The following is a 72,089-nucleotide window of genomic DNA, read 5'->3' as shown; positions in this document are numbered from 1 at the left end:
ACTTAAAGTTAATATGGAATCACACAATTCTCTATTCATTGATATTCCTTGAGGGAAGAAAAGCACGTACGGTTGCACTGTATCCCTACCTTTGCTTTGTATATACTTCACTAATTGTTCTGTCTGTCCTTATCCCTATTATTTCATGCCTGTCCTTATCCCTACTCTCACTGATATCAAAATCTAAAATAAACATGCAGTTTCTCTCAAAAAGACTGGTGCAGGAGCTACCTCCTGGAAACAACATTTTGGTTATATTTCTTAGGGTTTTTTGTTTGTTTTGAGACAGAATCTCACTCTTGTTGCCCAGGCTGGAGTGTAGTGGTACAGACACAACTCACTGCAGCCTCGACCTCCTGGGCTCAAATGGTCTTCCTGCCACTTGTAGCTGGGACTATAGATGCATGCTGCCATGCCTGGCTAATTTTCCTTAGTTTTTGTTGAGATGGGGTCTTGCCATCCTGCCCAGGCTGGTTTCAAACTCTTGGGCTCAAGTTATCCTCATGCTTTGACCTCACAAAGTACTGGAATTACAGGCAGGAGCCACCATGCCAAGCCTTAAGCAAGGCTTACAAATACAGAAGCCTGGTCCTTAATCTGTAGAATGAAAAGTATTACTAGTTTTAAGCCTGTGTTGATGATTCTGGCTTCCTTCCAGTAAACAAGACAGAGAACAATGAAGGCTCCAGTCCCTTCTAAATCTAAGACTGTGTGGTCCACAAGGCTTGGGTGTAACTGTGATGTTAATAAAAAACAGTTATCATTTACTGAAGTATTGAGAATGCATCAGGCACTTTAGGGCATTAATCTAATCACCCTCCCAAGTATTTTAATGTCTACATTTACAGTCTAGGAAACTGAGGAACAGAGAGGCTGAGTAACTTCTGTAATGTCATGTAGTCAGTTAATGGCTGATGCAAAATTTTGGCAGAAGATGCTGCAACTGCAATGCCTGAAATCAAGATATGAGCAAGTTCTACTGGGTGTATCTTCCTTCTCCAAAATAAATTCAGAACATGTAGATCATATGAATGCAATAAATTTCTTCCCATTTAAATTTGGTCTACATGTGCTTTCTAGCAAATTATGATGAACTAAACATGCTATTGCATGCACTTTGGGTAACCTTCAAAAGGGAGGTAATTGAGAACAGTTATTACCAGTTGTATAATTCTAGCACATAGTGACATTTTAATACCATGATTGATAAATAAAATGGATGTTACAGTTTGAATAATACTGTCCTTTAAGATTCCTAAATTAATAATATAGGCTCATTATTTTAGGTGATTCTATTGTCACACATAGCCATGATATATTCCTTTTCCATTATATCTGGTATAAGATATGTATAAACTACTGAAAATATAGTTTATCTCAATGAAGTAATTATATATTCAATATAATTAATGCATTTCGACTAACGTAGGATTCCTAATGAGTAGAAATTTCTTCCTTCTTGCTTTCCTAAAATATAGCTCTAGTTAGCCAAAGGAAAGAAACTAGAGGAAATACAGTTATTAAATTACCCAGTTTAGTAAGGATACTTTCCTTGAACTCCACCTTTTTTAATAGACAATTTCTTCCTTAATTAGAATTCATTATTCATTCCTAGTATTTCTAGTTTTTCTTTTTGCCCTTTAATAAGACAATTTTATCAATTCCAGAGATGATTATTAAAGATTACATTGTATTTTTTCCAAAGATTTTTGAATGTGTTACAAAAATGTGAAAGACTTAATTCAAAGAGGGAAATGGATTCTCTTGGCACAAACACATGGCACTTGTATACAAATTGTTCATTTGAATCACAAAACCCATAAATATAGGCTGGGTAACATATTTGCACACCAACCAAAATATAACCTGAAACTATATTATCATACTTCAATTGCTTTATTTAGAACACCATTTTTAAAATTAGCTATAAAATATCACACTTAAAATTTGTGTATGTAATAAACTGTATGTATTTGTAATCAGGAGACCATACTTAATAGATGACTTACTTGGAAAAGCAAATTAAGCAAAATCCATTATTTATTTTTCTAGTGAAAGAATAGAAAAATCTGGCAAAGGAGTGAGCTGTCAAATATGTAACTCATTTTAAATTACTATTGGGTTTTCCTTTGTTTACATGACAATAGTAGTCCTCCTCTACAATAGTACAAAATGTTTTTCCCATTTTCAGAATTTCTATTTGAGACTTAGCACGAGCTCCAAAACTACAGTGTGCCTCCCCATGCAACTAACTCTACATCTTCCAATTTACAAAAAAGGGAACGGACAGTGCTGTTAAAATCCACACTTTCAGAGCAGATTCTTTTAGAATAGTTTTCTGGTGTATGTTCATAAGTGTTCAGCATGTGCTTAATATTTATATTTTATGAGTTGATTATTTTATTTATACATCAAGCATGGCACATTCACCAGGAAAAGCAAAGCAATGTGGCAAATAGACCATTTGTCATTTGGATCTGATGAATTATTAAATCTTATCAATTTGTCCAGTTTCAACTTATCTAGGAATATACAAAAGCCTGATTTCAGAGACACGTTTTAATGCATTTATTTTCCATACAGAAAATTGTATCATCTGGTGTGAAAGAAAAGAGATTTTTATTTTAGAAAGGCATAATTTCTAGCTTAGAAATGACCACAAGAGGTTTTGTACAGTTTGTGTTTATAAAGTCACATTGCAGAGTGTTGATAGAAATAAGCAGATAAATCAATTGATTAATCTATGACTTATAGAGTGGATGATGCCAGGTCAACTTAAAAGGCTTTGGTATTCTCTTAGAAAAATTTATGCACAGCTTTCAATTAATGCTACATTATTTTGTATATTCTGACATATTCATTTGTATTGCTCCCCAGGAATTTAATGAGGGCAGGTTTTTCCTCTCTCCATAGACCTCAAGGTCTTCGAAACTAAAGAATCCATCTCTTCACTCCCAAGGTATTTAATTCTGTGCTCTTAACACAGTAGGATATAAATTCTTGTTAAGTAAGGTAAATCTGTGTGAATAGACCTTTGACAACTGTTAAGATATTCTCTCATTCATGAAGAGTTCAAGCATTTTCAAGAAATATTTTCCATTCAATATATTCAATATGTTTGTAAAAATCTGTCATTTAGGTTTTCAATGACTATGCATATGAGAATTTGAGTGTGGTCTTCAAATTGGTGTTAAGGTGACAATATTGGTGTAATTATTTTAGAAAAGATAAATTGTAAATGATGCTAATTCCAAAGATCGATGGAGTGCACCTATGTGCCAGGGAGAGTACTAGATATGTAAGTAGCTTACAGTGTAATGGTGGGGACAAAATTCCAAAATCAAATTATTCCAATATATTACAGTGTCTTGGCCAAGTTTTCTCCAAAAATTATAGCCTTGGGTAAAGGTCTGAATATTAGCAAGTTATATGGGAATATGATCCCAGGAAGCAGAAGTATAGAATGGGGAAAGTTAACATGCTGGGATTATCTGAGGAGCCTTACAAAGAGCATTTCAGAACTCAGCCCCAACCATCAGAAAGAGAAGTATTTATCTGTCAGCTCCAGTTACACATCAGTCAAGGGTGATTCCCTTGGCATTAATTTCAGAAAAATTCAGGTTGCATGTATATGAGTGTTGGCAGGTTCTCATAGTCATCCCACATTAATGCAACCGAGAATCCAGGGGCAGCAAATGGGCAGTGAATGAGAGGGAAGAATCACTGGCCTAAAGTGAAGTACTGCCGAGCTGCGCATGGACGACATCAGACCAACATTTCTTGGGTTCTCTCATTCCTGTTGGAACGTGGTCTGAATGACAAGGTGGAGTGAGAGGATATTGAACTGTCCAATACATAAGGTAAATGCTAAGATCAAAGGCAGTGTCAAAACAAAGAGGAGGAACCTTTTTAGCCAAACCTGAGCTTTAGGGAATACTTCTGAGATAATACTATGCCTAGGTTAAAAAGAAAATAAAACGTAAGATGATATTAGATGCTAAGAATGGAATGGACCCTAAGGATTGTGGTTGAGAATATAAGGCTTTAAGTACCCTAAGCTACAAATTCAAAACCACCAGCTACCTCTCCATGGGACTTGCTGAAATGAGAGCCATTTCACAGTACCAAAGTCACTCCACCCTTTGCCCACATAACAGGAATGTGTTACCTCTTGATAAAATATGATGTTCAGGAAGAGAGGTCATTTACTCCTTTAAAATCCCTGTGGAAGAGCAGTGCTTTCATCTTCCAAACCAAGAGCCCACAAGAGTCACTTGGCTGGGTATGTTCTGGGTCACTGTATCTGAAAAGAGGATTAGGAGAGATTTCATGGTGGGCACTTCTAGAAGTGAAGTCCCACAAGATGCTCTGGCTCTCAAGTGGAACAGTCCTTTGAATTAAGCTTCCTCATTGTGTCTGATTTTTGAGGACATCCCTTATTTTCCTACTGCCAGAAATAGCTTTTTGAAAAAGCAATGCTTTTCAAAAGACTTAAAACAAATCATGAAGAACAATAGCTATGTACATTAAATATAACATCACTTATTTCACCTTCTTAAATACTTCTTTCAGTCCTGACAGAGACCACAATTAATTTGGAGCTTCTCATTTATTATTTTTTGGACATTCTGCTACAATACAATAAAAAATAACAAAATTTAATATATTTTTAAAAGATTCCACTTGCTTAAAGTATAAATGCTGATTTTTCTATTAACTAGTTGGCCTGTTTCTCCCAGAAATGATCACAATGCAACCACACTAACAATGACAAATCCTTCAGATTAAAGATTTACTGAACATTCCAGGTCATGTTCAGTGACTGATCGTGTTTATGGTTTTATGTGGATCTGACCTATTCTTTAGATATTATAAATTGCCAAACTACTTTAGATTTTTTTTGTATACTTTATTGCACTTTAGGTTCTGGGGTACATGTGCAGATTATGCAGGATTGTTGCATAGGTACATACATGGCAATGTAGTTTGTTGCCTCCATCCTCTCCAGCATCTGTTGTCTCCAGATTTTTTAATGATCACCATTCTAACTGGCATAAGATGGTTTCTCAATGTGCTTTTGATTTGCTTTTCTCTAATGACCAGTGACGATGAGCATTTTTTCATATGTTTGCTGGCCTCATATATGTCTTCTTTTGAAAAGTGTCTGTTTATGTCCTTCGCCCACTTTTGAATGGGTTTGTTTTTTCATTGTAAATCTGTTTTAGTTCTTTGTAGATTCTGGATATTAGCCCTTTGTCAGATGGGTAGATTGCAAACATTTTTCCCATTCTGTTGGTTGCTGGTTCACTCTAATGATTGTTTTTTGTTTTTTTTTTTTTTTTTTTTTTTTGCTGTAAAGAAGCTCTGGAGTTTAATTAGATCCAATTTGTCTATTTTGGCTTTTGTTGCCAATGCTTTTGGTGTTTTAGTCATGAAGTCCTTGCCTATGCTTATGTCCTGAATGGTTTTGCCTAGGTTTTCTTCTAGGGTTTTTATGGTGTTAGGTCTTATGTTTAGATCTTTAATCCATCTGGAGTTAATTTTCTATGTAAGGTGTCAGGAAGGGGTTCATTTTCTGCTTTCTGCACATGGCTAGCCAGTTTTCCCAACACCATTTATTAAACAGGGAATCCTCTACCCATTGTTTGTTTTTGTCAGGTTTGTCAAAGATCAGATGGTTGTAGATGTGTGGTGTTGCCTCCAAGGCCTCTGTTCTATTCCATTGGTCTATGTATCTCTGTTTTGGTACCAGTACCATGCTGTTTTGATTACTGTAGCCTTGTAGTATAGTATGAAGTCAGGTAGATATTTTTAAATAAAATTCTTTTTTTTTTTTTTTTTTTGAGACGGAGTTTCGCTCTTGTTACCCAGGCTGGAGTGTAATGGTGCGATCTCGGCTCACCGCAACCTCTGCCTCCTGGGTTCAGGCAATTCTTCTGCCTCAGCCTCCTGAGTAGCTGGGATTATAGGCATGCACCACCATGCCCAGCTAATTTTTTGTATTTTTAGTAGAGACTGGGTTTCACCATGTTGACCAGGATGGTCTGGATCTCTTGACCTCGTGATCCACCTGCCTTGGCCTCCCAAAGTGCTGGGATTACAGGTATGAGCCACTACACCCAGTCAATAAAATTCCTGAGTAAGAATAATAGTAGATGAATTATATCTTAAAAACATTTTCTAATTCTGAGTACTGGAAGTAGAAAATGAGAAAAAGTACAGAGTGGGTAAAATTAACATAGTTCATTGAATGTGAAGATTAATTTGAAAACACTCAAGTTCTGAATATGCTGGTATCCCTTCAATTATGGGGGTGGGATGTATATGCAAGCTGAAAACAAGGTAGGTGGTCTTCCAAGTAATGTTTATTGATGAAACTTCTTCATGAATTTTTATACCCATAAGACTGGTCCTCAGAATAACACCAGTGCCTGAGGAACAGAAAGTAGGAAGGATGATTGAGAAGGAATATCTAAATATATGTCTAACTTTCCTCTTTGGGGAATAGAGAGAAAAGCTCTTGAAGATCAATCTACAGGGTTTAAAATGAGTTTTCAAAAAAAGAGTAAATAAAACTTTCCTAATTTCTAGAAAGGGGTAAATAGCAAATGGCAATGAGTGTTTTATTTGTTTCATCATATGTTTAACACAAACTAAAGTGAAACTACTGTGATAGAGGGTAGGAAAAAACCAACAAAGTTTGCTTCAAGTTTCCAGACCCAATGCCAACATTAAAACAACAGTATTAAGTATATATAAATAGAGGCAGGTTGGCCTAGCTGGCAAATATAACATTTAAGTGAAAAAGGCACCAAAATGCTTCCTCTTCTATTAAAAACCCAAGGAATTTTAATTTAAACTTAATTACAGTTTTAAGTAAAACATTACACATTAATTATCCAGTCTCCAAGGACATGCAAAATAATGTCCTTTTGCAGGAAGCTGGTTGAGCATTGACTAGTTGCCAACTGTCAAACTAAAGAATTTTTAAACAGACGTGTATGCAAAGGTCTAAAAAGTTAAATGAAATAAGATAATATATACATGTATGAATAATTAGCATAACCCCCCATAATAATTCTCTGTGGAACTATAACTCATAATGAAAGAGAATCACATTGCAAAGCAGAAAGTATTCATTCTTTTAAAGAGGAAAAATTATATTATAATTTTATACAAATGTTCACATTTTTCTGCTGTAAGAGAAGCAACTTCAATCACAAAAATATTCAAGTTTAGAGATTCGTGTCTTTATAACTCACAAATATTTTCTAATTTATTCTAAAATATATATTTGTATGTTCAAAAGGATAATGGATCTACAAATTAAATACTTACATAAATGATGAGTAATGGGATCTAAATTTAATTTATAGGCTAAATGCAGGAATATCTGACATGCAAAATGTGTCATTTACATTCATTGCCTTCAAATTTTACATGTTTCTAATACAAGTATCTGAACTCAAAACACAGGAAATAATCACTCCTAAGGGTCTAATATTGATTACAAGCCTAGACCTTGGCTGGTCTTCAACAAATAAGAAACTTTAATCAAAGGCCATTTGCAAAAGTTCCAGATCACCATTAGCTGTTTGAAGAGAAACCAAAGTAAAGCTTCCACTGGGAGAGTTTCATGTTGCCTGACATTCTTGCCCTTAGGAAAGTAATGGAGTTGTAGTCTACCTTTACTTTCCAATAGTAGTTTGCATATTATGATGTGAACATCATTTTGAAATATAAATGGTTATGTGTAATTGGAAAACTACATTTGAATTAAACATTTGTTAAAACTAACAAAATATATTTTGTTTCTTAGATTGTCATTCCTATTTCTCATTATCATTCTGCTTCTCTTCCTATACCAGCCATTCTAAAATGTTTGATTCATAACATTTTGTTCTATGTATTCTCATAAGATACATATTGTGGTTTTGTGTTTATGTATGTATTTTACATTCATAAAAGTATTTTCTTCTGCTTCTTTGTTTTATTTTAACACAATGTTTTCAAAATGTATCCATTTTTCTGTGTTACATTTATTTATTTATTTATTTATTTATTGAGACAGAGTTTCCCTCTTGTTACCCAGGCTAGAGTGCAATGGCGGGATCTCGGCTCACTGCAACCTCTGCCTCCTGGGTTCAGGCAGTTCTCCTGCCTCAGCCTCCTGAGTAGCTGGGATTACAGGCACGCGCCACCATGCCCAGCTAATTTTTTTTTGTATCTTTAGTAGAGACAGGGTTTCACCAATTTGACCAGGAGGGTCTCGATCTCTTGACCTCGTGATCCACCCGCCTTGGCCTCCCAAAGTGCTGGGATTACAGGCTTGAGCCACCACGCCCGGCCTCTGTGTTACATTTAGACTCACGTAACTAGCATCTATAATGGCTACCAATGATCTCCACTGCTTGTTAACCATGTCTGTATGTGATTGCCGCCCGCAATGAGTCAGAACTGGCCTTGTGTATAGCAAATAGGGTACAGTAGACATGATGTTGTGTGACTTCTGAGGTTAGGTCAAAAAAGGTAACAAGGCTCCCATCTGACTCCTCTCTCTTAGGACTTGGAGTCAGGGAAATACGTTGGGAAGAAATCCAGGCCATAGGGAGAAGCCACATGTAGGCATTCTAGTCAACAGCCCCAAAGTCTGTTTCAAATGTCAAAGATGGGAGTCAGTCTTCAGATAACTCTACCTAGTCTTCGAGTAGCCCTAGCTGAGGCCAAGTGTAATGAAATGTGCTGTCCGCACCAAATTTCAGACCTGTGTGTCAGTTTGAAAGCTGTGATGATAAGAGATATGTTGTGGAAAATGCTTGTGAAAAATAAAGCGTGAAAGAGCATAGGCGGAGGGAGGAACCTTCAGACTGCAATGTAGGTATGACACCTTTGAAAAGAGACAAGGAAGAAATCAAGATGGGGTCAGAGCTTCAGACTACATTGCATTGCAGAAAAAATCTTGGCCAGGCTGATGCAGAGCCCCTAAGCAAAGGGGCCTGGAGAGGAGTCCATCATTAGGCAAAAATGACCTGATATTAGTTCCCTTGCAGTGTTCAGTCATTGGCTGTGAGGAGCTCTGGGAGGGCAGCCTTGGCCGGGGCACCACAGTCAATTAGAGGTATGACAGCTGGGGGCTATCAGTCATCTATGCTCCACACTAACTCTCTTCACGGCTGCCACAGTCTATTCTTTCAATGCACAAATCTGCTTCTCCATGTGTCTTTAGGATTCAGGAACCTTATACTTCCCATGGACTTCACCTCCTACGGACATTCCTTCTTAAAATGTTCTCTTCTATTTGCTCTTTAAGAGGTGATTAGGCCATGAGCAGCACTTTGCCATCATCAATGGAATAATTCAGTTATTGCAGGTGTGCATTAGTTATTGTAGGAGTTCCATCCCCCTTTTCTCTTTGTCATACACTCTCGCCCTCTCCCAGCCTTCCTTGCCATGTGATGCCTTCTACCATGTTACGAAACAGCAAGATGGCCCTCACCAGATGTGGCCCGTTCATCTTGGACTTCCCAATCTCCAGAACTGTGAGCCAACTAAATCTCTTTTCTTTATAAATTACCCTATCCATGATATTCTTTCCTTTTCTTTCTTTTTCTTGTTTGTTTGAGACAGAGTTTCACTCTTGTTTCCCAGGTTGCAGTGCAGTGGCACGATCTTGGCTCGCTGCAAGCTTCGCTTCCTGGGTTCAAGTAATTCTCCTGCCTCAGCTTCCTGAGTAGCTGGGACTACAGGCAAGCCCCACCATACCTGGCTAATTTTATATTTTCAGTAGAGATGGGGTTTCACCATGTTGGCCGGGCTGGTCTCGAACTCATGATCTCAGGTGATGCACCTATCTTGGCCTCCCAAAGTGCTGGGATTACAAGCGTCAGCTGCCACACCAAGCCCCTTTTTCTTTGTAAATTACCCAGTCTGCCATAATGCAGGAGAAATGGACCAAGACAAGGTGTTTCCTATTATCTGAAATAAATCTACATGATGGCATTCATCTCCAAAGATACTCATTTCATCAATATTGAAATTCTGCTTTGTGCATGAACCATATTCATCAATAATTTTTTGCAGTTCAGTAAGGGAGACCACTTCAGTTTCAGTATCAGTGGCAGCTGATTGGTATATAACCTTCAAACTACATGGTCTTGCATGATTTCAAATATTCTGAAGCGGCCCAGACCTGCTCAGCCTGAGGTCTTATCTTGAATCATCTCTTTCTTACATTGCTTTTTACTTAAATCTTTGAATACGTATAATGCCTTCTGCAGTATCAGCATGGTTCTCAATGGCATTTCACAATGAATGAGGTTTTCAATATATTTTGTGTTCAAATTGTGTGGAAAAACATTATGGTACCAACAACACTTTTCATATTTTTTTGCTTTTTTAAAATAATTCCTCATTTGTGGAAAATCATTGCATGCCTGGTAAATGAAGACAAGAACACAGCCAAAGTGATCTTATGAGTTCTCCTCTCAATTCAAGTTGATACTTATACATTTTCTTCCAATGAATGGTTTTTTCCTGAACCTTTAGATAAGCCTGATTTCTTAAACCCACATTTTCACTTAACAATGTAAAAGAAGACAATGAATAATGCACAATAATTTTAAACAATAATCCTAGAAGAGCTAAGATATGACTGAAACACAATTTACATCGTGTCATTCAGACTCTTAAGCAACTTACATGCTTTTACTGATAACATTAAACTATGTTTTCAAAACAGATAATGAATGTGGAAGAAATATTACAAGCAGTTATAAAAATACGTAGTTAAGATTTTGGATAGTTATATTCAAATATATATTTATAATATTAGATTATTCATTGATGACTCATTCACATAAGAATAGTACATGTTTTTATTTATATCTTTGAAGCAAGTGCGCGTGGGACATGGCTGTCGACAGGATTTGAATTTCTAAAGTGTGGGTAGAATAATGCTTTCAAAACCAGTAAGAAAATATAATTTACACTAAAAAATATGAGAGAAGTGGAAAAAAGATTGATCTGAAAATGAAAAGACCAAATGTGCATCCTGTCATAAAAGCCAACAGAAGTGAGATTGTATAACAAATCATGCCAAAAATCTGAGAAAATGTCTACTTTTATTTTCCCATGAGAAGTTAGGACAGCCCTTAATTATCCTAAATTTTCATGAGCAGCGTAATGTTTACTCCGAGTAAGCTTTACATTCTCAATATCTCTTGAAAATAAGATAAATTATTCAGTTATACTTTGTTAGTAAATAATATTTTCATATAACACATCAAATAATGACTTCAGAAGAATGCCAAAGAGGGAGCAAATAGTTGTCTTTAGATTACTGTTGATAATTTATTTTGAAACCAGAAGTCTACACTGCCCAATAAGAATGCATCACCACCTTGTGGAAATTCCTTCAAACTACAGACACATAATCCCAAGATCCAGATCGGAAGAGACTAGCAGATCAACCTATTTCATTTCCATTTACTTTAGTTTGACTATTACTCCTTCTAACTCACAACCAAACCTTAGTCTCTGAAACGAGGCTATAAGTTTAACTCTAGACTTAAATTTTTACTGCTTAGTTTACTTGCTTACCCGATGCTTTGTTGCCACTTAAAATGTTGTAACTTCCAAACCAAATTCTTCCTTATAGTTCTATTTAAATTAGTGGGCATTCATAGAGTGATCAGTCACCTAGGCTAAAAATTTTGATCTCCTTTGATTTATTTTCCCATGAAGATCCACTTCACCTTAAAATTAATCACCAAGTTCTGTTGGTTCTCATTCCTTTCTTTCCCACTTATCCTCTCCTTTTTATTGCTACTAACAAGCTAGATTATGCCTTTTAATTTCACACCTAAGCTGTTACAACAATCTTATAACCTGTACTTCCAGCACCTTCTCTTTCACCTTTGCCACTGTTCTCTTGTGTGAATCTAACAAAATTTGTTTATCTTAAATTTGCCTTAGGTTTTATGTCCTCCAATGCCCTTATCAGTGTCTACATGTTTCTTTCCTTTTTCTTTCACTGGTGCACTAATTATCTGATGTTCCAACCATACTCTACTGACTGTGCCCAAATATGTTCTGATACCTTTTCACCTCTGCTTTTAAGTTTATACCCCCTCTCTCTGGTATGCACTTCCATCATATCTGAATGCCAAAATTCTTGGGAAGAGTGTTTTGCAGTGAAATATCATGAACTTAAAGACCTTTGATTTAAAAAGTGGTTCTTAATCTGAAAAGATATTTCAGTCTAGTTGTCTGGTTGTTCACCTGACAAAGTGAGGAGCTAAATCTATATCGGTAATGAATGGCATTTAAAAAATGTTGCAATCATATGATTCTTAATGCAGAAATCATGTCTTTCCCAAGAACTAGAGTAAGTTCTTTGTGAAGATTTTCCTTATCTCCCCAACCAGATAAGATAGATCATTACTCCTTACTCTCATAGTAACTTTGAATTAAACTGATGTTGGTTATTCCCATATCTATTTCAAGAGTATAAGAACTGTATAGAACACGGCCTTATTTTACCTAAATTGCCATGATATAGAAGCTATGAATTCTCTCCTCACAGATACTAACAAAACATAACTCTATATCCACACTTAGTTCAACTCTCAACAAAACCCAAAGGGTAGGAAATGGTGTCTGCTCATCATCACCCCTCCTTCCTATAAGACTTCTCTTTATCCTATGAAACTGAAAGGAGGGCATGACACATGAAGGAAGAGAGTGTACCCTAACATACGTTAATTCTGACTCAGTTAGTTTGCTATATACTTTTGTTCCTTCTGTGTAAAAGTCCTGAACAATTATTCTACTTAGAGTTCAGCAGGAATTTTGATCTTCTAGTTTTATTTACTAGCCCAGATCTTCTTATTGATCAAACTTGTACTTTGATAAAATGAATCTTATTATTTTTCAAAGAATAATGCATATAACTTTAGTTTCCAATAAATGATTTATTTGTATTGCATAAGAGAGCATAGAGTGAGTTGGTCATTAGGTGGTGGTTCCAGGTGACAATTAGAACTGAGCATATGTTTAGAATCACATCGGGTCACAATTGCAACAGGGCTTTTTCCAGAGATTTGGTGAGGTTGGAATGAATCAAGATACACAACCTTTTAAGCAAGATACACTAGAAACAGATCAAACAAGCATAGTCACAAGATCAAACAGAGGAGCGAGTCTTTGGTCAAGTGTTCAAGCAGCACCAGGGAGAGTTCCCTGTGTACATTATTATCAACCTTTAGGAAATGAATGGTCAGCTCTTTTACAACTGCTGGCCAGGAACTTTTTAAACGGACCTAATTCCCAAAAATAGTATATCAGATAGCATAGGTCTCAGGCCTGTTTAGTCAGATCCCTATCCTCAATGCAAATGATTCTGTTCTCATCTATCTAAAACATACTGGGATATATAACGCAGGTTAATTGGGAGCTCAATTAAATGAGCTAAAAAGAATGACCTTACCAGTGGTTATGCTCCCCTTCCCAGAGCAGCCCGAACCCAGTGACTCATTGATTCTGTGTTACAAAGGTCAAGAGCTCTCTTTTCTCAACTCTGGAAAATTCTGAAGGGCCATTAACCCATTTATGCCAGAGGTTGCAGATTTTTTTGTGTTAAAAATCAGACCTTGGTGATTACCTTAAGCAGTAGAATATAAATAACTGCCACAAGCTTAGCATTCCAATAATGGGACATTAGGCATAAATGGGTTTAAGCTTCAAGCCCCTCATGGGGTCATCTAAGACCCTGTTGTGACTGTATCCAACTCAGCTCAATCCTGCCTCACCCAGAAATGTTGATCCAGAGAACATCCACCACCATAGAAAGGACACTGAACAACCAGATACGCAGAATTATTCAGCCATCTGATATGAGTCAACATCTGTCATCAACCACCACAGTGCTGGTACAATGATTGCATGAATGGAATAGCCAGAGAGGTAGGGATGGTTGCTAAGTATAGGTTAAGCAAGGTGGCTCCACACTCACCAATGCTAAAACCATTACTGCTGCAAAATTCCAACCTCCTGGCAACAAAGACCGATACTAAGCACCTAATATGGCATGGTTCCTTGAGGAAACAAACTGGGCACTTGGTAACAACTCTATTACATTTGATTCTTTCATCTTGAGAAGGGGTAGTGATTTGTTTTGTTGCTAACTGACACGTATTCTAATTGCGGGTGTGACATTCTTATCCACAGAGCCTCAACTAGCCACTGCTATCCAGGGACTTAGAAAATATTTGATATGCTGGAACATCATCCCCTATAACCTTTCATCAGACCTGTGGGCCTAATTTCCGGCAAAGCTGGTGTGACAGTGAGCACATGACCATAAAATAAACCGATCCTATCACCACAGTAGCTGATGTTCCTATAGAGCATTTAATGGCCTATTAAAGGTACAGCTGACATGTTAGCTTAGGGATGATACCCTCCAAAGACAGAAGTTATGTTTCAGGACATATATAAGTGCTTTTACATAATGCAAAGATCCCGACAGACAGAATACACAGGTCTGGAATGACATGCTACAAGCAGAAGTAGCCCTGCTTACCATCATTCTCAGTGACTCTCTTGAGAAATTTGCATTTCCTGGCTCTGCATCCTGTCACTGGGGGACACAGAAAAAGTCTCATTGCACTCTCAGCTACAACTCTTGCTTGGACACTATGTATTCCTTGTACCAAGGAACCAAGAGACAAAAGGAAAAATTTTCAGCCCGGAGGGAGCAATTCACCCAGATCATCAAGAGGAGGTTGGGCTGCTGTTACACAATAGGGACAAGAAGGAATATGTTTGGCACCCAGGTGGTCAACTAGAATGCCATGTCAATGGCAAATGGACAAGTGCAGCATCCTCAAAAGAGCATGGTAACCAGCAGCATGGACCCCTCTGAGATGAGGATACTGGTCACCCAACTAAATAACCATCTAGACTAGCAGTGTTGCTAACTGAACATGAAGCACTCTAGAATAGATAGTGGAGAAAGGAGATGCTGTTTCAGTGGCAGCCCTGAGACCTGCTGCAACAGCAATGGCTGTGAATCCTCCACTAAACTTTCTCTTATTGGTTTCCCTGAAGAAAAAAGGCCCAGTAGAGTCCACAAGGAAAAAACCAACTTACCACACATATAAAGCAAGTAGAGTCAAGTAGCTCAAGGGTTAGATTGTCAGAGGTGCTCTGATGTCCTGTTCAAATTCTCCCTTCAGGACTGAGGGAATGCTTCTCCAGCTCCTGAGAAGCTGGCTAAAGGCTTTCAGACCTGTGCTCCTTCCTTTTCAGAATGAACACTGGCTGAAGAGAACTGCCTTAGCTCTCACAGAAGCCCACATCCAGCGCCTAGTAAACACAGGGCTGTAAAGGCTAGACCCCTTTTAGAAATTTTTAGTAAAACCTAGAAGGGCCATCTCAACTTAGAGCTACCAAGAAGTTAGGTGAGGCCTTTGGGGCATTTGTATCACAGCCCCAATTCTCTTCCTACCCAATTCTGCCTCCTTTCTCTCCCTACCCAATTCTGCCTCCTTTCCTTTCCAAAAGAAACGCTAATGAAATGCCTTCATACTAATCTTCCATTTCAATGTCTACTTCAGAGGGGACTCAAACTGTAACATCTTTGGTTTATTTTCAAATCGGTCCCCTGTCAAGTTCTGCTGTGGCTAGGGAGCAGGACCACCAGTGTGGGGTTCTGCTGGGACCTCGGAAAGCCTGCATCCCAGGATGCTGGGTGGCCTTGAAGCCTCCTCCACCTTACCTCCATGACACTGGTAGAAGTTTGTGACAGTTGGGAACCTCTTGGGCTGTTGAAGTCACCTTGTGTATTCCAAGTTTCCAAACAACAGAAAGCCATTCCTTCTTTTTTAAATGGTGCTTAAGTTCCAGCAGATGCCATGTAAGGGGTTTGCCATTTGATAGCCCTGGGGAACATTTCTGTAAATATCATCCACCTTTTGTATATGTCCTGGGTAATGACAGGTGGCTTTTGCAGCCAGTATTAAACTGGAAGCTCATACTTAAGCACTGTAATAATAACTCAGTGTTTGAGGAACATGTTTTGTATACAAATACATTGTTAGTCTCTGTTATGTACTGCACTAATTCTTACACTGCCTGTATATCCTAGTATGATGCTGATATTTAACCAAATTTGATACTTATATTTTCATATGAAAATGAGTTGTAGTTGTGAAAGTTTTGAGTAGATATTACTTTACTACTTTTTGAATTAAGAAACTTTTGTAAAGAAATTTACTATACATATATATGCCTTTTTCTTATCCCATTTCTTCCTGTTAATATACTTGTCCATGTTTGGTGCACAGAACTGGATAAATGAAAATTTCTGTGTTTAATTTCTTCAAAATGTATATATTTAGTCCTGCATCTTTTAGCACTTTGAAATACCTCATGTGTATAAAAATAAATAGCAATTAAATGATGCAACTAAAAAAAAAGCTGTAACATCTACTAAGAGTGAATAAATTCAGTATTTCTGTGGATGATATAAGCTTTTATTTACAACTAAAAGACACACAGTCTTCATGATCTGTGAAAGAATTTCATACGATATTATATGTATTTAGTTATATCCTCAATGTGTTCAATTGACAGAAAAGTATAAGCTCCCTGAATCTATTCTCATTTTTTTCCAATAGGAACGTAGATATGCTTCTTTTAATATTTTAATTTTAATTTTTTATTTTTTACTATGGGTACATAATAGTTGTACACAGTTATGAGAAATACGTGAGTGATACAGGCATATGCTGTGTGATGATGAAATCAGGGTAATTGTGGTATCCCTCACCTCAGGCCTTTTATCGTTTCTTGGTGTTAAGAACATTCCAATTTCACTCCTTTAGTTATTTTTAAATATGCAATAAATTATTGTTAACTACAGTCACCCTACTGTGTTACTGAACATTAGATCTTATTCATTCTATCTAACCGTATCTTTGTACCATTAACCATCACTTCTTTCTCCCCTTCGATGCTTCTCTCCCACTATGCATCCCAGCCTCTAGCAACTATCATTGCACTCTCTATCTTCATGGGTTCAATTTTGTATATGAATCCATAAAGCACATATTTCAAAAGGTATATGCTTTGGAGAACATCCTTAAATGTTGAGAAATCTCTTTAATATTAAAGAGAATTAAAATTATAAAGCCTTAATACACATATACCATAATTGTAGCCAAAGATTACATCATTTATATAATTTAATGTTTAAAGCATCCCAGATGTTTCAGTTTCAGGAAACTCATTACTCAAATAGAGTACACTTTCTGTCATGATCAGGAAAACAGATGTGTTAGCTAATCATATTCTCCTTAATAGCTATTCATACTTGCCATGTTTGAATTAACAATTTTCAAATAATTCGAACACATCGATATACATTTATTATCCAATGACTTTGAAAACACTCTAATAGCTTTTTATGATTCATAAGTAGTTTTAGGATCTTATTATATCAGAGGTTTATCAATACAGTTGTTGTAATTCAGACTTTCAGGAACAACTGCTAAGCAAGATTGATCTGCTGTTATATCCCATAATAACTATTATACTGTTACAATATTTTTGAACTGCATGTTTTAGATACAAAGACCACTAGAGATGTTCAGGCTATACCTTAATTGTGTCCCACAGTCAAAAAGGAATAGATCAAGTTGTTTGCTTAACTTTCAAGTAGTAAATTAGTTGGTCATAAGAAATAACTGGGGGAAAAGAAATGAACAGTAGTAGTAAACAAATGTAAAAATGTAATAGGCCAGTGTTGAGTGTCATGTGTATCTGGCTCCTGGCACCATGGAAACCACCTGCAATGTGAAGCTCCTTCGTTAGTATCTTTGCTCACAAAAGAAGACAAGGTTGCTCTGATATATTTCTTCTGAACAACTACAACTCATTTTGTGAATACACCTGAAATGTACCCTGTATCATTTCAGTACTCACCCTACCTTGTAGTCAAGGAAACAGACATCAGCACCACTTAGAAAGTAGTAAGAAACCTGTAAAAGAACAGAAGTATACTGTATATTGTGGTGGGTTAGAGTCCCTTTCTCTGAGGAACAACTTCATGAGATTTCAATGTTAATGAATAAAACCCAAGCGCACTGCAAAACATGAGATCAGAGAATGACAGATAAGATGCTAACAGTGATGCTCACTGATGGCAGAACAATAACAAGGGTGAGCTGGTTTTATGTTTACAGATAAGTTTATTAACTAATATACCCATTATGTACAACATATAGTATGCTAAGTTCACATAGTGAAAACTGTAAAACTGGCTTAATTCATAGTTAATTTTTTGAAAAAATCAGTAACTAAAATCAAGTATGTAAGCAATTGACTAAATGCAACTAATTTATTTCAAGTTATAAATTCATTTGCTTAGGGGATATGTTTTTGTTCAAGTCCATATATTGAAGCGATTAAGGGCTTAGGTTCTAAAGTCAATTTTTCTTGTAATCAACTTGCAACTAACTTCCAAAGGGAGAAAGAAAGATGGCACATTCATAGTAGTTAAACTGGAAATAATTTAAGAAGAAATCCTCTTCCACAGGGAAGATTGACACAAACAACAAGGGATGGTGAAGAACCAAGGGGTTAGCAAAAATGGGAAGCCACTGACTGGGCACAGTGGCTCATGCATGTAATCCCAGCACTTTGGGAGGCCAAGGCAGGCGGATCACCTGAGGTCGGGGGTTTGAGACCAGCCTGACCATCATGGCAAAACCCCATCTCTACCAAAAATACAAAAATTATCCAGGCATGATGGTATGTTCCTGTAATCCAAGCTACTCAGGAGGCTGAGGCAAGAGAACTAACTACTTGAACCTGGGAAGCAGTTCAGTGAGCTAAGATCATGACATTGCACTTCAACCTGGGCGACAAGAGCAAAACTGTATCTAAAAAAAAAAAAAAAAAAAAAAGGAGGGTGGGGGAAGCAAGAGCTCAAGAAACAGCATTATCAGAATGCGATCTAAGTGGAATGAGCACCAGTAAGACCTATGATTGTAGAGGGAAGCAGATACTCCCTGGCAAGGCAGGAAAGGAACAGGGAGGGGCAGTAGGAAAGGGGAAAATCACTCCTTTTCTTTCATCTTTCACCATTAGGATCCTGTTACTATGTCCCATTGGCTGAAGCCAACCAGAAGCCAGGGAAAAAGAGAATGTGGTTGAGGCAGTGTGAATAGTTCAGCCTCTCACAGGAGGGCAAAGAAAGGTGGAAAGTTGATATAGGGAAAACATACAGAAAATGATAACATATCCATGCATTACACATTAGTTATACTACCTGAAGCATAATACTTAACTTATGCTTCTGCCTCATCATCTTCAAAATACTGCTGGACAGGCACAGCGGCTCATTCCTGTAATCCCATTGCTTTGGGAGGCCAAGACATAAGGAACACTTGAGACCAGGAGATCGATACCAGCCTGCACAACATAGTGAGACCCCCATCTCTACAAAAAAACAAAAAATAAAACAGCCAGGTACAGTGATGCAAACCTGTAGTTCCAGCTACTCTGGAGGCTGAGGTGGGAGGATTACTTGAGTTCGAGGTTGCAGTAAGCTATGATCTCGTCACTACACTCCAGCCTGGATGACAGAGCAATACTTAGTCTCTAAATAATAATAATAGTAGTGGTAGTAGTAATAAATAAAATAAAATGCTAATTATAGTATCTTATTTTTATGTATATTGTAGAAATGGCATGCAAAAATGGCTAGAAAATCATAATAACTCAATAAAACCTAGCTGCTATTATTTTTCCAAGTCAGTTTATGAAAACGTCAAAGTATTCTTGCCATGAGATGTGGAGAGGGAAACTTCTAAACTAGAAACTTTAGGAGGCATTCAAACATAAAGGACTAAATATATACAAGTTAAAATTCAACAATTTTTGCATGCTTCGAAAAAGAAAATACTTTTGAAATGATAAAAAGCGATTCCTTCTTTGCTGTGCGATGCGTAAACAGTCTTTAGTTTTACTCTTCCTACAGCACAGACATCAACTTCATTCACAGCTAGTTGGGATCGGTGGTCTGTATACAGAACACTCGCTTCCTAAAGATGTTCACCTGCCAATCCTCAGAACCTCTGAATATATTACCATGCATTTCCATACATAGGATTAAGTTGAGACTTGTAACATGAAGAGATTACCCAGGTGGGCACAAGGAATCACAAGGGTCCTTGTGACAATGGAAGCAGAGGTTGAAGTGGTTAGAGGAAGGAGTCAAAAGTGAAGCAAAGTGTGTAGCCTCTAGAAGCTGGAAAAGGCAAGGAAATAGATTCTCCCCTAGAGCTTCCACAAGGAAGGAAGCCCTGCCAACCTGATTTTTTTTTTTACTTTTCTTATTTATTTTTATTTATTATTTTTTTTAGATGGAGTCTCCTCTGTCACCCATTCTGAACTGCAGTGATGCAATCTCAGCTCACTGTAACCTCTGCCTCCTGGGTTCAAGCGATTCTCCTCCTCAGTCTCCTGAGTAACTGGGATTACAGGCATGCACCAACACGCCCAGCTAATATTTTGTATTTTTAGTAAGATGGGGTTTTACCATCTTGGCCAGGCTGGTCTCGAATTCTTAATCTCACGTGAACCACCCGCCTCAGCCTCCCAAAGTGCTGGGATTATAGGCATGAACCACTGTGCCCAGCCTCCTGTCATCCTCTTGAATGTGGGACTTCTGATCTCAAGAACGGTATGATAATAAACTTGTGTTGATATTAGCCTCTAAGCTTGTGATAATGTGTTACAACAAATATAAAAAACTAACACTAATTGTTTTCCTCTGATTCAGCAGATCCACTTCCAACCTTGTCTGAGTTGGTCTGTGCCACAGGAGGCTGACCTCTGACTTTTAGCTGAGATTAATGAATAGAAGGTACTGGCAGGCAATGGGATGGCTGGAAGAAAAAGGCCAAAGTATTTATCCTTTCGTGACCTTTAGATCACTGCAGTTTTGGTAGTGGTATTGTTTCCCTACAGCCACCACTGATAACAGCATCTTCTCTTCCCCAGCTTTCAGGGTCCTAGACCAGGACTCAGAACTCCCCACTGTTGCGAGTCTCATGTGCTTCCCTACCCCTGCTGGATCCCTTAGCCCTGCCCACATTTCCATACATAATCCCTTCATTAATAGTCCTCTAGTTAAACCTTTGGAGTGTGTCGTCTCTTTGATGCCAGTCCACTGATTCAACATAAAATATCTTCTTAACTATTCATTGAAGACTCAGTGAGTTGAGTCTGAAAATTCCCCCAAGGTACTCTTAAAGAATACCAAGCTTAAGGAAGTCTAAGACAGCACAATTGTTCATCAGTAATTCAATTTTTACTTTTTTCATCTTTCAAACTGAGTTATAACATAGCTGCTCTTTGGCTGGGTAAGGTGGCTCACACCTGTAATCTCAGTACTTTGGGAGGCCGAGGTGGGCAGACCCCTTAAGTCCAGGAGTTCGAGACCAGCCTGGGCAACATGGAGAAACTCTACAAAAATTAGTCAGGCATGATTGTACATGTCTGTAGTCCCAGCTGCTTGGGAGGCTGAGGAAAGGAGGATCATTTGAGCCTGGGATGCAGAGGCTGCAGTGAGCCAAGACTGTGCCATTGCCCTCCAGCCTGGGTGACAGAGCAAGACTCTGTCTCAAAAAATAAAAATAAAATAAAGTAAAATAAACCATAGCTGCCTCCACTTCAGAAAAATGGAAACTTCCCATTTAAAAAAATCATGGTTGTTCATATTTGCACATAAAAATAACATTTATTAAAAAGTTACAAAAATGCTTTCAAAGAACAAAAAATGTATTTAAGGTTCTTTTTCAATTAGTTACCAAAGATATAAAGAATAATAAGACACTTTATGAAATTATACAGTTTACTTCTATATGAAGGTCAATCAGGTAAATTGAGCATTACAGGAAGGTAAATAGAATATAATTTTTTAAAAGTATGTTCCTATCAGTTGCACATTTATTTTGTGTGAAGTCTATCAAAACTATTACTATAGTTGCTTTTAAGAGCTATATCAATGCAATGCAACTATCCGGATTAATCAAAAATATTTAGTCAGCTGGGCATGGTGGCTCATTCCTGTAATCGCAGTACTTTGGGAGGCCAAGGTGTGAGAATTGCTTGAGGATAGGAATGCTAGAGACCAGCCTGAGCAACGTAGTAAGACCCTATCTCCTCAAAGTAGTTTTTAAAAATTAGCTGGGCATGGTGGTGTGCACCTGTAGTCCTAGCTACTCAGGAGGCTGAAGTGGGAGGATTGCTGGAGCTCAGGAGTTCAAAGCCTAACTGGGTTTTGATTGTATCACTGCACTCCAGCCTGGATGACAGAATGAGACCCTGTCTCTTGAAAATAAATGTCTATTTTCTAGCGGTTTTCTCTCATATAAAAATAAATATCAAAAATGACTGTCACTTTATATCTGGCTCTTTTGAAATCATGCATATAGACAGACCAACCTAATTATGCCCTGTAAGAACTGAATCAAAGTTACCATAGAAGGAAAGATATTGTATTATGTATTTAAATCACAAATACTACACTTCATTGAATTAGTGAGTTATAAATCATAATTCTTAAAACTCTTCGCCAATCCCTCAAATTGGTTAAATAACTGTATTTCATACAAATCTTGGAATTCTCTCTCCATGTCCCAAATATCAAACCCTACAGATTAACTTCTGCTCTAAGTAAGACATAAGGTGAAAGATTCTGGAAAATACGGTCAAAGTGGGCTTGAGATTTTTCACATGAATTAAAATTTTTTACGTTACCATTTTGCTACAGCTTCTACCTCAACTCTGAACTCTACTCCCCACTTCCTACCTTATTCATGGATGAATATCACAAAAGATAACAGGATGTGTGGATGACTCAATAAACATTATTGCTCCTGGAAATGCTACAAAGTCTTACATATAGAAACACAATAGTGTCAGTTCTAAATTCTCACTGAAACAAAGGTACAAGAACAGGGTTTACTCTCTAGATAAGCCTTATTTTTAAAATGGGTTAACTCAAAGTACTGTGACAATATAAAGCCAACTAAATATGCACATCGAGATTATAATTTTATCGTTTGCACTTACCTATGAAATCGGTTCCTATCTCCACAGGCATATTATGAGCAAATAAGATTTATTCTCATATTGTCTACAGTAATCATTTGTTTGAACTACCCTGAGCTGCTTTCCTTAGACTTACTGGTGGTACCTGTAAGTAAAATATTATACAGCGTGCTTGAAGAACACAAGTAAACATGAATGCTTGCCTTCTAAGGTAAATTTAACATTTTTACACAATATTATAACACATAATTTGTACTTAGCAAGGGAACTAAAGATAAATCTCTAATTAAAATATATGATAATTGATATCTTTGATAAAAGGATTAACTCACATTTTAACTTAATGTGTATTTTATGATAATGTGTGTAGAGTCTACATTCTAATTTTGTAATATAATATTACACATTACACCATAGGTGATACTTATATATGTATAACATTAGCAAATATGTGCTCATATTAGTATTTATTTGCATATTACATATAATATAATATTTTATATTATTTCCCTAGTATCACTAAGAAAATAGTAAATCTATGTATTTCTACAGAGCTAGAATAAATCATCAGCAAGTCATTAACAATTAAATCCATAGTGTATTTCCCATTCCTAAACTTTCTGCCATTTGAACTATTTTAGCCTTCCTAATGCTACTATTATCACTACCACCAGTAGTAGTAACAAGAGTAGCTGGGCGCAGAGGCTCACCCATGTGATTCTAGCACTTTGGGAGGCCAAGGCGGGTGGATCACTTGAAGTCGGGAGTTTGAGACCAGCCTGACTAACTGGAGAAATCCCCATCTCTACTAAAAATACAAAATTAGCTAGCCATGGTGGCCCATGCCTGTAATCCCTCCCAGCTACTCGGGAGGCTGATGCAGGAGAATAGCCTGAACATGGGCGGCAGAGGTTGCAGTGAGCCGAGATTGTGACATTGCACTTCAGCCTGAGCAACAAGAGCAAACTCTGACTCAAAAAAAGAAGGAACAAGAGTAAAATAATAATAATAATGTTGTCACTACTATTGTAACTATACTGCCTACAGAACCAATCTGCTTTGCATTTACAGATTATTGTCACATCAATTATCTTACTTTTTCACATCAACCATGTATATTAAAATGTAATAATGGTAGAGGAACTTATTGCAGTGGTAGAAAAAGAAAATTTGCTTTGCTTATGTCTCATCTGTATTGCAACTGAGACTTTAACCTTCTTTAGGAGTAGACTTTCCATTTCTGCCTTTATGAAATCTGAAGCAATTACCTGCAAAATGCTTTTTCTGGTTTGGTGCTGGAAAAACAAGCAAACCTTAAATGATCGGAGGCTCCATGGACCCACCTGAGACATTACTTCAACAGCCAGACAGGTGTTGGGAACAATCCTGAGAAAGACAAACATGGGCTGGGAGAATTTGCCCCACCTCCACTTTTAGGCACTTGAGTTCTATTGGAAGCAGCATGGGCATCCAAATTCTCCTCATAGAGTTTAGAGATTGTCAAGATAGCTCAGTGGGGTCCTCAGGCATCCTGGCCACTGTACCTGACCGAGCAATAGAGGGCATGATAAGAAGTAGAGGATGCTAAAAATCAACTTGCTTCATCATTCTGCCTTCTCAAGAGTCAGCAGGGCCCATTTTCTTTCCTTTTGATTTGCCATGTGAATTGAACATAAAGCAGTATTCCAGTTTACAGACTGTGGAAGGCAAGTGGATAGAACACCTAAGACCAGAAGAAGGAGCAGTGAATTTTGTCCCCTTTTGTCTGCTAAGCTGATCAACAGTAATTTCTTATTAACGTCAAGCAAGGACTAGATGTAAACTGCATGTTCTGTGGCATCTTTCCAGGAATTACAGAGAGGAAATAAAGGGAAATACCATGCTTACATAACACCTTTTTGAACCATTATTACATGGAAAAATTTGTGAGAGATTTCATCCTTTAAATACTGAAATTCCATACAGAGGTAACTTTCATATTCAGAATTTTCTTCCCAAGAAATTACAAGCCACCCTAACTAATGTAGACAAGCAGCCCACATTCTCTTTCAGATAACTCTAATTACTTTGTAGACAAGATTTATAACACTTACTTGAAAGACTAGAAATGTGAGATACATACATTTTCCAGTAGGAACTTCAGAATAAGCTTGGAAGGGGCTTCTTTCTCCAACAGATGAGGAAAGTTAGCTGCTGGAGTGGAATGCCTCTTGCTCCAATTTTAGAGAGAAAATCATTACAGACAATGTATTTTGGACCAAGAATACTAGATAATAAGAGAATCTCTCTGTAAATGCCAGAGGAGACTGGGACTGTTCTTCATTTTGTTTCTGTTCAAAGTATTTATTTGCCCACCCAAAAAGATTCCCAAAGTATAGCTTATTGAGATTATTTTTAAAAGATAAATATTTAAAAGAACACAACATACTCAACATATTTTTAGAAAATGTTGATATTAGCAGCATCAGCTAGTTGTTTATTTTATACAATTTTGAAACAAAGACTAATGCAGATAAATCCTACAAACTCTAACTTGATACTGATTCAGAACGTGAGAGTTGATGCTTTCTCTTTAAAAAGTATATACATTATGTATGTTATATACATTTTATAGACATACTTAGAGTTATGCTTTCTCTTTAAAAGTATATTTATATAATATACATAGAAAATATGTATCATATGTGCACATATGTGTACATTTTCATATATATGAAACACATGTCCTCTGTTGGAAGTAAAATACATATAGCTCGCACCAACAAAGGACATTTTTTTGCACAACACTGAAATGTAACTAATGAAGTCTGGAATTATCAATCACAGTATGTCCCTACATAATATCAATTACATGTGTAATGGACATTTTATAGTTCTTCTATTCCCAATGAAATGCAATATATCATCTAATTTGTATCTTTCTTTTTTCTCATCAAAGATGTTCTTTGGGAAGAAAATAAAAGCAGGCCGTGACATATGGGAACTGGTCTGATACTTACAGCTAGGTCTCAGTATTGGCAGGAGTTGGCCTGGCTCTCACAGCCAGGGCTTGATGTTCTCCTCTTGGACCAAAACATCCTCAGGGAATACCATCATGAGACAAGGTAACTTTGTGGCTGTGAAGAAACGATACGAAAAATGAGACCATTCATAATTCTGCCTAAGCACAAGACAAAAACAAGGTCACTGTAAAACCACAGAAATACCAAACATCTCACACTCCTCACTAATTTAAGTGATTGCTTCTGCTTCACCAATTGCAGTTTTATTTTCCTTCTAGTCTTTCCTCTTTCTGGAAAAGATTTATTAAGGTGTTCAATAATAGAATTGTCTCCATTTCCTGATAGCATCCAATCCAAAGTGGCAAACCCCCATTTCCTTGAACTCTCCCCAAACCACCCAAACAAAGCACAAATTTTCTAAATCCTAATACCCTCTTACTAAAAGACTCCACAGTACCCCATGATGTGTAGTCTCCTTTGTGGCAATGAATAAGAAACCCAACTTGTTCAAGTGCAGGTGAAATCCTGGTGTCTTTGGTAGGAGGCATTAACATGTTAAAACTTTACCAGAATATTATGTATTGTATGATTTGATTTATAGTACAAAGATGCATATAGGTTTATAAATATACAATTATGTATGTCATCATATATAATACATACCTATTTGTATTGTAAATGCACACTTTTTGTCATTTTTGGACTAGGATAATTAAAAAGTGGCTAACAGTATCCACTCTTAATGAGTGAAGACATATTGGTATATTTGAAGGAGGGCCTTCACTTTTGACTCTACTTTTATAAATCTTATTTTTATTTTTTGAGACAGGGTCTCAGTCTGTTACCCAGGCTAAAGTGCAGTGGCATGATCAGAGCTCACTGCAGACTCAACATCCCAAGCTCAAGTGATCCTCCCACCTCAGCTTCTTGACTACCTGGGACTACAGGAGTGTGCCACCATGCCCTGCTAATTTTTTTTTAAAAAATTTCTTTAGAGATGGGGTCTCACTATGTTGCCCTGGTTGGTCTCAAATTCCAGGACTCAAATAATCCTTCTACCTCGGCCTCCTGAAGTGCTGAGATTATAGGTGTGAGGCACCACACTTGACCTCAACTTCTTTTTTTTTCTTTCTTTTTTTTTTGAGACAGAGTCTCACTCTGTTGCCCAGACTAGAGTGCAGTGGTATGATCTCAGCTCACTGCAGCCTATGCCTCCCAGGTTCAAGTGATTCTCCTGCCTCAGCTTTTTGAGTAACTGGAAGCACGGGCACCCACCACCGCACCTGGCTACTGTTTGTATTTTTAGTAGAGCTGGGGTTTCACTATGTTGGCCAGGCTGGTCTCAAACTCCTGACTTCAAATGATCCACCTGCCTCAGCCTCCCAAATTGCTGGGATTACAGGCGTGAGCCACTGCACCAGGCCTGAAATCAATTTTTTTTACTCAATTAGTTTTTTGCATTCCCAGAGTAAAGGAAATAATTTGTAAAATTAAAGAAAATAATAAAGTAAAATATAATTTACATTTCCAGAGCTCGTAACAGGAATTATTTGGCTGCTAGTGTTAGAGATATGCCTGTCTATCTTGGTGAAACAAATGAAGGGCTTATCATCTTAATGTGCAGGAAGCCCATAGGTAAGAGCTGAAATAGGCAGAATTCTAAGATGTTCTCCAACAGTCTCACTTCCTGTTATACATACGTTATTTGAGTGTGGACAGGACCTGTGATATGATAGGATGTCACTCTAATGATTAGGTTACGTTACATGGCAAAAGTGAAAGGATTTTGCAGAGGTGATTAAGGTCCCAACTCAGTTAATGTTGAGTAAAAAAAAAGGGAGATTATCCTGAGTTACCCGACTTCATCAGATGAAATCCCTTAAAAGAGGAGAGACATTCTTGAAGAGAGAAAGATTCTACCATTGGCCCTAAAGATGCTATTAGCCATGTTATGAACTATGGAGATCAAGGTCCTAAACTAGTTGCTGACAAGTAGTCTCTGACCAACAGCCAAGAAGAAAATGAAATGGAGACCTCAGTCACACAACTGCAAAGAAATGAATTCTTCCAACAATCTGAGTGATTTCAGAAGCTGACTCTTTGCCTAGTCAAGCCTCCAGATGAGAATGCTGCGTGGCTGACACCTTGATGACAGCCTTGTTAAACCTTAGGCAAAGGCACTGGTCAAGCCATGCTCAGACTTCTGACCCAAAGAAACTGAGATAATAAATGGATGTTGTTTTAAGCTACTAAAGTTGAGGTAACTTGCTATACAGCAATAGATAATTCCACAGTTCAGAGACAATATGATGGTTTTTGAAAATAGTGGTCCAGGCAACACCCATTGCATCTGACTTCCATCCTCAGTGTAAACCCAAACTGAAAAGAGGGTGATGGAATTCCAGCTACAATTCCCAGGTTCTAGTCAAGAAGAAGGGGAAGAAAAAGGTGTCAGAGAAGTTTGTGTCTGCCAGTTGTCTGTCCCCTTTGTAAATAGTTTTCCCAGAAGACTCATAGGCAATCTCTACTAATTGGCCACTCCTACCTACAAGAGAGGCTAGAAAACGAAGTATTTTAGCTGGGAATATAGCCAATGGGTAAACAAACACAAACCTCAGGATTATAGTAGAAAGGAAGAAAGAAGGCAAGAGGACAAGGACATCTTGTAAACAAATAGCAATCTCTTCCTTAGAGAGGAAAAAATAGGGAAAAATTTTCCTCATATCAATCTTTTAATGTCATTTTTTGGTTTTAAAAATTTCTAATAAGAAAACATTTTCAAAGCAGAATGCTTCTAGCAAACGTAGAGCTATGTTAAAAGACATGTCAGCTGCGTGCTTCTAATCAGAGTATAAAGGATCCTTGTCAATACTAATGCTCTTAATCTAGCTCCATCTCTTCTCCCCTAAATGCTTCAGGCCCATCCCTGTCCTTAATGAAGCTATTTGCTCCCTCACTAGGTACATGTCCTGCCCTGTGGAAAGACTCACAAATATGATCCACAAAGAAACTGACTGACCTTTGCCCTGATCAGTGATGTTTAAACCCCAAATCCAAAACATGAAAAGAAATAAATATTTGTATTTAAACATCACAATTAAATCATTTCCCTTCCCCCTTCCCTCTGCCTCATGGAAAAGTCTGTCTGTGGCTGATTGATTTACAACAGAGCCAGTATGATGACTTGAAAATCAGAGAATGAAGTCAGCTCACAGCAAATTAAGTTCATGAGGAAAAAGGAGTGGGATAGGGACATGCTGGAGCCTCATCCACAAGGGTCAGAAAGAGAAGGTGGTGAACCTGTCTGGAAAGCCTTGGGGTGCAGCCAAGTGTCAGAGGGAGTGCCTAGCGGGTATGAAGAACTCAGATATGTATCAGGCTGACTCCAGGACCTTGTGGGCAAAGAGAACAGGGTACCCAGGAAGTGGTGTGTTTGTTCAGGTGAGTATTTGGGTGAACCAGCTGTTGATGTCTGAGGAAGTTCAGCCAAAGGCAGGAGGAGCCCAACTATTTGGCTAGGGGACCATTTAATAATTCACCAAAAATTTGTAGAGACAGTAATTTACAGTCATGGCCCAGATATGGACTTTCTCCTCAAAAACTTTTTTTTTCTTTTGAGTCTTGGAAGATGGTGGTAAACCCTATATGGAAACAAATTAGAAAGTGATGTGTTAAAAAATAATTACTCGAAGTGCTAGGAATTATAGAATTAATTTGACTTTGGGGGAAGTAAAATATTAGAGATGTCTTCTGGAAAGCCTATCTTGGGATCCGAAATAGTAGTATTACAAAAAGGGAAAGTGCATAAAATTGTAGTATTAGGCAATAGAAAATTCAGATTGGTGTTCCTGAGTAACCACTGACCAAACACCAATTAGGTTAAGCTAAACTCCTTTTATTCTCCCTTCCAGTATCTTCTTTCACTAAATATAATGCTGCCTATTTGGCCGTTCCCCAACACTTTATTGTAAAAATTATGTAATAATAATACTAATTACAATAAAGAGGACAATACAATGCAGTTTCTTTTCTATTTTAATAGCTTTATTGACATTGATATACAATAAACTGCCCATATTTACAATATGTAATTTGGTAAGCTTTGTTATATGCATACTCCTGTTAAACTATCACCACAATCAAAATAAGGAATATATCGCTTGAAAAAATTTCTTCCAGTCCCTTTTTAATCTCTACCTTTCATATTTACCCTTCACCTACTCCATCCCAAAGCCACCACTGATCTGATGTCTGTCACGATCAGTTTGTCACACATTAATTTGTATATCCTAGAGTTTCGGGTAAGTGGAAGTATAGTGTGTCCATTTTTTGTTCTGGCTTCTTTTACTCAGCATATTATTTTGAAACTCACCCATATTAAAGTATATATCAATAGTTCTTTCCTTTTAATTGCCGAGTAGTATTGCATCATGTTATCACTTATTTTTAGGTCTATCATCTTTTGTTTCCTTTTCAACTTCTTCTTTCTTATTGACATGCTTATTATAGAAGTCTTCATAATGGTGCAAATGGGCAAAGTATCAGAAAAAAACAGCTACAGACAGCTTTGGCATTAGAGTTAAAAACCAACCAACGAAAATATCCAAAACCTCCTGAAAACTACAGTCTTCATGATTGTCAAAGTAGTAAATCTTTCTTAGAGTTATCTGAGGTACTTTGACAGATATAGAGGGGCTACTATTTCAGTCTGGGTGGCCTTGCCTAGATCCCTCTAAACTGCACAATTCAGTGGTGCCTATTCAGTCTTCCAAAGACTGTCATGTGACATATTTTGCTTATGCAAATGATCTCAATGAGGGGAGATTATGAAATGAGGCAAAATGTTAAAACTAGAAAGACAAGGGGGAATATATTAAAAGTAAGGTCCTGCAAAGCCACAGGCTAATAGCTACCAATAATATTTTTAAAACAGTATTACCCCAAAGTGAATGTCATGAGCACTGATGGGGAATGCAATTTTAATGACATGTGTTTTCAGGAGTATTTCTACTGTTGAAACACACATTCTTTAAAAAAAACAAAAACAGTGAAAAATCCTTAGGTGTTCTCCAACTGCCATGGGAAACACTCAGCAGCTGCTTCTTTCAGCCTAGCAAAGATCAACCTGACCTTGGCCAACCAGCTTGTACTTTGAAGAGTGTATTTTGTGAAACTTGTGAGTAGAGAATAATTCATGCTTGGCAGAATTTGTTGTCTCTTTTGCTCAGTATCTTACCATGATTAATCCCCAATCCATCTTTCTCTGCTGCTGCTGCTGTTGCTGCTGTCAGTCTCATATTTCTTCTCCATAACAGACGCTGTTCAAATGTTGCTGGATTGTGGCTGGGTGTGACCTTTTATGGGGCACTGCTGCCTCCTATCAGGCTTTTATGGGCATGTTGGTTTATGCACATGTGCAGGCATTCTGACCTTGTGACCTCCAGAATAGATTCTAAGAGAAGAACTGTATCTAACTTTTCTCACATTTTGGGCACCCAAACTCTTCCCAAGTGCATAGGTGCAAAGAATACTCCCTTGTGGTTTGGATTTACATTCTTCTCACATCAGAAGAACTCATCTAGGAGAATGTGAAGCCAGGTCAGAATTGCTAACATAACAACAGTGTTGCTGGCAGCCTTTCAAGTTGTTTTGCATAAATTTGAGCATGAGGCAGTGTTTTCACAACATCTTTCCCTTTTTATTGTGGTTTGAGTAGTGCAAATATTTGAGTTATACTTTTTGATATAACCAAGTCTGCAGAAAGGGCAACAGCTAACAAAACTCTGGAAAACTTTAAAGCCATTTTTAAAAATTCCTTCTCAGATCTGGTCTTTTTTCCTTTCTGAATCCTGAATCTTATCATTAGATAAACCTAACTAATTAAAAAGAGAAATCCATATTATGATATTTCTAGTACTTTCAGTTTGTATTTTCTGTGCTGACAGTTTACTGCTAGTGAGTAGTTTACAAAGGTGAACATTCTAATATGACTAAAGATGCAACAAAAGTTTTTAAAATTATTGCCAAATAAGCTGCTTTTCTGCCATAAATAAAACCCTAAAATCAGATTTTAAAGTTTTAAATGCCAAGTTCAAATAATTATGAATCTACTGTTCCCTACTTCCACCCATTTCCTGTTTCCGATCTGGGTTTTGCCCTTGACTGCCTATTCTATCAGGATGAAATGGGGCACCATACCCCATTTCTTTTTGTTCCTCTTGACATTTACCCGGTATGTTCTTTTCCTAAATAAGCCTTCTCTTTCTGTTTTCATAATTGAATACTTTTCTCATCTTAGTCAAGCACCTACTATCACTCTTTGTTCTGATGGCTGATAAAGTCACCCACACTCAATTCTTTCTCCAATACTATACTCAAAAGTGTGATTTTTTTTTCTATCCACTTATATTTTTCTGCTTTGAGAGCTCTACTCATGTTTCTTCCTCATTGACGGCATAACCCAAAAGAAAATGTTTACCCTCACATGGCATATCCAAGTGACATCAGATCTGCTATGGCTCAGGTACAGGACAATGAGGAGACACATCACGTGACATTATGGACAGCTATACTAACACTTCAGAATTGGAAGAAGCACATCATCAAGACCTAAAGACTATGATTTATACATTTTTATACATTGTATGAGAATCCAAAGTCAGTGAAACTATATAGAGTGGTTCTCATTATCACCAATGGTTTGTGCAGCTTATAAAATGAAGAGTATAGAGTAAATCCAAAGACTGGGCCAAGAAGATAAAATAGCACATTGTGACACATTCTGAAGTGAGACATACAATAATTTGGGTCCTGATATTTAAGTGCAAGTCAGAAAGATTCTATTTATGGATAATGACATAGTTTCTAATTTACTATTTCTATTAAAGAGGCAGGGATCTTCCTGGGCTAGTACATGTATCTGGAAAGAAGAGGGAGATTCTTAAAATATAGCATAGCATTAATTTAGCAATATTCAAGTGATGGCACATATCACATGACAGTACAATGCATTTATAACTAGACTGAACTCTCCAATAACAGAGTGACAGCTACATATTTGTTACACATATATGAATCCTATTATTACTATATTTTGGTAATAGATCCTTAAATAGACATTATAGAAAGTAAAGCAGTTTGTTATACTTGCTTTTACTTTTTATTATAAATTAGGTGATAAAATGATCTACTTAATTTCAATATGTTAATATTCACATTTAAAGATTACCACAACATTGTTAAGCTACAAAAGTTCAATCATAGTTATTCCTTACACATTACCTAGGACTTATTCAGGTTTTATTTCCTGCTGAAATGGTGTGACTTAAGATTTCAGAATAAGTGGTAAAATGCACATTCAAATGCACAACTTTAAGATGTGTATTTTGTGTACACAAAGTTACAAAAACTAAGAGTATTTCACATTATCCTTAACCCAAAACAACCTACTTATGCACCATCTTGGTTGATAGAATTTTAGTTCATGAAGTTTCAGATTTTGTTCTCTTGATAAAAGCACCCTCGAATATCATTTTAAAGTCTGACAATTATTTTCTTGTAAAGAGGGTGTTATATGTATCAAAAATAGAACTTCAAGTTTTTTATAGAATTATCTTGTAATGTTAAACGGTGGCATCATTAGCATATAATTATAACATATATAATTATACATAAATGATATGCTATACACTTTCGACATCTTTTATGTATATGAGTGTCAGGTACAGACTACCTATTAACAAAGCCAGGTAAAATTAAAATAGACCTATTATCATTATTACCTTTTTATCTTACGATTTATTCTTCATTTTTGGACCGAATTTTGTACAATGGAAGCATACCAGAAATAAGACAACAATAGACGGCTAAGAAGAGGCAACAAGATAATTGTTCCATCTTGCCTGGTGAACTCTTAAATCAACAAAGGAGCCCGCCCCTCTGGCTAATCACCCAGTGTGTGTTCTGTGCCTAACAAGAGAGCACAGAAGTACATCTTTGCTGCGGGAGTTCTCTCGTTTTCTAATTCAAGCATTTGCAACACAAAGTGAATAAACCTGAAAAATGCCAAATAAGAATTTGGTTATCTATATTTTGGGGTGCCATTTAGAACTAAGCTAGTCATGAAAATACTCTGTACCAACAACTGCAGTTATTATTTCTGCACGCTGCCAGCAAGCAAGGCAGACAGATGCAAAGGAAACGTCCTTATAATTTTCTGAAATGTAGACACTAAGCACAAATTGAACTTCTGGCAGATGACAGAAAAGGTGACTTGACAATGAGTTTGAAACAATTGAAGTGATACTCTGATTCATTCATTTCCACAATTTTATTTATTTCACGGAAAGCCCAGAGGATTGGAACATGGACTTAAAGGAGGACAACCTAAGAATACAAGTTTAGTCTTCCAAAAGGTTGCCTTGAGGAGCAGGCTGCCGGAGGCTGCGCTTTCTTTTTCACTTTTTGCATCCAGGAGGCTGAAGGGTCTTGCAGCCTACGGCCTCCCCGCAACTCCCATGAGGCAGGGACACGCCTGCCCCTTGTTTAGTAATCACTGGTTTTCTGATCACTATCCTCTAGCCAACGTTTGGATTCACATTTTCTTTGGCGTCCCTTTGGGTAACCGAGGCCATTGGGGCCTTGGTCCTGAATCCCAAACGGAGGGTAACAAGCGATTCACAGTAAGGAACTAAGTGTAGCTCCCGGGAGCTGTGCTCGCCATCCAGGAGCTGAAAGAGACCTGTCGGATGATTTTCTTCTTTCCTCTGGCAGGAGTCAGGACAAGGGGCGTAGATTCGGCTCAATTTTTCTGCTTCGGTCAATGGGATGATGAAATAGAAAAAAAAAAAAAATGCCCTTTCATTCAGACCACAGAGACTTAGGGGGCTGTCCAGCTAGAAGGTAGGGAAACTGCAAAACGGCAGGGCAGGGGCCCACGGGGACGGTTGGGGTCTCTTTGTTCAGTGCTTCTCTCATCCCTGAACTCAAGCTAGGCTAAATTTCTAGCGACGAGTGTGCTTGAATGAAGACAGGTGGGGTTCTTGGAAAGAACACATAGGCAGAGCTTCTGAGCCCCCGAAGTATCTTAAGATAGGAGTTCCTGAGCCCTGAACAAGAGGCTACCTGGGTAGAGCGATTGATCTCCGCGCCGTGCGGCTGGGAAGGGAAGGCGCTGTTGACCTTTCGGAGAGCAAGTTAATAACTCAGTCGAGTTGATCAAGTGACGTTCTTTCTGAAAGGGATCGTCTCCTGGGCCCCTTTTTTCTCCTCAGTTGGCATTTAGCAGATAGAGAGGCAGGGCAAATTCTTCTCTCAACATGAAGTCACAAAGAATTGATGAGTTTAAATAGCATGGATCTGAAGTCATAGATACATCTAAACACACCCTCGCTGGAGTTCACACGCTGGTTCACCTAAGTGGAGTCGGAACAGACAGCGACCTTCAAAACTGTCCTTAAAATCATTCTCAAACGTACTGGGCATTTACTGGGATTTGGGGGGTTTTCTTCAGCTTTCAAACTACTATTACACGCAGAATATACTGTTAAATGCCACCAATGACTGCCCACCTCCCTTTAAAAGTAGCCCCCATCCATACACCATTCAGTTTACACTAAAGTGTCCCGACGTGCCTTAGCCGTCAGTTTAATTCATAAAGTAGCTGTAACTCTTGACATCACCTCCGCAGCCCACCCGAGGACTCCTTTCCAGGACACCTTAGGAGGCTGTTATTCAAGCGCTGAATTTTGAGACTTATAGGAAGGTTACTTGAGGCATCTTGGTAGATTTCCGGGCTTCCAACTCCCTCCCCTGCTTGGCTGGTAATTTTCTGCTGCTCCTCCTCCTCCCCCACTTGACCTCCTCCAAGGTACCTTCGCCTCCCATCCCCCGCTCGTCCCCAGTAAACCTCCAGCGGGTGGGGAAAATCAACCCTTTGGCGCGAAAGCTAAATTCACAGCTGCCCGTTGGACAGGACTGCAGTGGCGGAAAGGCTGTCCAGCCTTTCAGACTGATCAACTAGATGGAGGTAACTCGTTCCGGGTTTCCCAAGATCTTGGGCGGACCCGTGGGTGTTTTGCTAGATTCAATGCAAATGTAGATTTCAGCTGAACCGCTCAGGACTTGGGAGATAGCTGTTTCACCTCTCCGGACTGCAACCACTTCCGCGAGAATCTGATACATTTAATGAGGCTTTGCCAAATGTACCGGTCAGCGCATCCTTGGGCCAGCACCACTTGGGTCAGCACACTGCACTCACTAGTACCAACCTGGGCTCCACATAGCAGAACTCGGGTTAAAAATAGTCTGTTCCTGGTCATTTAGGAGTTCTAGGGGGCAGGGAGAAGCAAGAAAAAGGTTTCACTTGACATTGCCAGCCGCTTTTGATAAGTCATAGTAAACACTTTCAGAAGCACAATTTTAAAGCGAGGATTGCAAATTTCTGTCCTCGCTTGGCCGAACTCCTCCCTGCAATCAGCTGCGGACCGTCGCACGTAGTTCAGGACTGAACTGAGGTTTGTGGCTTCGCAGCTGCCCGGCTGCTGGGAGCATGAAATTCTATCTCGGCTGAGAACCGAGCAACAGACCGCACAAGAACGGTGCCTTCTGGGCTTTCGTCTGCCAAGAAATACCAGAAACACTGTTGTCTGAAACAACTACCTGAACTAAGGAAGTAAGGCTAGGAAGCTCTGCGAGCAGAGAAAATTCTTGCTAATTCACCCAGACTGTTTAAGTAGTTAATAAAGCAATTGACACTCAACGACACCACAATCGCAGCAGGAGTCCTAGGCATCAGAATAAGAACCACAACTAAAGGTTTGTTGTTGTTGTTAACAACTGCCTTTCTGATGATTGCTTAATATTTTTTTTAAGTTAAAGAAGGAAAGAAAGAAAATCATTTCATACCCAGTGGTATCTCCTCTTTTTCTCTGAAATTAGAGCACAGATTCTCTTAATTGTTCCTCAGTAAGCCACCACCATCAACGGGAAGAGAGGCAAATTGGTTCTAAACACCCACACCCCCTTCCCGGTGGAATATAAACGTTTAATCGTAACTCCCTTTAAACGCACATAATTTTATCTGACCCTTGGACATGACTAAAGATACTGAGGGTTTGTATAGCCTTATTCTACATGTAGGCTACACAGAAAAGATAAAACCTAACAGGAGAAAGGGGATACATACACATCTACTCAATATCAATTTTCAGAGGTAAATAAAATGTTCCTGTTTCATTTGAGCCCTCAAATTATATGATTGTGGACATAACATAAATCCTTCAGTTATATATGTTTTTTCATCTGAATACCTTACTCAGTGAAACTGGCAGAGTGTAACTGTTATTCTACTCTTTCAAATCTGATTCTGATAGGAGCTAAACATACAGCATCATCTCCCTGGGAATAAATTCCCAAATCTGTATCTACATTGGAAAGTTGATCGAAGCTCCTCTTCCCTTCCCAGTCTTGGTTAGATGAGAAGGAATAAGCTGTCTTCCTGTTTGTGATTCCCCAAATAACCAACTTGAAATTCATTTATATCTGCCAGAGGTTTTTGGGAGATAAATAAATGCTATATGTTTAATTTTACCTTTCAATTGCAATTAAAACCTATTTAGATTTTTGAAATGTAGATTGAGAGCAAGATGTTTGTTCGGGAATCTCTTAACATTAAGTTTGATGTGGAATGCTTAAATTTCAATTAAAGCAGAGAAAACAACAGTACACAAAAAGACAGGTTTAAAGTCCACCAGGAAGTTGGGTATAACAGCCACGTTTTGGAAAGTGTATACAAGTGCACATGGGCAGATGCCACAGACTCCAGAGGAACTTAAATTTCAGTATCCCTTTTATATTGAAAGACACTGTCAGATATACTGAGGCACCCTGGAAGTGATGGGGACTATACTTGATAACTCATATTCCTCTTTTTCTCAGGACAGGAGCTCAAACCAGGGATTCACACTGTTGCTGTTTTCAAGGATATAGTTTTGACCTAACAATATACAAAGGTCAAAACGAGTCAATTTTTTAAAGAAGAGGGTCTGATCCCCCTCTGAACACAAGAGGTCGCTCCTGTGATCAAGTACTCAGGAAACATTGCTAATTGCAGTTTTACATATTCTCTAAAAAACAAAATTTTACAGATATATTTGATGTACTAAATTCACAGACAGCAATCAGCTCTGAGGAAATGAGAATAATCTGTGATCGATTTAGAACTTCCAGGTGAAGTAAAACTACAAAGCCTGCTATTCTAACTTGGATTTTAATGCAAAATGTGTCATTGGTACATGCATAGAACTTCAGAGCACGTCCATCCTGGTGGGGTCCCCAAAACATCTCTTAATGCGGATATCTTCTCCATGGATCTTGCTTCTATCAGTTTAGGAACTTGTTTACAACCACGGTGCAGAATGAAAAGAGGAAAATGTTGTCTACCATTAAGGTGAAATTGCCCATTACTAAAGGTTCCCCCCAAGCTACGTGCCAGCTTTTCTACTTGGAATTGCTATCATCTGCAGTAATTCTTTGTAATAGCTTATTGGTTTAGGGAGTTAAAATACCACACTTTGTGTGGGAGGTGGGGGCTGGTTTGAAGGAGGATGGATAGTGAGGGTGCTTTGTGGCTCTCAAATATAAGTCGTCAGGCTTCTGATAGCTTCTGGTGTTTAATTCTATCTTATAAACGTGGCATGATGGAATATGACTGGGTAAAACTGTATTTTCTGGCATTGTGGTGGTATCTTTTTTTACTACGGTCAACATGTTTATCTACATGGGAAACACGCCCAAATACTGGGAAGATTTGCTTCGTGTTGAGATCATCAGCATCAGCTTTGCAAAAGCAGCTTGACAAAAGGCTCCATACATATAATACCAGAGACTTTAGAAACAGATCAAAGAAAAAATAAGGAAAAGAAAAAGAAAAACCTACACAACCGGGAAACTTATCAACCTAGGTCTATCCTATCCAACTTTCACTTTCATACACGCGCTCCAAAATAATTTATAATGAAATGGAAGGGACGAGATCCAATTTGAAATCTTCCTTGAGAAAAAACCGAAACAAAACGGGTTCCTGGGGGGAAAAGCCTCAGCTAGGTCATGGGGAAACTCAGGCATCTTAGATTCCCTTTCCGCTTTGGAGAGGCTTTACCCGTTGTTCAAGCCCAGCCACTGCAGTCGGCCAGGGCTTACAGCTCTTATCAAGGGTTAGATCTTGGGAAAGATACAAAGAAAGGAGTTTCCTAATACACCAGATCTTCTCACAGCAACAAAACACCGAAATTAAGCCTTCTATGGTTTGTGTCTGTAGGCCTTTTTAGATAAAACTGGCAGTCCCATTAGATAAGAAATAGCTATTTAGAAGCTTTGGGGGAAGCGCAGCGGTTCTTCGTAGCCTTCCTGTGACTTTGTCTTTGGGAGACTGTCGGAGATGATGGGAACATGTAAGAATTATTGAAAAAGATTACCGGCTAGTTGCACCCAACAGTCTTCTCTCTCCAAGTAGTTTTCCGAGAGAAAATTATTAGATATCAACGCCTGGTGACGTGAAATAGGTTTTTCACTGTTCTGTAATAAATTCCTCCCTACTCGCGCCCTTACATAAATGCATTAAAAAAAAAAAAAATCTCCAGAGAGGCAGGGAGACTTGTCCTTGTAATTATCAAAACACCACAGCCTGTTGCACAAGTGTGCTTAAAAACAAAGGGCAGGAGACCAGCAATGAGAGGAATTGGAGAGTATATAAAAACCTAACAAACTTCAGACTACTGGAAGATCATTTCGCGCTTTGGCTTCTGGTTAGTGAGCTTCAATTCTAGAGTTAAACTGAAAAGAAGACCTCGCGGGTCTGAAAGCGAAAAAGCCCGTCAGTCCGCGCAGTCAACTTTGTTTTACCTGTACGTTCCAACCAGATTGTCCGCAACAGCAAGAAGTGCCCCTTTCCTCCCACCCCACGTTTTTAGATATCAGAGGTCGGGGGAGACCGAGTTATGGTGTAGCAGTCAGGGAACAATTCCTCTGAGTTTAATCATCCCATTCCCGATTCTTCTTTCCGTAGCGCACCGAGCGCAGCTAGTTCTAGAGGGAACTCACCCTCCCGAGCAGCCAAAGCGGGCCAGGCCCCGGGGATGTGCGCCCGGGCGTGAGACCAAACCAAGCTAAGCGGCCTATTCCAAGTTCCCCCCTTTTCCTAGAGCCCGGGAAGGACCTCGTCAACAGGTAGACCTACCCACCAGCCACTCGCCGCCGGCTGCAGAAAGTGGGCCCCGCGCGCAACGCGGCCAGCCGGACTGCGGGGACCCCAGGAGCGCAGGGCGGAGGAGCAGCGCGGCGGGAGGCGACGGCGCAAGCGGCGCAGCCGGGAAGGAACGCGGGAGGGGGCAGAAGGAAGAGGAGGAGGAGGAGAGGGAGGCCAGAGCCGGAACAGCCCGGCAGCCCGAGCATCGGGGGAGAACGGCCTGAGCCCGGAGTAAGTTGCCTCGGGATCCCTAATCCTCTCCCGCGGGCTCGCCGAGCGGTCAGTGGCGCACGGCTGTGGCGAGGCTGAAATATGATAATCAGAACAGCTGCGCCGCGCGTCCCGCAGCCAATGGGCGCGGCGCTCGCCTGACGTCCCCGCGCGTAGCGTCAGACCAATGGCGATGGAGCTGAGTTGGAGCAGAGAAGTTTGAGTAAGAGATAAGGAAGAGAGGTGCCCGAGCCGCGCCGAGTCCGCCGCCGCCGCAGCGCCTCCGCTCCGCCAACTCCGCCGGCTTAAATTGGACTCCCGGATCTGCGAGGGCGCGGCGCAGCCCGGCAGCGGCCCTTTCACCTTTGGCAACCCCAGGGGCCACTATTTCCCACTTAGCCACAGCTCCAGCATCCTCTCTGTGGGCTGTTGACCAACTGTACAACCACCATTTCACTGTGGACATTACTCCCTCTTACAGATATGGGAGACATGGGAGATCCACCAAAAAGTAAGAGGCTGTTTTACCTTGTGGGGCTCGGTGTGCTGTTCTTGTGCGGGGGTCCTCTCTCAGGCACTGGCTGAGGTGCCAAGGGCTCTTTAGAGTTGGAGTCATTGCCTGGAGAAAGAGAAAAGGTGGCTTTTTCTTGTTGCCGCCACGCCTGCATGCTTACTGTCGGTTCTGATCTTTGGGAAACTGATCGTACCTTGTGTTTGAATTCGCCTGTGTATCCTCTAAAACTCTAGCTTTCTGGTGCTGAGCAGTGGTGATTTCCTCGTGGGGAATCCTGAGCTCTCTGAGAAGGTTATATTATGTTGCAAAGGTCTGCCTGCACAGTCAATATCCAGAGATGTGAATTAGCATTAGACTTGCAAAAGAGAATGGGTGACAACTGTATTGATGTCTGCTCTTGCTAACAATATCCAGTCCTATGTGCTATTTAGGAGCGTGCTTCATGGAAAATATAGACATCCCTGCGTTCACTTAACGCTTCTAGTCAAAACCTTTTCTTTGACTTGACTTATCCACAATCTTTCCCAATGATTATAGCAAAGAGGAAGGAGGGGGAAAAAAGAAATACAAAATGAGCGGGCTTGATTGCGTGCTAGGCGTACAAATGCAGACTATTCAAATCTGCATTTTACATATATTCCACCTCCTTTTAAAAATGAGTCAAGGTTTTGATGGCACACTTCAATTACCATCCCAAAGTGCAATACTCTTAAAAAAAAAAAAAAAAAAAAAAAAGGAAAGAAAAAAAAAAGAAAGAAACCTCCCAGAGTACGCCCTATAAGAGAACGACACTAAAAGTGTGTTTATCTCTGTAGGAAGTAAACGGTTAGTCAATCATGTATTTATTTTCATTTCAGAAAAACGTCTGATTTCCCTATGTGTTGGTTGCGGCAATCAAATTCACGATCAGTATATTCTGAGGGTTTCTCCGGATTTGGAATGGCATGCGGCATGTTTGAAATGTGCGGAGTGTAATCAGTATTTGGACGAGAGCTGTACATGCTTTGTTAGGGATGGGAAAACCTACTGTAAAAGAGACTATATCAGGTATGGCATTTACACTTCTTCCTTAATTTTGTGAGATTTCCCTGACTCTCCCAACTCCTTATGTATTATTTGGTGTGGCTTTGTCTTTTTGTGAAGTTTGCCTCAGTGGAAGTCTAGCAAGCCAGAGTCACCCTGTAAGTGTGTTACAAAAATCAAGCTATGCTGTTCATTTCATTTTTTTTTTTTTTTTTAGTTGAGAGAAACAAAAACCCAGAGCAGTGGTATTCATAATTCTGGGGTATTGAGGCTTGTTTAATTACTCTTGGAATTTTTGAAGCACGAATTATTTTCCTCTCTCACCCTCCCCATTGCAAAACAAAATTTTAAAAAGATGGAAAAGTTTGGGTTTTTAACTTTACAATACGGTCGATTTTTATTGTATAGTGCAGTGTTCTGTTTATTTGTTTTAGTCCTTTTTAAAACTAGTAACTTACAAATTCTTGGGTGGCATCAATGTAGGTGAAATAAAAGTTTGACTAAAGCATGTTTAGAGATGTACTTTGAAAGAACAAGTACAGGTATTGCTCCTTTTATTTCTTGGGTAAAAACTCCTTCTGAGAAAATTTAAAAACCAACCTACATATTCCTTGCAAAAAACACCGGAAACTTAATCTTTTTTAATATTAACCCTTTGGTGACATCTAACTGTCTTTTCTTTCTTATCTTATCTGAGCTAATGAATTAGACACAGCAGATCAAATTGCCCATCATCTGTCTATGAACAATTGGTATATTTAGATAATTGAACAGCTTCCTTTCTCACATTAAAATCTGGTAACTGATAAAATGAGCGAATTGTCCATATTAACAAGACTAAAACCACATAGGAACTTTCTGAGTTTGGTTTTGTTTTGGAGGTTTTATTTTTTTTTTCCTCCAATTTATTCTGCATCAGGCTTTGCTAATCTGAAGTTTTCTCTGATTTATGTGTAAATATCAGAAATTTTGTTTTCTGCCTTAGAAAGCAAGTAGTCTCTAAAGAAAATTGTATTCATTTTATTAACTAACAGAAGAGATATCACCATCCTTATTATGTTAAATAACAGCAAAATGTCACCTTTAAAATGTCCAATGGCTATTGGCAAGTAGTTCATTAGCTTTTGTAAGGCCCTTGGTTTCTGGGGCCTGAGAACTTTTATTAAAGTTTAGTAAGGATTTAATATACAGTCACAGTTTGCTCCTGCTCACTTAGTATCCAGCATTTTTTCCCTGTTTTTAGAAAGTCATGACACAGAGGGTATAATCTTGGTAGATAAAATTAACCTGGTGGGGGGAGGTTAATACTTTGGGGAGGGAGTGAAAGGAAGTAAGGGAAGTGGGGGTACAGGAAGGGGGAGGGATTTTCTAAATTGTTTGGTCACCAGCAAAGTCAAGTCTTCACCCTATGAAATGGAAGATCTCACATTGAGTAGGCGGAGGGAGGAAAAACTTTTGAATCCACCTTCTAACCTCTGATAAATGAGCATTTTCATTGTTTACTAGCTTGGTTTGTAAATGCAAGGCTCTAGAGAAGGAGAGCCCGCTTCAGGAGTATATTTACTTCTATGGAAATAGTATTTTGCTCAATTGCACACAGGCTTGCATGTGCCTAATTCAGGACCTAATCATTTTTACTTTCTCTCCACTCTCTCTCTCAATTCTCTCTGTTTCTCTCTCTGCTTCTCTTTCTCTCTGTCTGTGTGTGTGTGTGTTGTGTGTGTGTGTGTGTGTGTGTGTGTGTAAAATCTTGTAGTTGTAAAAGCAGAACAGACTGAACAGTTAGATTTCCACATCTCTCCTTGGGGAAGCAGGATACATCCTCCCATTATGTGGATCTTTTCCTCTCTCTTGCATTATTTCTGTTTGTAGGAATGCCCTAGCTTCTGTTATTCCTGAAAGATGGAGAAGGAGCCAGGGCAGTGCAGCCTGGATGGAATCTGTAAAGATTGTTCCTTGGTAAGGAAAGGCCAGCAGTGAGAAAGACCTTAGAAGTGGGTCTTTGCATTTTTCAGGCTGGTCATGGTTTTCAAGCAAATTGAAATAGAGATAGATAATTCAGCAACTTGAAAAAGATTGAGGGAACAGACGCAGATTTTTTTTTTTAAATAATAATACAAGGAAGAATAGAGAGGAAATTTTCTGTTCACATTGCTGCCTGAAGAAAATCTTTAGTTGGAGAAAGACTGGAAAGTACTAGTGCAAAAGGGAGATGTAGAAACCCTCAGGGCTTTCCTTTTGTTATTCTGCTTGTTTATTTGTGAGTGTATGCAAATCGAGTGGGGTGACAATCCCATTCCCTTACCTCCATTTTTCTTGGAAGAAGGACTTTTTGTTGCAGTTTCACACATCTCTAGAAGCAGAAACTGGGGGATAGGGAAGTGAAAGCGTAGGTGTCGGTGGCCACCCGAGTCTTTCTGGATTCTTTCATGTTACAATCTGCAAGATAACACTGGGACTGATTGCTAGGGCAGCAGCCTGAGTTCGGAATCCATCAATACATTTTCTGTGGTACAAGCTAGGTGTTTTGAACTAAGAGTTACCAACTGAGGCACCGAGGTTCATCGGGAAGGAAACGGGAGTAAAAGAAAGGGAGGAGGGAGGACGGGCGGGGGGTGGGGGGGAAGAGATGGGGGAAGGCAAAGAGGCAGGGAGGAAGAGAGCTGGGTTTCATTTCTGTCCTGTTCCCAGCTTCTGTTTGGAAATGCTGTTTTCTCGGGGCGTCTTGCCCGGGATCTTGGGTCAGGGAAGTGATCGCCTGAAGTGACCCCCTCTTCCTGTGCTTCTCTCCCGCTCTGGGCCGCCTCCCCCGCCCCTCCCCCGCACAGGTTGTATGGGATCAAATGCGCCAAGTGCAGCATCGGCTTCAGCAAGAACGACTTCGTGATGCGTGCCCGCTCCAAGGTGTATCACATCGAGTGTTTCCGCTGTGTGGCCTGCAGCCGCCAGCTCATCCCTGGGGACGAATTTGCGCTTCGGGAGGATGGTCTCTTCTGCCGAGCCGACCACGATGTGGTGGAGAGGGCCAGTCTGGGGGCTGGCGACCCGCTCAGTCCCCTGCACCCGGCGCGGCCTCTGCAAATGGCAGGTACTCCTCTGCCCGGTCAGGGTAGGTAGGCGCCAGGTTAAACCAGCCTATGTGCCGGCGGCCACAACATTGCTGGTTAGCTACAGGGGTGGTCATATGCTTGAAGTTAAATGAAGTGTTATGTACGCAATTTGCGCTGTGCTCTGCTCCTTTGCAGCAACATTCTATGTACTCACTGTCTCCCTTGATTCTCCAAGCACACTTACACGTCTGTGTGTCTCCATAGGGGTACACATAAATGTACACCACTTGTGTACACGTGTATACACACGCCCAAACATTACTTCCAGTTCGCTTTGGCCTCCAAATCTTGGCTTACTGAAAACGGGCTTCAGCTCCCAGCCAGGTATTCTTTTGCTGCCTAATTAAAGGGGCGGAGCCCTGGTCCCTGGAGCTTCATCCTTTAACCCAATGAAGGAAGAAGCTTAGGTGACCTGAAGTCATTTTGCCTCCCAAATCCTTTTTTCTTGTACGTTGCTTCACACTTGAATTTTTTTTTAAATTTTTTATCTTTATGTGAGAGAACAGGACTGAAAAGATACAGTTTTAAAAACTGCCGGCCATTGTACAGAGCTGTAATTTAAAAGCATCAGCAAGCTAATCTGCAGTAATTGCCCTTTAAAAGGGAGCCTGCTTCTTTAACCATTCATTCTATGTGATTTGGTGAGAATTTCATCTTCAGGTCTGTAGTTGTAGCTCGAAATTGACCCCATTGGTGTTGGCCTGACCCTAGGGGGTTGCAGGAGGTGCAGGATTTGTATCATATAGATAAGAGGACCCATTCCCAAGGAAGAGGAGTGGAAACACAACAGAATTGGCCGGGACCAAAGCCGTGGGTTAGAAAGTGGACAGTGTTTCCAAACCTGACTTCCTGTCATGACTTCTCCTTTGCAGTTTTAAAGTATCAATTCCCAGTAAACACTGAAGGTGAGGAGACTATAGCTCTCCCTTACCCCTCTGCCTTCTGGCAGCTCTAAAAATTCTGTTCAGGGGGATTTGTGACTAGTTTGCACCGGGGCAAAGTCAGGGGTGGTGCTCCTGTTCAGTGAAGCCTGCACTCTGCTTGTGGGGAAGCACAGAGGAAGCTGAAATACCGGCAGGGAGGCGCAGGACATCTCCCAGCCACCGTTTATCTGGAGTCTAGGTAGCTCAACATACTTTTCTTTTCTGTTGCTTGGGGTCAGTCCATCTCAGGAACATCCATGTATTTATTACGATAGATTTAATACCAAAAAAGAGCAGGGGCTGGAGATATGGCAGAAAGAGGGAATTTCTTCAGCACCTTGACATGATTGTCCTCTCCGACTGAAGTTCAAGGCGTTCTGGCAGAGTTCTCGGCCTTCCCCTTGCAGAAGTCCCTGCTGGTGTAGTATTTATGGCTGTCACTAAAGTGCTCTGCGTTTCCTTTCCCGGTACCCTCTGTGGCCTTGGCCCGGGAGAAAATTCTGAGCCTGGAGAGGGTGGTAATCAATGTAACTGGGGCCCAGTCTGGGCACAAGGAAAGGTGAGAAGGGAGGAAAAACAGTGCTGAAAAATGCCACCCCTGCTGCGAACGGGTGGTGGTGGGGGGTGGGGACAGACTTTGAGACCCGTTCCCCTGCTAACACTTTGTTGACACGAGGAGGGGCGGTGCTGCTTTCTGGGCCGGGATTATTCGGCATTGGCATCTGCAGATTAGAGAGGGAGATTTTATTCTCCCTTTCACCCTCTTCGCCTCTGCCTCTGCCGCCCCTGCTTTGTGTGCCAAGGCTGCAAACACTGGCCATTGTCCTGAAGTGTCTCGGGCCAACGAGCCAGCCAGCGGGCGGTGGAGCAAGTGAGCGCGCGGGCGGGCAGGCCGGTGGGCTGGTGAGCGAGCGGGCAAGTGACCCGGCGGGCGAGCGGGCGAGCAAGGGAAAGAGCGTGCAGACGTGCGACTGAGTGAGTGGGCGACAGGGTGGGTGAATGGCGATCGGATGCGCGGGCTGGTGCTGAGCAGACAGGCGAGCTAGCGGGAGGAGAGCGATCGGGCGGCCCCCACCCCCAGCGCTCACTGCGCTCCTTGCCCCGCAGCGGAGCCCATCTCCGCCAGGCAGCCGGCCCTGCGACCCCATGTCCATAAGCAGCCGGAGAAGACCACCCGCGTGCGGACTGTGCTGAACGAGAAGCAGCTGCACACCTTGCGGACCTGCTACGCAGCCAACCCGCGGCCTGATGCGCTCATGAAGGAGCAACTAGTAGAGATGACAGGCCTCAGTCCCCGAGTGATCCGGGTCTGGTTTCAAAACAAGCGGTGCAAGGACAAGAAGCGAAGCATCATGATGAAGCAACTCCAGCAGCAGCAGCCCAATGACAAAACTGTAAGTGGCTCTGGGGCCGGGCAGGGAACCGCGAAGGGGAAGGAGACGTGGCGTGCGAGGTGCGTTCCTGGTACCCAGTCTGACTGGTGCGCGAGGTTTTCGATCCTGCTCCTGGGCTAGAGTTTGGCCAGGGCTGCCCCTCATCCCCACCCCCACCTCTGCCCTGGGGGAGAGGCTACCCGGCGCCGTCCAGCCGAGGGAGGGCGGGGCAGCTCGGTGGCTTCTTGCGCCAGGGTAGCGGCAGCCTGGTCCCAACCTCGTGGGTGGGCTTGTTGTGCACTAGCACCTCGCCTGCACCCCTGAACCCGAGAAATGCCGTCCTCCCCTCTGAGGGCAGGCGGCAACAAGGATTAGCCTGGGTTCTGCCAACATTCAGATCGTCGGTTCCTCACTTACAGAAAAGGGAGGGATGATACCTGGGTTCCTGCCTAGATCCAGGGGTTCCGTGGTCAGATCATCCTGTAAGCCCCCAGGGCGCACCACACTTCTGAGCGAGGTCGGCCGCTGCGTCTTCAGGCTGGCCAGAGAGGTCCCCCAAGGTGACCGGCATGCCCAGGGCACCTTCTGCTCCAGGTGAAGCACAGGCCTCCCCAGAAGCATCAGGCCTCTCGCTGCACTATCTACTGTTTTCATGGGCCCACGGAAGCACCCACTCTGCAGGCCTCCTGGTGACATTAAGTTAGAGTTTCTTTTCTTTCTCATTTTTTTCTTTTCCTTTTTACTGCTTCGGCCCTATTTTTAAATGACATAAAACGTGCTGTCATTAAACTGGGCCAAGGCTGGCCAAGACTGGGCCAGGGCACTTTCTGAGTTGGTTAGTGCATAACAGCACAATAGGAGCCAGACCTAAATGCTTTTGGTCTGGAGTGGGGGGCTGGCTCCTCCTTGAGGGGAACTGCTTGGAAAAAAATCTGCAGCTAACTGAAACTGCCTAGAAAACCACCACTTCTAGAGGCTGAAGGGAAGCCCAGCTTGCCTCAGCTTTCTAGTTCTGGGAAGCTATGGCCTGGGAAGGCAGATGGGAGGAATTGGGCTCAGCTGCGAAGGTAAGGGGAAGAAGAAAATCATAGTAGAATCTGGTCTAATCAGATCCATGCAGACCTAATAGTCCAGCCCACAGAGGCAGAAAAACAAAACACAATAAAACAAAACTGAATTATAGCTAATATTCGTAGGTACAGCAGATTAACTGAATCAATAAAGGCCACTATATGGATAAGATAATACCAGGGTATATTTGCTTAGCCTGTGCAGACAATGGAGGGAGGGAATTTGCTCATTAACGTGTTGGGATTGGTATGGGGGGGCACCTATTCACAGAATATCCAGGGGATGACAGGAACTCCCATGGTGGCTGCCAGTCCAGAGAGACACGACGGTGGCTTACAGGCTAACCCAGTGGAGGTACAAAGTTACCAGCCTCCTTGGAAAGTACTGAGTGACTTCGCCTTGCAGAGTGACATAGATCAGCCTGCTTTTCAGCAACTGGTAAGTGTCAGCTCCCAGATGGAAGAGACTGAATTCCCATCAGGGGATTCTGTTTTAACTGTCACACACTGAAAGATTCTGTGGGGAGGGTGTCTTCTTCCCCTCAGGGTTGGGGAGAAACCAAGGAGGCAGGCAATAAAGAGAAGGGAAACAAATGCAAGGGAAATGAACCTCTTGTGCATCTTTTTCTCTTTTTTTAATGAAACTGCATAATTTGACCATATAGGTTAAATTTTCCATTAATCAGACCTTCTTTGAAGGGTTAATTTCAAGGTACCTAACTAGGTAGCATGTGCTGGAAGATGTACAGTGTTGGAGAATCATATATCTTAGATTTTTAGAGTTGTCAAGGACTTCGGGAGATCATCTTGGCATTTCAGTCAGCAATTAGTAAGTTTACTCCTTCCTGAGCATCTAGAGAATAGGATGTATAAGGAGCCTGATCAAGGTGATTGTAGTACATCATCAGTGCTATAATAAATAATCAGTGTTGTTACCAATAAACAGTAGGCACGTGTCTGGGTGCAGTTTTCAAATATATCAATAAAGATTATTCAAATAAATACTTTTGTTACTGTATCTCTTATTTGGGATGTCTTCATTCAGAATGTAGAACGGCTCAAATGTTTTCAAGTGTATGAGTTCAAGTGTCACAGGGTCACACACTGTGTACCATGTTTAGCAAAAGGGACATGAGCTCTACCAATCAGAGGTAAAGTGTTTAGTCTGTGAAAACATGTTATAGCATTAACATGTTTTCCACATCCAGTGAAGAGAAAATTAATTCACCTTTTGTCTACAAAAGGCTTAAGGGATCAAGATAAATAAGAACAATAAATATGTGTCCTTTGTCATAAGCTGTATTTATACGTATGTTTTTTTTTTTCTTAAAGAATAATCAGCCCTATAGAATCCTGTTTTATAAAATGTAAAGATCTATCCTGAAACCTTGTTCTTTTTTGTGGAAATGAAGCTTTAGTTAGAGGTGAGCTCTTTACCCGTATTTACCTGGAGGGCATTTGCTTTCTCAGTGTCAACATTAGGTAATTGGCCAGAGGCAAGTAGTTAAAGGGGCTTGGCTCCAGGCTGGTGTTTGCAAATGCTAACTGGGTGCAGAGGCTAGAAGTGCCTTAAAAATTTACTGTAGAAAGAAATGTGGGCTCTGGAACTAGGAAAAAAAAACTTATTTTAAGGTCATTAATCTGTTGAGTTCTTTAAGCAAAACCAAAATCACAGAAGGAAGGTACTATGGGGAGGGTTCAGAGCAGCCCAGTGTTTGCACTTTCTGAAACTTTATTGTCTGATGAGAGCAGTGGAGGGGAAGCTGAGGCAGACATGGGCATGGTTAAGAAGGTTTTCAATAGCAGTACAATGCTTTTACGTTTAAAAGAAGGAGTCAGATATTTAAGAAGATGTCAGATATTAGGGTGAACGGAAGGAGTCAGAATGGGATGATGTCATAATATATGGGTCTCATTTTGGAAGGAAGAGCATGATTTAAAGAGAGAGAGAAAGGCCAAGAGGCAGCAGGACCAACAAGGAAGAATGCCCAAGCAACGAGCCTGCTTAGGAGTTAATCATTGTTCTGTGGAGCCTCCTCTCACTCTCCCATGGAAGGATCTGAGCATGTTATGGATTTTCCAACTGAAAAAGAGTCTCTGATGCCTAGAGACTGACAGCACACCTACTCCCAGGGCAACTTGTAGCCAACAGGATAATTTTATTTTGAGCATGCATAGTAGAGTTGTGATGCCATTTAACGGTGGGAAACACATTTGTTCTTAAATAATTTAATGCAACATAATGTTGGGAATTCAAATTCAGTTAAAACAGATCTTTTGGAAGATGGGAATGTGAGAGGATGTCTTCTCAAGTTATTCTCCAAGCTTTCTCTAAGCCTGTTAAAATTAAGTAATCTATGTGGATATCTTTACCTATGTATATATCTACATAAACATTTCCACCTACACAATATGATGAGTTTATAATCTTTTTATGAGTACTATTACAGTGTCCTTTATTTCTCAACCTTCTATGCAGGTCAATTTTTCAGAAGGAGGACCGGGCTCTAATTCCACTGGCAGTGAAGTAGCATCAATGTCCTCTCAACTTCCAGATACACCTAACAGCATGGTAGCCAGTCCTATTGAGGCATGAGGAACATTCATTCTGTATTTTTTTTTCCCTGTTGGAAAAAGTGGGAAATTATAATCTTGAACTCCGAAACAAAAGTATTTAACGACCCAGTCAATGAAAACTGAATCAAGAAATGAATGCTCCATGAAATGCACGAAGTCTGTTTTAATGACAAGGTGATATGGTAGCAACACTGTGAAGACAATCATGGGATTTTACTAGAATTAAACCGCAAACAGCGCAAAACCCAATATACGCTATTCAGTGATCTTAGAAGTGCTGAAAAAAAGACGTTTTTAAAACGTAGAGGATTTATATTCAAGGATCTCAAAAAAAGCATTTTCATTTCACTGCACATCTAGAGAAACACAAAAATAGAAAATTTTCTAGTCCATCCTAATCTGAATGGTGCTGTTTCTATATTGGTCATTGCCTTGCCAAACAGGAGCTCCAGCAAAAGAGCAGGAAGAGAGACTGGCCTTCTTGGCTGAAAGAGTCCTTTCAGGAAGGTGGAGCTGCATTGGTTTTCGATGTTTTAAGTTGACTTTACCAAGGGGTAAATTGAAATCGTGGGTCTCTTGGCCGGTCCTGTAGCTGGTTTATTTTTTACTTTGCCTCCTCTCCCCTTTTTTTGAGATCCATCCTCTATCAAGAAGTCTGAAATGACTTTAAAGGTTTTTGAATTGAGATTTAAAAACCAACTTATACCGCATTGCAACAAGGTTACCTCTATTTTGCCACAAGCGTCTCGGGATTGTGTTTGACTTGTGTCTGTCCAAGAACTTTTCCCCCAAAGATGTGTATAGTTATTGGTTAACATGACTGTTTTCTCTTTTTCTGGAAATAAAAAGGAAAAAAAAGGAAACTTTTTTTGTTTGCTCTTGCATTGCAAAAATTATAAAGTAATTTATTATTTAATTACTATTATTTAATCAGAAGACTTGCCACTTTTCATGTCATTTGACATTTTTTTGTTTGCTGAAGTAAAAAAAAGCTAAAGGTTGTACGGTGATCTTTGAATTATATGTCTAATTCTATGTGTTTTGTCTTTTTTCTTAAATATTATGTGAAATCAAAGCGCCATATGTAGAATTATATCTTCAGGATTATTTCACTAATAAACATTTGGCATAGATAAATAAATAAACACAGTGATCCAGGTCCCTCTTTTGTGTTTACAAACAAGCTATTCAAATGTCTGAAACTATGGATTGCATGTGAATTGGGATAAGCTGACAAACAGTAGGAGCGATATTGTAATTGCAAGTAGTTAAGGTCGAGTTTGCAAGTTTGGGTTTCAATAGTTGGATCAAAGTTGGTTGGAAGCCCTTAGCTCTCAGCTAGGATAATGCTACTGGTTTTGTGAAAATGAGATGCTGTTCTCTGTCCTCCGCCCTCTCTTTCCTTCCCTCAGTCTCTGTCTTGCGGTACCCCATCCATTCACCACCCCAAATAGGAAGAGGGTTTTGCTTTAAATGGCTTTTGATTCAGAGTCAGTATTTTATTTTCTTAGAATAAGTGATTTATACCAAAGTCTCCTGCTTCGGATTGTTGGAATGACCCGTATGTCAAATACACAAGCTCTTGGTAAAAGAGAGGCTTTCTGCCTAGCCAGTGAGGTATGACCATTATTTACCAGTGGCGGCTGTCAGCCGATTGAGAAATGCTGCTCTATTTGTGCAGAAGGAATAGGCCTAGAGAAAGAGTGTGCTCTGCATTTCCCAGACTAGTCAGTGTTTGCATTTTCTTGCCTCCTCTCCCCTCTCCCATCTCCTCTTCATCCTTTCCCTAAGTCTAATTTCAAGTATCTTGGGAAGGATGACTGGCTATGGGGAGAAACACGCCATATGTTCTGTTGGGAAACCGCCTTTTATGGGATGGGGTAGCGAGTTCTGTGCTTTGCTGGACCCATCGGCGATCAGTTACAAGCATGCTCTCTGTGACAGACTATTCCCCCGCTGGCATTTAGCAGTAGTTAAAGTGTGAGAGCCAGAACCCCAGAAAAGATAAATGACACCGCTCGAAATCAGAAGTCTTGGTGCTTCTTCGTTTGCTGGCTCAGCGTTAGGATTTGAGGCTCCACCCTGTTCCCTCTCCTCCCTTCACCCCCACCCCAGGAGGATGCTTTCACTCTGGAAACTGGATTCATTTGTATGCGCGAGTGTAATGCCGTTTTCAATACCTGACGATTCTTAATAAATATGAAAGCTAAATTACCCTAACCGTGTGTCTTGTGGCGTACCCACTTCGGGCTCGATAGGGTGAGGTGGGGGCCGAGCCCCTCAGCTCTCAAGTCGCTTCCACCCTCTCCAAACCTGCGCAAGTCTGGAAGCCAGCCTCAATTAGGCTTTTGTTTGGCTTGGTTCTACATAACGGGTTAATTACAGGCTTTAACGTGGGGGCAGAGAGAAAACAAACTTTGCATTGAAAATGTTACAGTGCATTAGACATGCCCGTTGATTACTTTGATTGTTGTGTCTAATTCTTGACAGAGGGGTAATAATTTGGCCGGGATAATAATGGCTTGCAGTCTTCTGCTGAGAAAAACAGGAGTTACGTCTTATCTCACACGGATCTTCTCTGGGAAAGGTTCTTTTTTTCTTTCTTTTTACTCAGGTCTCCGTCCTCTAATCTCTTGCCAAGAGACTTTACTCTTTTAGCTTCCCATTCACTATTTCTATTGGTCTCTTTTTTCCTTTTTCCTCACCATCACAGCTGAAATGGCAACTAATATGCATGTGTAAGGATGGCAGGTTCAATGTGAATATTGGTGTCCTGCCTGCAAAGTTACTCAAGAGTGTAAGCCTTCCTTACCTGGAAAACAGTGCACCCCCTTCCCCAGCCATAGCCTCTGGTGAACTCGAAAATGTTAGGAACTGGAGCGGGAAAACACTTTATTTAGGGTTTGAATGCAATAGAGAGACTTAAGTGAGGCACTCATCTTTGTGAAGCTTTTTCCTCCTCGAATTGATCTGTAAGATTAAGAATATGTTTGCATATTTGGGTGTGGGACGGTGATGTTTTGCATATATAGATGTCAGTCTGTTCTGAAGTCCACCGCTTGAATTTAAGCACAATAATTTAGGGAGGGGCTGATGAATGATTTGGTTTCACTTGCTAGATTCAAGATATTTGTTTCCTGATGGCTGAGAATGGATTGATGGGTCAATAGATTCTAGTTCTTTTATTATTTATATGAAGATGTGTCTTCCCCTCTAGACTCCTCAGCCTGCACTCTAAAATGTGTAGCTGAAATGTCTTTTTGTTTGCAAATCATCTCTTGCATACTCTCCTCTTTTCTGTACACCTCTGGAGACTGAGTTTTGAGCTCTGCTCTTAGAATGAAATTCTTCCTGTTGCTTATTATCTTTGATCGTCCCTCCCTTATTACTCTGAATTCCTCCTTCTGGACATCATGACTCATTTCCTCCAGCTTCTGCACGTTAAAATGTAATGCAACTAAAACCATCTAGTATGCTCCCCTTAAATCAGAAAATTCTTATCAATATCTGTAGTCTTAAAGACAGGATTCTTTTCCCCCTATAATTTCAGCACAATACTGTCTTCCATTTCAGCCTATTTTCCCTCTACCCCATTCATCAAATGAACTTGGATTTTCTTACAATCAAAAAAGTTCTTTTCTAAGTTAAAATTATGTTTGGACTTTTTTTTTTTTCCCCATTGAAACAAGGTTTCTGGTTATTTGCAATTCTGTGTGGATATGTGTACCCACTTGCCCAGTGACAACCTTTTTGGAGTTCAAGATTAAATAGATGACTTTGTGATGCTTGGCTGCTATTCACCCTGATCAACTTGTTAAACTCATAATGTTGACCTCTTTTCTGGTGTATCTTATCTCTTTGATACTAGCTAAAAAGACATTGTGTTTTCAGTTACCTTGGAAATACTTTGTATTTCCCTAGCACCTTAAATTTTAAGCCACAAGATCGATCTCATGAAATATAACTGTTGTAAATCCCATGTGGCTTTACTTAGCCTTTTCTTTTTTCTTTAAAAAAGAAGAAGTTAAAAAGGTTAAAATCAATCTCAGTTCAAACCCTCAGAAGAGCTAAGTTTCGGTGGCACGCAGCCGCTTTGGGTTTCTAATCTCATTCCTAATATGAGTGAACTGTCTAAGCAGAAAGTACTTATTTTCTTATTTGTAAAGTTCAGTTTAGTCAACTTTTGTAAATGAGATTTATCATCCAAATGATGCCTGAGTTCTGTTCCTCTGGGAATATTTACTTCCTTTTTGCTAATCAACAATTAAAGATTTACATTGCAACAGAGCAAATTGTTTTTCTTGGGGGATGGGAGAAGAAATATGAGGGGGCAATTTTTGTGTATTTATTTTAAGTGTTCTCTTAAAAAACGGCTCCACATCCTGAATTCTCAATAACTGTTTAAAATAAAAAGTAACTTGTACAGTGTGGGTTGGTATTTTTAAACTGAAATGCAAGTAGTTAATCCAAGGCTCTGGCAGCCGATTTTGTTTACTCATCTTTTCTGATTGTTGTTTTCTTGATAATGGAGCAAGCCACCGAATGGCTGTTTGAGCCTAGGCGCCACAAACATAAACTTCACAGCTTACAATGTCCCAAGCCGTGATGGAGGATCTCTCCACACCTCCCAGAGACTTCTGAAGTGTAGACAGAGAAGTTGGTTCACAGGGAGCAAAGGAGGGGGAGGGGCAGTAGGGAAGGCTGCTGAGTGTTTGCTGTGAGCATTGTTACTATCACGTCCTTTAATTTTTATGGTGCTTAAGCTGTTGCCTCCAAGAAGCCAGTTTCTGTGTCTTGAGGAAGCCAGTCTTTTCTCGGAACTGTACTTAAGACTCCTTGGTTCTAATTTGTAAAAATTTATTTTGCAAATCTTTCTGCTTAATTATCTCTCTGCAGTAGTGTTCAGCATTGATAAGCAAAAGTTTCTAATAACAAAATTACATGTATGTATGTGTGTGTACATTCATATATACATATAATACACACACATATATATAATTTTCTTTATATCATTTATATGTGTATGCATACACACACACACACACACACACACACACACACACACACAGCCCCCAAAAGAAACCACCTGGATTTGGAAGAAAGATTGGGGGTAAGACTGCTTTTCTCCAGATGGTAAGGAAAGACACATTGACCCTCTCTTTCCGAAGCCATGTGCAAGATTCTGCTTAACCTTAGAACTGCTTATTCCTTGCCTGGGATCCTCTTTCCATTCCATTGATCAAAAGTTAGTGCTCATTTTGAAGTGATGCTATTTGAGGATTTGATCGAGTTAGCTACTTAATTTTGCGGTTCGTCCCAGTGGTTCTACCCCCGGGTTCATCGCCCACGTACAGCAGGCAGGGCAGCGCCTGTGTGGACTCAGGTTAGGGGTGGGACGTGCCGGGAATGGGGGACCCGGACACTGGTCTAACCAGCCCCGCCACTCCCGCGGGCAAGTCAGCCCTTGATCCCTTAAGGAAGGGACAATCGTCGTGGTCCGAGAGAGGAAAATAAGGGTATTTCTGGGCCCTTCTCTTTCAGGAGTCGATCAGGTTGGCAGATCTGGAGGACTAATCCAAACAAGGCGCTTGACTTGTGAGGTCGCGAGTCTAGACAGAGCTGGTGGCTCGGCGGCTCCTTATCTTTCCCTGGAATCAGCCGAAGAGGCGCTCCCCGGCCCACTCCGCTCGGCTCGCCCGGGTCCGGAGCCACCGCTCGACGCAGACGGCACAACAAACACAGCACCTGAGGCTTTACAGCTGGCTTTATTGTTTAATGGAGAATGCTGCATAACATTCATTTGTCTTCTTGGTTTCGCGACCTGGCGGCTTTGCAGCCACAGACGCTGGGTGTGGGTGTGCGCCAGCGCCCGGCTGTTTGGGTCCTGACTTTGAGCAGCGCCGGGCGCTCCACTCAGGCACCGCGAGCGTAAGCGCGCCCGGCTCCCCTGTCCCTGCGCCCTCGGGTCCCTGGAGAGGGCCTTAGGGATACCCAACTGCAGCCCCTTTCATGCTTCCAAAGACCAGAGGCGGAAAGGTGGAGGGACAGTGGGTGGAGGGACTGTCGAGAGGTCTTTGGCTAATCCGGTATCTCCTCTTGCTGCCTGGAAATGACAGTTTTGCGCCGATGCCATTTACGGTTGGCAGGGTCAGCGGGCTCTGACTCAAGGGCAATCAATAAAAACATTTAGTTCAGTAATAAGCTGGGTTTTTTCCCGAATGTACTTAGAAGGGTGTGTCACAGCCTTGAACAAGGTGTCCCTGCGTAGCCATCAGCCTTTTCCCCATGAGTACAAACACGTAGTGTGACTTTCCAGTGTTTTCGTGACCACTTCACAGGGGACATCATGGAAGCCTTGGTCCTTTCTAACCGTCTGCCACCACAAACAGACTGAGAGTGTCAGCCACTTGGGAGCAAGGGAACTACTGGGACAGATTTTGCAAAGCCTTTTTTTGGAGGAGCAAATAGCTGGGCTTGGAGAGTTATAGGCAAGGATTTTGCGGCTCAAATTCCAAATTAATTGAGATTAAGTTGTTTATCATTTTGGGCCTTCTCTATGGGATTTGTTTTTTCTTGTTTCAAGAAAAGGGGGTTTCTAGTTACATCTTAGAACTCACCCTTCAAGTGTGTGTGTGTGTGTGTGAGAGAGAGAGAGAGAGAGAGAGAGAGAGATTGGCATAGAATAGGTAATACTGCCTCTGAAAACTAACCATAGATGTAGGTGAGAGTAATTTCCTTATGTGCTTAAAGTGGTGTTAATAGAAACACCACATCTCCCAGCTTTGGTGACACGGAAAATCCATACCTTCATGCTTTTCCCTGCCTGTTTTCTGTGTCACAGCTGTGTGTCACCAAGAAAAGAAAAAAAAAAAAAAAAGAAAAGAAAAGAAAAGAGAAAAAGGAAAAGACAAGGCAAAATACAAGTTTTGTGAAATTGAAGAATTTCTGTAAGGAGATTATTTTTTATTATTTCTTTCTCCAGGAAGCAATCCTTAACAATAACTCAGGCACAGACTTTTCTTTTTCTCATGGGTAAAGGTTACTGTTTATTTTGAGCTGTCACAAATACAATGTGTTGTTTGAAACTTGTTAAAGTTAGCAGGTATGTAGAGATAATACTAGACAGGCCACTGAATATGATAAAGTAAAATATGGTGGGAATTAGCTTTTAAGAGCAATGAAAGATTTTACTTTTTCCTAATTGTTTTTTAATTAATATTTTCTCAAAAAGTATTATCTATTTTCTCAGAGTTCTGTAATAAAAAACAGTAAACTTGTTCAATGCACAGTAAAGATAAGATTTGCAAAATCTTACTTGTGCAGGTTCTATTCTGTGGTTATTTTGCTAATTTTAGTTACTCATATTTTCAATAAGTTTTAAATAAGTTTCCTTTCCCTACATAAAAAAAAAATGCCTACACCTAGGTAAAGACATGTTTTCTCTTAAAATTTTCAATTGTTATTTATTAGAACAACTATTAATTTGGTTTTTAAATTATGAACAGAAGGTTTACTTTACAAATAGGTTTAACCAAAAATTCTATATCTGATTGTTGGATTAAGAGGAAATAGAAAAAAAAAAGAGTTAGATTTTTAAAAAGAATATATACTTTGAAACAGTGTATTTTAAGTATGGAAAGTAGTAAAAATCTCATAGCAAACTCTAAAAGTATAACTGCTGGTTATTTAAATTTTTGTTTCAGTAGTTCAAGAATTTTTGTTATGGGAGATCAGTTCTCAAAAAGAAATAGTTGAAATAAAAATGGACTGGCAACCTAAAAAACAGTGTTTCATTTACAAAACAAAATGAGTGATCTTGTTTTCAAAATATAGTAATTTACTTTCACCAACATGGAATGGTTGATATCTAAAATGACTACATGTGAAAAATATGAATTAGCAGTTTCCAAAGAATAAAACTTTTTAGTAAATTCTGAAATAATTATTTTACTTTCCTCAGTAACATACGGAGATGTTTTGGAGATTGCTACTTAGAATTCTGTTTTTATATCAAAGCACATTTCATATTTTAAGACTACGATGAATCCTTAAAATCTTTGCGACTTCAAAGGCAGTAGGCACGTTGACAGTTTATACATGGGCAAATTTCTATCTATTTACTAGAAGTTGAACACTTGGGTGAAGGATGGTTTACTGCCAATAAAAACTTACCTTTTAGTTCTGTTAACCCATCAGGATGGACTCATAAGTCTCATTAATGTTAATGGAAAATGTCCTTGTCTGTCATGGGCAAAAAAGAGCTTGGAGATATTTCAGCCAGCAATTTCTTTATAGCAAGTATGCTAGGGCTAAAACCACCTAAGAAGTAATTTTGATCCCATCTAGGTCCTGAGAATATGTTAGTCTAATAAATGAAAATAAGCATATGAAATGGTAGGGTTGGAGTTGACTTTAAAGACAAATGCATTATAGAAAGGGGAAAAAAGGCATGAAAATATTTTTCACACATTTTAGAGTTTTAGGAGTAACCCCTTAGTTAACTGATATTTCAGAAATACTGCTGCTAGGTAGATGGTATAAATTCTGTACTACTGAGATCTAGAACGATAGTTGTCCTATACTGCTTACAGACCACATAGGAAGTTGTTTGTATTGAATTATTTACTGGAATTTGAGTGATGCTTTGTTTATATTTTCATTTTGTAGTAGTGCTAAATTATATGAAATCAGTCTTGTGGATAAATATATGCATTCCTAATGTGTATCGTGCCAGTCTTTGCTGTGGCCTGGAGTTTTCTCTAGGGCAAAGCTAAGTGGCAGGTATTAGACTAGAATTTCTAACGTTATAAGAACTGAGTGATAGTCCAAGAGTATAAATGATGAATATTGTTCACGTGCAATGTTGTTTCGGTTAGTCAAGCTAAAATCTTCTAGAATCACTACATAGACTATTTTAAGTCTTCTTAACAGGGAACATCAAGAAAGTAGCCAGTTTCTTCTAGAGTAAGAGGTGCATAGTGGTTTTCTGCCATGGTATAACACTTTTCCATCTGTAAAGTCCTTCACAGTCATCAGTTATGCATGAGAGCCACCAGAGCCCATTCTCCTAATGACCTCTGTACCTGTTGCTCAGAGCAGCTCTCAGTTCCCTTGTCCTCTTCATATGTGAAACAGCAGAACATCAAAGAAGTCCTTGGTGACTTGAGGGAGGACTGTGTTAGATCAGATAATGAAAATTATTTTACCAACATTTTCAATGAGTTCCAGTCTTCCTAATTCCAAGAAGTGAGGAACGAAGCTGAAGGGGGAAGGGATGGGTGCCAAAATACTATAGCAAAACTATAATTTATCACCTTAAAGCAGTGTCTCTCAAACCTGCTTTACACTTTTAGAAATTATTGAGGACCTCAAGGGTTTCATTTATGGGAGTTCTATGAGTAGTATACCACATGTTATATTAAAAAATAATTTACAAATATTTATTCATTAAAAATCACACTACATGTTAATGTAAATGACTTTTTAATAAAAATAACTATAAGTTAGCAAAACAAAAAATTTAATGTGAAGAGTGAAATTGTATCTATTTTTGCAAATCTTTTCAATATCTGGCTCAAATGAAGACAGCTGAATTCTTATATCTGCTTCCTATTCAATCTACAGTGATTTCATGTAGACTCTGAAACTCTGTGTTCACTTGTGAAAGAATGAAAGTAAAAAGACAAATGAGGTAATGAGGTCTTAACTTTTTTTTTCTTTGAGACAATGTCTCACTCTGTTGTCCAGGCTGGAGTGCAGTGACATAATGTCAGCTCACTGACCCCTCCAAGGTTCAAGCTGTTCTCCTGCCTCAGTCTCCCGAGTAGCTGGGATTACGGGCACCCACCACCATGGTTGACTAAATTTTGTATTTTTAGTAGAGACAGGATTTTGCCATGTTGGCTAGGCGATCCATTCACCTTGGCCTCCAAAGTGCTGGGATTGCAGGCGTGAGCCACCAAGCCTGGCCCAACATTATTCTCAAAGAGTTTTGACCTCACAGACTCCCTGGAAAGATTTCAGGGATTACTTCCCTAGTGTTCCCTAGAACACATATTGAGAACCACTGCCTTAAAAATGGGCTTTTGCAAAATGATGACAGAGAAACTATTGCTTGAGGAAATTTCCAATAATTGCTTGTATTAATGCTCTAGTGATATAGGTTTGTTTTTTACATCAAGTCTAGGTTGTAATTTTATAACTTGTCAACTGCAACATCAAACACAGATCCCACACAGTACCTTGAAGAAAAGTACACTGTGATGTTATGTAACTGAAAATTTAATTCTCCACTGTAAGAAACTCTAGGAGAGAAAGCCACATGAACATTGGCTAGTGTATGTAAAATGTGCGGGACTCTTAAAACATTTTAGAGCCTAACCTGTGAAGTTGTGAAGGATATGAGCACTGAAGAGAACTTTGAAATCCATCCCAACTAATTTGAACTTGTCATAGGTAGGTATTGCCTAGCCACAGTGTTTTCAGACTAGGAATAAAAAGTCACAGTTATAATTTGAAAAAGTCATTTGGCTTTTGAAATGAGATAGCTGGTAAGATGAAAGACGGAGGTCCAGGAAAAGAACAAGTCAAGGATCCTGGTGGTTCAGGTGTGGGGTGGCATGCAGAGAAAGGAAGAAGTTGATCTAAGACAAATTCCAAGAAACTGACTAGTGTGGGGAGTCTGGTAGTTTTGCATCGGAATTTGTTTTTCCCTCCCTCATAAGCATATGAATAGGCTGCATATGCCAGACTCCCTTACAGTATGCACTGCATGTACATATAAGTGTATACTATAATGAAATCGAGTGGGTCACATGACTACATGTTTGCCAGTGGAATCTAAATGGAAGTACTGTGGGTCATCCTAGGCTTAGACCTTGAGACAGTGAGTATACTCCCGTTTATGCTGTAATTTTCCCGAACTAACTGGTACCTGGAAAGGTATATATATATATATATATATATATATATATATATATATATATATAAAAGCAACATGGCAAAAATAACCGATGTCCCAAATCATGTCAGAGAATAGAGCTGCCTGCCAACTTGAAACATTCAGCTCAAACTGTAAAGGAGAAATAAATGTTTTAGTTGTTTTAAGCCACCAAATTATTGTGTCTTATTTGTTGCATTTCCCTAGCCTGGACTAAGCTAAATATAGACTAGGGCATTAAGGTAGCATTAAGTGAAGGATGACTCTGAGGTTCTGAATCTGAATCACAGCATCTGAAGGAAATGCATTTACTGACTCACTTTCATTAATCCATTCAAATTTTTCTGTAGTGTTTACTATGTGTCATGCACTATTCCATGTGCTAGTTATGTAGAAGTGAACAAAACAAAAAGTTCTTCCTTCATGGATCTTACATTTTTGTGATGTATTCAAAGAATATACATATAAGTGCATACTATAAAACTATAATGAAAGAAAAATCACTCAGAAAAAGGGAATGGAGATATTGATATCAAGTAATGCTTCTTTTGAGGTGACCTTTGAAGAGGTGCTGAGTAATCAAAAAAGTGAAACGAGATGGACGTGTATGCACCAATTGTGTGAATATTTTGAAGCTGCGTGTTTGGGTTTTGATATCCCTTTTATCAAGACTGTATGGAGAGAAATAAATCAGTGTTAGGTATCTGGAAGTTATTCTCTTACAAAACTAAGTGAAAATAAAGAATTTGTGTAAATTTTTAAAAAGCAGGAAGACAAGTAATATAGTAATTCATCAAAGATACATTGGAAGAAAAGTGACTGGAAGGGCATAAGAAAAAAGAAAAGACATAAATGTGAGAAATAAGTGAAGAGATCAGGGTGGTGAAGAGGGAAAATAAAAGACAATAGAAATGTCTCAGGAACTGAAGCCAGAAGTCTTCAAAGGGGCAGGTATGAAAAGCTGTGCCACATACATCAGAAAGATCAAGGAAGATAAGGACGGAGAAAATGCCTTTGAACTTGGCTGAATGGAGGTCATTGGATACCATAAAGAGGCAAAGATGGAAGCCAGATTTAGGAGGGGAATTAGGGGGAAAATATTTTAAATATAGTTCATCTAACTCTTCACTATTGTTATTGGACATTTATTGAGTGCGGCGATTCTATAGAGCTCTACTCTAATAACCAAACATTCACTGAATCTAGTTACCAGGCTGGTGAAGAATGACTGAGGAAGTACCAGAGGCTGGTGCTTCTATTAACCCTTTCAGATGGGCTCCAGAGGACAGGACTGAAATACTTTTAACTCCTTTGGAGCTCTGGCTTTGCTGAGTTCAAGAAGATTCAAGATTCTACTGTCTAAGCAAACAAATCAATTAGATGCTAAACTCCCAGAGGCTAGAACTAAGCTGTCAAGGGAAAGTGAATATGGAGAGGTAATTATCCAATAATTACAACAGTCTAGGCAAAAATCTAAGAGAAATGTCTGTTGGCATGTTGTAAAACTTTAAGAGGTTAGCAATTTGCTTGGTTTTGTTGCCACTAGGCTAAAATCTGTGGTGTTTCATCAGAAGGTAATATTCCTTGAACGCCATACTGTTAAAAAAACTCAGCTGTAAAGACTTTGAAAACAAGTAACAGACTTAAAAACCACAATAAGTGTTCAATTTGCCGAGTCTTTGAAATTCAGGTGGCAAGAAGAAAAGTTTTTACATATTTGATAATGTGAGATATCATCCAGCCGATACTTTGCAAGCCTGATAACACTGGACAATCAGAGAGTAATATATCATTTTGTGTTGCTGAGGTGTCCATGGTAATAAAAAATTAGTAAAACTGTGTGCCATAATTTGCCTCTCCTGGAATGGATACCTACCAAGAATTTATAGTTTCTCTTAGTTCTACTTTGCTTTTTGAAAAATGATAGGGCATATGCAACTGTAGGTGTGCCCTTGAATGCAAGCTTATCGGGGGAAATCCAGATTAAACCTAGTAGTACATACAGTAACACTAGGTTAACTATAATTTGTAATTCAAAACAACTTTAAAAGATTAATGACTCACCATCCAATACTTTGGAGTATATAAAAGAGGATAAATCATAAAGTCTCTAGTAAATGTAGAAATGAAGAGAGGAAGAAAAGACTTATTTTAAGATTTTTGAGGGTCAGTGTAGAGGACATAGAAAGGAAAAACTCATCTATCTGATGGGTAAGAAAATACATAAGGAGTAGTATAGATAAGTGTGTCAAGATAAAGTGGAATAATTTGATGAGTCTAATTGAAAACATTCATTTAAAAATATATTTAGTTATGGTGACTCCTTTAATGCCATTTCCATCCAGAATGATAAGGATTCCATCTTTTTTCTTTTGAGTTCTAATTTTGATTATGCTAAAATTATACAAAGCAATGAAAATGAAGGTACTTCCATAATTATAAATATTTTAATTATTCCATTTCTTATAGTATCCAAATTTGACATATAACATGTTTTCTAATCTAAATCTTGATTTTTTTTCTGAATGAACTATTATTCAGGGTTCACCCATGCTATTTCTAAAATGCACATCATGTGCAAAGTATATTAATAATGGAAACATAGTTTACCTCTTCTAACTGTATTAATTTGATATTGTGATATTCAATACCTGTTTTCAAATACAAATCTTGATTGTCCAAATGTTGAAGAAAACCCACAACAATTCAAACTACAATTGTTTTCAGCAAACTGTTCTTCCAGAAAGAAAAAAAAAATTCTTCAAAATTAATGATACAAAAAAATCTATTTCTAAAATTGAGAGTTAATGAGGATCATTTTCTTTCTCATCATGCACTATCTCAGGGTGGCAGTCCAAATTATTCATTATTGCCTAGCAAGAATACATAAGCAACCTATCCTGGAAAGTTGTAGAGTTAAGTAAAGGTCTAGGTTTTACAAAGCATAATATAATTAACTGTCCTAGATAAATTCACGACAGTCAGGCTTTCTATAAGAGTCCCTCGACCTCTTGGCATTGAACTGATTAGCTCTATAGTAAGCCGCTCATAAGTCAGATGGTTACCTGGAAGACAGAGTAGCAAACAAGAACTTTTGGCACACCTTTTGCTAAGCCTAAGAATGTCCGAAATGTCCCTAGAGTCCTTATCTTGAATGTGTCAAGATTTCTGACTTGAAGCTGTTGATCATAGCACATATTCTTACAAAAAAATAAATGGACAGGAAGTAGGGAAAAGGCAGGAAGGCTTTGGAATCATTAGCAAAATTGAACTCTGCTGTTAGTAAAATAATCACATATTTGAACAGCCCGTCAGGACTGAGGACCAAGTATGAAGCAGATGAGAAAATGACCTTTTTTGTTTCTTATCACTAAATTGAAATATAAGGACATTTGGCTTTCTAAACTTTTCTACTATAGCTACCACCTAATGGTTATCGCTCCAGTCCCCTGGCTAGGTGATAATTTTACATTGTTTCTATTCTCATCTGCAAACATGTCAGATAGGTTGCTGTAGTTTGAATGTGTCTCACAAAAGTTCATGTGTTAGAAACTTAATTGCCATTGTAACAGTGTTGAGAGGCAGGACCTTTAGGAGGTGACTAGATCATGAAGGCTCCACCATTATGAATGGATTAACGCTGTTATTGCAAGAAAGCATTGGTAATAGTGAAAGTGAGCTCCTGAGAAAAAGAATGGGTGCTGGCTGGGCGCAGTGGCTCACGCCTGTAATCCCAGCACTTTGGGAGGCCAAGGTGGGTGGATCACGAGGTCAAGATATTGAGACCATCCTGGTCAACACGGTGAAACCCCATCCCTACTAAAAATTAGAAAAATTAGCTGGGCGTGGTGGCGCATGCCAGTAGTCCCAGCTACTTGGGAGGCTGAGGCAGGAGAATTGCTTGAACCCAGGAGGTGGAGATTGCAGTGAGCCGAGATTGCGCCACTGCACTCCAGCCTGGTGCCTGGCCACAGAGCAAGACTCAGTCTCAAAAAAAAAAATAATAATAATGGGTTCTGCCCAATTTCCTCTCTCTGTCTCATCATATATCTTCAGATATGGGATGACCATCACCAGATAACAGCTCCATACTCTTGGATTTACCAACTTCTAGAACTGCGAAATTTATAAATTTCTTGTCTTTATAAATTACACAGTCTGTGATGTTCTGTTATTGCAGCAGACAACATACTAAGACATAGGTGTATTACATTTTGCAGAAGAGGAAAATAATCTCTAGTCAAGAGAACATGCCCAAAGCCTCACAGAATTTGTGGATATAAGCAGCAATTATTTAAGTTAATTGTTCCAGTAATTTGTATAACAACACTTAATTCAAATGTGCTTATTCAAAAAGCAGTTTTTATTTATTTATTTTAATAAAAAATTGATCAGGTGCAATGGCTCATGCCTGTAATCCCAGCACTTTGGGAGGCCAAAACAGGCAGATTACTTAAGGCCAGGAGTTTGAGACCAGCCTAGTCAACATGGTGAAATCCCATCTCTACAAAAATACAAAAAGTAGCCAGGCATAGTGGCTCATGCCTGTAATCCCAGCTACATGAGTGAATGATTGCTTGAACTCAGGAGATGAAGGTTGCAGTGAGCGGAGATCTTGCCACTGCACTCCAGCCTGGGCAGCAAAGTGAGACTCCATCTAAAAAAAAAAAAAATGTATTTACTTAGGATCATTCAGAATGTCTACAAAAGAACTGTAAGAACTGCAACTTTTTTTTTTTGCAATTACAGTGTGGTATTCTATTAATAGAACAACAATTATTTCATAATATAAGCTGCCTCAGAGACAATTGAATATGAAGAAACTACCATCCCCATATAAAACTAATTTGTGCTGTTCACCAAGAGGACGATGTTTTAAATTTCCATGCCAATTTACAACTCCCATACGGTACCAGGCAAAGTTAATGGCTATTGAACCCGGGACAGGTCTATCTAATGACACATTCAGAAAGGAACCTGTCCCAGTTTCTTTGCAACATCACCTACACGTAAACCAAGATGTTCTTCTTTGATTTTGGGGTGGCAATTAGAACAGAATAAGAAGGCCAAAGAAGGCCTATTGGGTGCGTTGGGATCCTTGACTTCTTGTTTGTTTTCCCTGAGGAGGGATATTTGTTTTCATTTCTCTTTTATCAATTGACCTTGTCTGACTTTGCTCTGTTTTCGAATTTTTTCTTTCTGCTTTGAACCCATGGGCTTTCATCTCTCTGAGCATTTCTTAGAAAATTCTGAGAAGTTGACGGAAGCATCTGGATGATGCCTGTTGTGATGTTCCCGGCAAGAGTTCATGAAGAATGCATATGATGACATCTTGCCTCTTGGCTTCTGAGGCTCTCCTTTGACCATGTTTAGTTGTTTTTCCTCCATGAGGGAGAGTTGTCCGGGGGCTGTCCAGCTCTCACTTGCCCTGGCCTTAACTCTGCAGAGCTCAATGTATAGCAATGGCTTCTCACAAAGCAGCTTTTATCTATCATCTATCTATCTATCTATCTATCTATCTATCTATCTATCTATCATCTATCTATCCATCTATCTATCTATTATCTATCTATCTATCTATCTATCTATCTATCTATCTATCTATTTATTTATTTTTGAGACAGAGTTTTGCTCTTGTTGCCCATGCTGGAGTGCAATGGCTCAATCTTGGCTCATCACAAACTCTGCCTTCTGATTTCAAGGGATTCTCCTGCCTCAGCCTCCAGAGTAGCTGGGATTACAGGCATGCGCCACCATGCCTGGCTAATTTTTTTTTGTATTTTTAGTAGAGACAGGGTTTCCCCATTTTGGTCAGGCTGGTCTTGAACTCCCGCCCTCAGGTGATCCGTCCACCTTGGCCTCCCAAAGTGTTGGGATTACAGATGTGAGCCACAGTGCCCAGCCTCACAAAGCAGTTTTTACTGTTGTCATGCAATAAGGGAAACCCTAAAAAGTGTTGAGTGTTGCTTTTGAGATCTTTAATCATTACTTTTCTGGAAAAGCAAACCCTCCAGGTCTTTAAAAATGTAGCTGTTCCAATTACAACAGTTCTTATGGTTATTATTGCACTCTAAGTCTGGCTAGATGGGTCATTTTCAGTTTCTGGAATGTACCATGGTTTTTCCTATCTCATCCTTTAGTTTCTCAGTTCATATGCCAGTTTCTCAGGAAGCATAGGTCATGCGCTCTTGCATTTGGCTGTTTGCATATTTGTATTTCTCATGTCTGTGGGTTCTAGACATGTTTATTTTTTTCAGTTTTGTATCTCACAATAAGATACTGAAATATTTATTTGCTGGATATGAATTAAAGTATGAGTGAATATCAGACCTTCCAATGCCAGATGAGATCTGTATTGCTTTATTAGGTGCGAAGGTCAAGGGAAGAAACAGAAAAGAGGGCTACTTCGAAATGATGACTGAGACTTAAAAATTCTGGACAGCAGAGAGAACAGAGAGAGAGAGAGAGAGAGAGAGAGAAGCTATAATAGTGGTTAAGGGCATGGAGTCAGGCAGTCTGGGATATGAATATTTGCTGCTTCACCTTGGGCATGTTACTTAGTTTCTTTGAGGCATAGTTTCCACATGCAGGAGAAATGCTTGCAGGATGAATCTGATATGTGCCTACTAGGCAATAAACCCTATATGCGGGATTGTTATTAATACTATTAAGAAGGGTGTGAGAAAAGCATCAGTCTCTTGAATGAACTTACTTGGTCTTCTTTGCATCTTTCTTTTTCTGTCTGTTGAGATGGATGCTACATCTTTATGTTTTTCCCTAAAGATGAAGTGGGAAATACTTTATGTTCTTACGTTTGTTTTCTTTCTTTTGTCACTACTTCCTTCATGAGAATGCTTGTATGCATATACTAATACTTTCGTGATTTCCTTTAACTGAGGAGACTATGCAACATTAAAGGGATTTTAGCAAATAATTAAAGGACAATTTACAAAAATCATAGCACCTTACCACAACTCATTTCTTTTATATGTATTACTTGTCACAGGCACAAATTCCTACATAGTTATGATTATTGTATGTATTTCTAATGTTCTGTTCTTTTTGCTTAATATCCCAGAATAAATATTGTCCATGTGCACCTCTAGAACAAAAACCATCTTGGGAAATTGGCTTTGTTACATCATTTGTCCCTTAAGCCTTTCTCATTGGTTCCCATGTTACAGTCTAAACACAATATTTCATCTAACATTATTGTGCATGTTTTATTATATCATCACATTTCTTGTGTGATAGATCCCTAACCTTTTAATTATGGTGAAATGTTCAAAAGGTTAGTCAAACGACCCCCAAAGGAGCTTCTGGTACAATGTAGTAGCAGAGGCTTATTGTCCCTGGCTTAAAACTGATTATGTGAAAGAATAGTGTGCACCTCCAGCAATTTTGCCATCAGATAAATGATTGCAGCCTTCAGTGGGCTGGCTCTCCCTTTATTTTCGCCACTGGTTGTGGAGCTCAGAAACAGAAGCCTGTATGGAGAATGAGTGAGGGTCCAGACTTTTTTTTTTTTTTTTTTAACTGAAATGTCAAGCTATGTGACTATGCCCGGCGGAAGACGACCCCCTGTGAGATGTGATAAGCCTCAGGCCTGCTCCACACACTGCACTGAAAATGCCGTGGGAGGGCTTCCCAGGCTGATGGAACTAATGACAGTAATAGCTCCGGGTAATTTGTCTTTTTCCTTACTGTGCACATTCTCTACATGTGGTGCGCTTTACACCTACCACCAGGCGCACATCTGGAATGCTATGACCCTCTCAGGCCTGATTCAGATAGGTTGAATTCTCCTGTAAAGTAAATCTGACCTCTTATTTTCTTAATAATTCAGGATTATGCTAATGATACCCAGCAACCATTGTAGAATGGTGCAGGAACACCGAAGAAAGCTTAAGCCCTTATACTAGAAGCCTGACTAAGGTTTCTTTGCATATTTCTCTATAATGTTTCCCCTCTGTCATTCTAGTAGAGAAAATATAAATTTTGAAAAGTGTACATTTACATTGTTTATTCATTGTTTCAAGTTGTAGGACATCCTCTACTTAAGAAGAAATTTTCTGTTTCTTTTCTTTGGTGTACAGATTTTCTGCTAAGAATTTATAAGACTACTAATGATAGGTTTGGGTTCTTAATTCTCACTGTAAAAAATACTTAGATAGTTAAAGAGACTGACAAAATAATTTCAGGGATAGATAAAACAGAGTTCACAGCAGCTTAATCTCATCAATGCAGAGTGCTCTTACGAAGATTTTAACAATAAAAATCCTATTTTAGTGCTGGCTCCATAGCAAGATTTGTATTTATATCCTGTATTTTCTGTATTTATGTAAAAAATAGCTATATTATTGAAAGTATAAACATCTGAACATATCTTTTAGAAAAACATAAATGATCTTAAGTTTTAAGAAATGTTTGTAGTATATTAAAAAGATAGGCCCTTCAATCCTAGCTTTCTGTGAATAAAAAGAGAATGAAGGTATCTCCATAAATTACTGTGTGAAAGATTCCCCCAGAGAGCGAAAGATTTTCAGCCATTGTGGAGGTATCAGAACTACATGTTTGCCTGGGGAAAAAAAGTATGCTCATTAGTATGGATTTCTGAATCTTTCTGTCAAAATATTTGTAGCTATTTCTAAGTTACAAATAGACAATTAATTTTATCACTTTTTTTCTTTAATTTGCATCACTAGGAAGGTGTTAGTGAAACATTTTTCCCCTCCTGCAAACTAAAGATTATACACAGAAATACAACAAATGGCAAATGGTTTATATGGGTCAATAACTTAGGTTTCTCACAAGCAATGCAGACATTGTAAACTTCTTTTTACAAGTAATATCTATGGGTATAATTGGGCAATAACAAGGTCATAATTTATCAAGAATGCTGGTCTCTCTTGGTCTTTCTCTTGGCACCTCTGACCACCGACTCAGTTACTCAAACTCCATCCCAGTTTAAAAGACAGAAAAGTTTGCGTATCTAAATATTGGGTTATCCTAGAGTTTAATGATGGACTCAGACCACTCTAGAAAACTCCCTGTGTACCTGCTGGATAGAAAGTACAGATGGATTGCAGAACAGATTTTTCCCCCCTAACTTAGACATGCTAAGAGGTATGTCCTCAGCCAGACACACTTATGGAAAAATCAATCCAGTTAGAGAGGGAGCGATGAGGGAGGAATGGCATGCCGAGTGTCCCAGCGCCCTCTCAGAACCATTCCTTCTTGTCAAGCCTGAGCCTTTTGGAAGGATTGCTCTAGGAAAGTAAGTAATGACCACCATTATCCCTGGGTGAAGCAAAGCACGCTGCAGAAGGACTGCTAGACAGGCTAATTGTGACAGGTGTACGGTGCTGATATTTCCTACGCCATGTTCCTTTGGGCATGAGTCGTGCACAGAGTGGATCATTCAGCCTATATGACAGATTGTGTAAAGTATGGTTACTGACAGCTGCTTAGCTCATGGTTCTGGAATTGGATGAAAGTTTGAAACATTTTGAATATTACACTCTCTTTTACGCATAATGCTTTACAATATTTGATACAAAATCTTCCCAAAGAACAACAAATTAGATGATATCTGCGTGACTTCAGCAGAATTTGCACAGAGTAAAAAAATCAGTCAGTGCATTTCACTGAATTATATGATAATCCAGTAATAAGAAATCCAGTAATGAGGACACACTGCTCATGACAATGCCAAAGTTTATGACATTGGCTGTTATTACCGATACCTCCAGTTTGTTAAGCCCGGGGCCACATGCATCATCTTACACAATCCTTACAATATCTCCAAATGGCCTGTGTTGTTACAGAGAAGGAAGTTGAAGATCAGAAAGGTGCATATAGGGACAAGAGTAAGATATGAATTGAGTTTTGTCTGTCAGCCAAGCCTTCAGCTCATTTTGTCCCTCATCCTAGAGGGGTCCACCCTCCTTCTTTCTCCCTACCCACTTCCCCAGCTCTT

The 72,089-nt window shown here is 39.5% G+C and overlaps 1 protein-coding gene and 1 long non-coding RNA gene across 2 annotated transcripts; one reads left to right on the top strand and one right to left on the bottom strand.

The window, feature by feature from the left end:
- Positions 1 to 34,230: 34,230 nt before the first annotated feature.
- LOC118151555 (uncharacterized) lies at positions 34,231 to 40,659 on the bottom strand. Its single transcript, XR_004739933.3, has 2 exons — positions 35,250 to 40,659; positions 34,231 to 34,935 (listed from the first exon to the last, which is right to left on the bottom strand). It is a non-coding gene; the product is annotated as an uncharacterized LOC118151555 (long non-coding RNA).
- Positions 40,660 to 40,792: 133 nt separating this feature from the next.
- On the top strand, positions 40,793 to 52,316 carry ISL1 (ISL LIM homeobox 1). The gene is made up of 6 exons (XM_017969931.5): positions 40,793 to 41,092; positions 41,953 to 42,142; positions 44,947 to 45,206; positions 47,259 to 47,545; positions 48,866 to 49,033; positions 51,074 to 52,316. The coding sequence occupies exons 1-6, from the start codon at positions 41,065 to 41,067 to the stop codon at positions 51,188 to 51,190; spliced, it is 1,050 nt and encodes a 349-aa protein (XP_017825420.2). The 5' UTR covers positions 40,793 to 41,064; the 3' UTR covers positions 51,191 to 52,316.
- Positions 52,317 to 72,089: the final 19,773 nt, after the last annotated feature.

This window comes from Callithrix jacchus, chromosome 2, assembly GCF_049354715.1.
Source record: "Callithrix jacchus isolate 240 chromosome 2, calJac240_pri, whole genome shotgun sequence".
Classification (NCBI taxonomy): domain Eukaryota; kingdom Metazoa; phylum Chordata; class Mammalia; order Primates; family Cebidae; genus Callithrix; species Callithrix jacchus.
The sequence above is the reverse complement of the archived record's forward strand: the minus strand, read 5'-3'. Positions and strand labels throughout refer to the sequence as shown.

Bases quoted from the DNA above. Each gene is read 5' to 3' on its own strand.
- ISL1 (XM_017969931.5), top strand. From the start codon at position 41,065: ATGGGAGACATGGGAGATCCACCAAAAA. The intron at 42,143-44,946 runs GTATGGCATTTA...TCCCCCGCACAG, and splicing joins TGTAAAAGAGACTATATCAG to GTTGTATGGGATCAAATGCG. The intron at 49,034-51,073 runs GTAAGTGTCAGC...CCTTCTATGCAG, and splicing joins AGCCTGCTTTTCAGCAACTG to GTCAATTTTTCAGAAGGAGG.